Here is a 72,089-nt window from a genome sequence, read left to right as displayed (position 1 = left end):
TCTTTTTCAACTCAATGATAGATGAGAAATTAGACAGATCACAGGGAGGTCTCCAAGGAAGCGGGTCAAAGTTCCTCTGCACTCTTTGTCATGCGACAAGAGAGACGGCGCGTTCACATGTCGGCACATTTAAGATCACCCGCACCTTGGAAGAGAATGTAGACATTGCTAGCTATGTCCAAACAAATCCAGACGATTTGAGCCAAAGTGACTTGGCTAGTGTGGCAAAAGGAGTAAAGGACTACCCAATTCTCAAATCAGAACCTCATCACAAATTATTAGATGCCACTCATGCCGATATCAATATTGGATCTTTTTAAAAAAAATTGATCATTTGTGAAGTCGCACGTACGTACACATGGGAGATATCTCGTGATGTTAAGGCGATGTTTGAGGATGGGGAGAAACGGTTCAATGACCACATGAGAGCCACGCTTGGACTTGCACCCAACCTGATGATGCCAGGTAATTATGCTCGTCATCTTTTTGATCCTGATAACATGTCTTCAGTACTTAGCATCATCCCTGATGAAGAGAGAAGGAATCATCTTCGTGATGTAATGGTTCTTTTCACTAAGCTCCGTACAGTATACAGGGCCCATCATCCAAGGTCAGCTGATGTCGCAGAGTACAAAGCCAATGCCATCCAGATGGCAGATCTCCTGCAACGTAATTTCACATATATATGCATCCTGGCCCAATTACCTTCATACGGTTATTGAACATGTGCAGGAGGTATTGCAAGACCCTCTTGGCCCTGGGACAATTAGTGCTCTGAGTGGAGAAGGCAACGAGGCTGCAAATAAACTCTTCAGAGACTTGAGCCGGAACTTCTCTAGAAAGAGTAATACTCTTGCTTCTCTCAGAGATATTATTGGGGTTCACTGGCTTTACACAAGCCCAAAGCTCAAGCATTTGGTGAAGGTTTCTTCTAGATCGTACAAGTGCTCTAACTGCCATGGCTCTGGACATAATGTTCTTACATGTCCAACAAAGTAAAACTGCTGTCATAATCTAGTATCGAACAGGAATCAATTTTATAATAATAAAAAAGAAAGCCTACTGCAGGGCTAATAAATGAGAGGCTTCAAAACTCCATGTGCTGGGATGGGGTTCAAGTAGGAGAAGAGGATTTGAGCCATTACAGTAAATTCCAAGCCGTTTTACACCCAGAGTATGGATTGGTAATTTTATTGAGGTCGTAAGAGGCCACTCTAGAATTTATGCGGGTCCTCCCACTGACAAAAACATTAACCTGTATCTGAACCAAATCAGGTCACTACAGTGTGATAAGAAACATGGCTGCTTTTTATGCGTGAGAAATGCATGCAAAAAGTGCAGTGGAAGTACACAATCCGTATTACAGAATGAATGCTGCAAAATTTGTCCCGATAGCCATCAAACGATTGTGACCGTAACGATCTCGCCAAATGCTCACTTTGCACCTGCGCAGACTATAACATGGTATTCCTCACAAAGCAGTGTTTTCGATTGCATAGCGCGGCACAGTTCAAAGGTGAAACAGCTTGTAACACCAAAAACAAATGCCCAAAATGCGAGCATGTGTTCAACGTCGGTGTCCTTCCGGGATATAGGAAAGACCACGATTGTTCGCAAGTCTTTTGCACGATATGCAAGGAGTGTGTGAATGAGCCGACCCACGAGTGCTACATGAAGGTAACCAAAAAAGGCCTCACTACGTAACATTGGAAAAGGAAATACAAATGAATGCATTGTGCAAGAAAAAGAACAAATCCAAGAAAAATTTAGGTAACTAGAATTTTAATTTGTCACGAGGACGAATTAGGTGATCTGTCTCTGACTTTCATGGTCATGAATGTGATCACCATATTCATTCAGATCAATATGATCATCATGATGAAAACTGAACTCTTATTCTGAAAAGAATGTGTTGATAAATCTTGAAAAATGGGAAATGAGAATTAAAGTTGTGTGGAAAGAATATGAATAAAGGGATTTTAATTTCAGCATTCATTGAGGGTAAAAAAGACATGAAATCATGTCTAAAATTCATCCTCTTTCCGAATATGAAAGAAGTTGAGGGTCAAGGGACCCTTTGAGGAGCTACATGTATAATGAATATTGTATAGGCATGTTTTGTACATCTCGCTTTCTCCATAATTCTTGCAGAAGGCACACTGGCTAGGCGGCCAGGCTGCCGTTCACGTTGCTTTACCTCTACCCTTGGTAGAACATCGACCCGATCCTCTCATGACTTTCGACAGTTCAGTTCAGAGGTAAAAATCCAGAATAAGCTAGATTAGCAGTCGACACGGGGAGGCCAAACATGACGTTATTTTTTAGATCGCTCATAGCAGACCTGCCAACCTCTGGGAATGAAAAACTGTATTCTGTGATTTAAAAAAATGTATTTTTCCCCAAAAAAGTGTATTTCATAATAAAATGCTTGGCGCACTCGCTCATCGCGGCGCTCAAGCTGCATGCAAGCTAAAATGCGCACTGCTCTTGCAGATGAAAAAAAAAACAAGTTACCTGAAATTACATTGATCTAATGCACGTTTTATGAAATAGAGACATATAGAGATTATTATCATTTTTTTTTTTACAAAAAACGTATTTGTCGAAGAAAAAACGTACTGCCGTATTTTGGTTGCAAAAATGTACTAAATACGGCTAAAACGTACTGGTTGGCAGGTCTGTCATAGCCTGGTTCGTGATGACTGAGACATCGACTCTATTGGAATTTAAATCATTGTTGTGCTGTTGTTGTTTCATCGTTTGGTGTGAAAGTTGTGCTAAATTGTGGACATGGGTCGTAGCCAGAAACGTTGCTGGGATCTCTTCCGAACAAAGGAATCGACGCGAAACAGAGGCCTACAGAGGAGACGCACCTCCATCTAAAAAAAAATACAAAATGGCAGCCAGCTAAACAGTACACCCTTTTAAACCACTCCACGAGATATTCTGATAGCCTGGATCTTCTACTTCTGATCAACTTGACATATACATAATACTCCACTTCGTTACTGGTGAATAGTTTTGGTGCAACATGTCGCCCATAAGCAAAAGAAATCACCAAAAAAGGCAAAAAAGTTGTCTGTGAGGAGTGACATCCCCTCTACTGGTGCAACACCAGAGGATGAGCCTATTTTAGGAGTACATCAGGCCGGAGCTGCTGGCATAGCTGTCTCGGAGGATGAAGTGAAGGAATGGAAAGAAATAACAATAACATCATAACTTATTTTGTTTCCTATAGCTTGTATTTTTCTGTAAATTTTGGTTTAAAGCATTTGATAAAAAGAAAACTAGATAAACAGCAACCCCCAATAATCTGATAATGATACAAATAACAACGATTACAAAAAAATTATATCTAATTACCAATTTCCTCTGTTTTGTATCCAGAACGTGGTCAACGAGATGGATGCGGAATTGAACGGCGCAGCTTCTCTCTCTAAAACGGTAGAACCTGAACCTGCATCGCCAAAACACCCAAACTGATTATCGTGAGTGATGATGATGCGTCACCCCCACGAGCCATTGTGGTAGCTGGCCGCCACCGTCTTCAAAGACAACATGCTGTCATGGTCCATACTACGCCATGTGGGAGACCAGTGGTAGCTAAACTTGACGAAGTGCCAAGGATAGGCGCTGCATCGAGACAACCACCATCCCAAAAAATAGTTGTCATTTCGGATGGCAATAATGATGACATAGACAAATTCATCGAAGAACCTGAACCTGCATCGCCAAAACACCCAAACTGATTATCGTGAGGGATGATGATGCGTCACCCCCACGAGCCATTGTGGTAGCTGGCCGCCACCGTCTTCAAAGACAACATGCTGTCATGGTCCATACTACGCCGTGTGGGAGACCAGTGGTAGCTAAACTTGACGAAGAGCCAAGGATAGGCGCTGCATCGAGACAACCACCATCCCAAAAAATAGTTGTCATTTCGGATGGCAATAATGATGACATAGACAAATTCATCGAAGAACCTGAACCTGCATCACCAAAACACCCAAACTGATTATCGTGAGTGATGATGATGCGTCACCCCCACGAGCCATTGTGGTAGCTGGCCGCCACCGTCTTCAAAGACAACATGCTGTCATGGTCCATACTACGCCGTGTGGGAGACCAGTGGTAGCTAAACAACCACCATCCCAAAAAATAGTTGTCATTTCGGATGGCAATAACGATGACATAGACAAATTCATCGTAGAACCTGAACCTGCATCGCCAAAACACCCAAACTGATTATCGTGAGTGATGATGATGCGTCACCCCCACGAGCCATTGTGGTAGCTGACCGCCACCGTCTTCAAAGACAACATGCTGTCATGGTCCAAGCTTGATGAAGAGCCAAGGATAGGCGCTGCATCAAGACAACCACCATCCCAAAAAATTCATTGTAGAACCTGAACCTGCATCGCCAAAACACCCAAACTGATTATCGTGAGTGATGATGATGCGTCACCCCCACGAGCCATTGTGGTAGCTGGCCGCCACCGTCTTCAAAGACAACATGCTGTCATGGTCCATACTACGCCATGTGGGAGACCAGTGGTAGCTAAACTTGACGAAGAGCCAAGGATAGGCGCTGCATCGAGACAACCACCATCCCAAAAAATAGTTGTCATTTCGGATGGCAATAATGATGACATAGACAAATTCATCGAAGAACCTGAACCTGCATCGCCAAAACACCCAAACTGATTATCGTGAGTGATGATGATGCGTCACCCCCACGAGCCATTGTGGTAGCTGGCCGCCACCGTCTTCAAAGACAACATGCTGTCATGGTCCATACTACGCCATGTGGGAGACCAGTGGTAGCTAAACTTGACGAAGAGCCAAGGATAGGCGCTGCATCGAGACAACCACCATCCCAAAAAATAGTTGTCATTTCGGATGGCAATAATGATGACATAGACAAATTCATCGAAGAACCTGAACCTGCATCGCCAAAACACCCAAACTGATTATCGTGAGTGATGATGATGCGTCACCCCCACGAGCCATTGTGGTAGCTGGCCGCCACCGTCTTCAAAGACAACATGCTGTCATGGTCCATACTACGCCATGTGGGAGACCAGTGGTAGCTAAACTTGACGAAGAGCCAAGGATAGGCGCTGCATCGAGACAACCACCATCCCAAAAAATAGTTGTCATTTCGGATGGCAATAACGATGACATAGACAAATTCATCGAAAATCTTTCTCCTGCTCTAGCACCCCTTTGGTGTAATTCCTAATATTCTTTTTGATATACAGTGTTAATGTTAATTCAGTTGTAGCACCCCTTTGGTGTACTACATAATATTATTTTATATATTCAGTGTTAATGTTAAAATCACATACACTGGAGCTTCAGTGTATGTGTTAATAATCATAGGTAGACCCACTGATTGCACTTTTTTTTTTTTCATTAACCTGTCTGAGCTAGACACTGAATGTTCAGAGTTTCAAGTTGAATGGGCCTTTGTGCTCTAGACCCCCCAGACACCTTCTTTGTCCTTTTGTCTTTGTCATACTTTGCACACACCTCTATAGTAGACTGGACTAGTCTATTATTTGGATAGGTTAGTGTGCAATTAAAAAAAACTGTATTTTCATATTTTATACATGTTGATTTTTTATGTGATGTTTTATTTTAAGTATTATATTGTTTATTTGCATTTGTAAAGTATAGTAAAGATTTAACATCTTCCTGGTTACATTTACTTCTGCTCAGTATTCACAGTCCTTTTTATTTGTTAGGGTAAGATAATTGAATAGAATTCTGTTTATTATTTGTTTTCTATAATATTCATGGCACAAGAGAGTGACAATCTTCTTAGCTCGTCTTTTGAAGTGAAGGAAGATTCACCTCCTCCTGCCATGCCTACCACTGACACATTAAGTGCTTTCCTGAGTGAGTCTGGGTTAACTAGAGAACAGTTGGACCAGCTTATTCGAAGTCACTTGGTGCGAGTGGTTCTCTCAGTCTCGTCTGCCCCGACTTGGCCTGTTTTCTGGTAAAGCAGGGTGAAGTCGATTGGGAGACTTGTCCTGCCTGCCAAGGACTTTGCGAAGCAGGTTGCATCAACTGCCACCGCCTTTAATAGATTTGCTCTCTTTCTTGGATAGCATATATGGGAGGGTGCAGAATTACAACCTGTTGTTGCAAGAATTTATGGGCATGGTTCAGGACAAACAGGAGAAGCCCTAAGATTTCCTTAAACGCCTTCAACTCAATGCCAGTAGGCTGGTAGAAATCAGAGTTTTCTCATGAAACGGCAGCTCAAAAGCTGCTTGACATATTTAAGCAAGGCTGCCACGATGAATATATTATCACAGTTATAGGTTTTAACGTTTCCAGTAGGATTGAACATAGCAACAGGCCCAGTTATAATGGCAGTAAAAGCGTTAACGAATTAAGTCAATGAAGTTGTATATGAGAACTGCATAGGATGCATAAATGAATATGGTGGGCAGCGAGACCACCCCGAATGTCAATGGCTGACAAGGGATGAACAGATACATCAATTCTTCGAAGCCGCCCTAGCCAGATTAAATGTCAAAGATTTTTTTTGACCAATTGAATAAGGTGTATAACACCAAGTGTATGTTCGAAGAAGATCAGGACATGTGCATGGAAGGAGCGCCAAGCTTCTTCCATTTTGCCTAACAAAAAAGAGATGTAAAATCCCAAGTGAAGTCAAATTTGAAAGAAATGTAATAGCTCGGAATAATGGTCCAGAGAACTTGAATTTTGACTTGCCCAAAACAGATAGTGGACATGCAGGAACCAAAGGACTCGGACATGACCGATGTCACCGGGCATACCGATAGTAGGCCTATTCCAGTAAGATTGAACATAGCAACAGGCCTAGTTATAATGGCAGTAAAAGATGGAAGGCAACAGAGTTTAGAACATTCTTGTTCTATAAAGGTATGTTTGCCCTGAGAGGCACTTTGTCGGATGAGATTTATGGAAATTTCTCCCTCTTGCATGTCAGCCCGAGCAGTCCATCTTTGTCAATAAAATATGTGACATATGCGGAGGAATTGCTGATTGTGTTTTCAAGAAACTTTGGAGATATGTTTGGGAAGGAGATGCTAATTCATAATATCCATGCTGTCATACATTTAGCTGATGATGTGAAGCAATTTGGAACAGTTGACAATTTTCTGGCTTTCGCTTAGAGAACTATTTGCAAGTTCTGAAATGCATATTGCACAAACCAAATCAATTACCTGAACATTTGAACAGGTAATTATTTTCTGCAGTATTCAGTGAGCTCATTATTTCGCGAGATATTTGTGACATCTATTCTTTTTGCATGCAAAAATCCTGCGGTTTTTTTCATTTTGACTTGCCCACATAAGACACCCTATAACTGTAAAGTCCAAATTAGAAGAACAGTACTATGATTCAGAGAATAAAATGGCACAGAGGACTAAATCTAAATTACGGGAATGGAAAGGTATTTCGGACATTTACCTTTTCATTCTTCTACTTATGAAGATTGAAATATGGAACCTGAAGTCCCAGGCCCCCCCAAAAAAAACACACAGATAATTGATGAAAGTGGCTAAAAGGAGGAAAAGGAGATCAACCACCACCCCCTCTCGTTCAATGGCATCAACTCAACAGATGTAGGCCTTTAAAAAGACTGGTGGATCAGGGAACGGTTGGGAAACGGTTGGGACAAGGGGATGGAGTTGTGGGTGTTGTATTGATCTTGCAAAATAATTTCTTATTCATGTTGGGCAGTAAGTTGTCTATTGTGATTTTCTGACCAACTGAGCAGAGAAAGGTCACACCATCGCCTCCTCCGGGATTCCAAACATTGGTGGTAAGTGAAATTATTATTTGTTCTTGTTTTATTTAGTTTTAGTGTTTAAGATGCAAGAGAAAAATATTCAATATGTATGCCTAATAAATGTTTGTACGTTGTTGTCTTTTTATTATGCATTGGAAGATAGAAAAAGCGAATATTGGTTGACGGTGCGGTGCCATTTTAGTCAGAAATTAGATTCGTGCAAATTTGAGGAAGGCTCCAAACCATTCCACTTGGGGGTTAAACGTTTTGCGGTGGTCAAGAAATTTAGGGGTGTCCCCTACATCAATATTAGGGAGTACTACAAATTGAAAGGAACTAATATAATGCTTCCCGGACAGAAGGGGATCAATTTGACAGAAAATTAATGGCATTTGGTGCAGGCCAAACTTGACATAAGTAAATATGTCCGGGAATTAATCAATGTAAGAAATAAGTTTGCACTACAACAATAACATCATAACTTATTTTGGTTCCTATAGTTTGCATTTTTCTGTGAATTTTGTTAAAAGCATTTGATAAAAAAAACTAGATAAACAACCCCCCAAAAATGAAGTGTCCTAAAAATGATGATACAAATGATTACAAAAAAAATGTATTTCGAATAAAGAAAAATAAACTACCCATTTCCTCTTTTTCGTATCCAGAACGTGGTCAAGGAGATGGAGGAGCAGAACGTCGCAGCTTCTATCTCTCGAAAGGCAGAACCTGCTCCTGCATCGCCAAAACACCCGAACTGTTTATCATGAGTGACGATGATGCGTCACCCCCACAAGCCCCTGTGGTAGCTGGCTGCCACCGTCTTCAAAGACAACATGCTGTCATGGTCCATACTACGCCATGTGGGAGACCAGTAGTAGCTAAACTTGACGAAGAGCCAAGGATAGGCGCCACATCGAGACAACCACCACCAACCCAAAAAATATTTGCCATTTCGGATGACTATAATGATGACAGAGACAAATTCATCAAATATCTTTTTCCTGCAATACGCCGTCGCTTAGACTATGAAATGGAGGAGGAAGAAGAGGACATGGGTGAGGCGGAAAAGGGCAATAACGAAGTGGAGATGACCAATTCAATAATGTGTATAACACCAAGTGTATGTTCGAAGAAGATCAGGACATGTGCATGGAAGGAGCGTCGAGCTTCTTCCATTTTGACAAACAAAAAAGAGATGTAAAATCCCATGTGAAGTCAAAATGGAAAGAAATGTAATAGCTCGGAATAATGGTCCAGAGTACTCAGACATGACCGATATCACCGAGCATATCAATAGTAGGCCTATTCAGGTAAGATTGAACATAGCAACAGGCCCACTTATATTATCAGTAAAAGCGTTGTCGAATTAAGTCAATGAAGTTGTATATGAGAACTGCATAGGATGCATAAATGAATATGGTGGGCAGCGAGACCACCCCGAATGTCAATGGCTGACAAGGGATGAACAGATACATCAATTCTTCGAAGCCGCCCTAGCCAGATTAAATGTCAGAGATTTTTTTGACCAATTGAATAAGGTGTATAACACCAAGTGTATGTTCGAAGAAGATCAGGACATGTGCGTGGAAGGAGCGTCGAGCTTCTTCCATTTTGACAAACAAAAAAGAGATGTAAAATCCCATGTGATGTCAAAGTTGAAAGAAATGTAATAGCTCGGAAGAATGGTCCAGAGAACTTAAATTTTGACTTGCCCAAAACAGATAGTGGACATGCAGGATGTCACTGAGCATACCGATAGTAGGCCTATTCCGGTAAGATTGAACATAGCAACAGGCCCACTTATATTATCAGTAAAAGCGTTGTCGAATTAAGTCAATGAAGTTGTATATGAGAACTGCATAGGATGCATAAATGAATATGGTGGGCAGCGAGACCACCCCGAATGTCAATGGCTGACAAGGGATGAACAGATACATCAATTCTTCGAAGCCGCCCTAGCCAGATTAAATGTCAAAGATTTTTTTGACCAATTGAATAAGGTGTATAACACCAAGTGTATGTTCGAAGAAGATCAGGACATGTGCGTGGAAGGAGCGTCGAGCTTCTTCCATTTTGACAAACAAAAAAGAGATGTAAAATCCCATGTGAAGTCAAAATGGAAAGAAATGTAATAGCTCGGAAGAATGGTCCAGAGAACTCAGACATGACCGATATCACCGAGCATATCAATAGTAGGCCTATTCCGGTAAGATTGAACATAGCAACAGGCCCAGTTATAATGGCAGTAAAAGCGTTGTCGAATTAAGTCAATGAAGTTGTATATGAGAACTGCATAGGATGCATAAATGAATATGGTGGGCAGCGAGACCACACCGAATGTCAATGGCTGACAAGGGATGAACAGATAGATAAATTCTTCGAAGCCGCCCTAGCCAGATTAAATGTCAAAGATATTTTTGACCAATTGAATAAGGTGTATAACACCAAGTGTATGTTCGAAGAAGATCAGGACATGTGCGTGGAAGGAGCGTCGAGCTTCTTCCATTTTGACAAACAAAAAAGAGATGTAAAATCCCATGTGAAGTCAAAGTTGAAAGAAATGTAATAGCTCGGAAGAATGGTCCAGAGAACTTGAATTTTGACTTGCCCAAAACAGATAGTGGACATGCAGGATGTCACTGAGCATACCGATAGTAGGCCTATTCCGGTAAGATTGTACATAGCAACAGGCCCACTTATATTATCAGTAAAAGCGTTGTCGAATTAAGTCAATGAAGTTGTATATGAGAACTGCATAGGATGCATAAATGAATATGGTGGGCAGCGAGACCACCCTGAATGTCTATGGCTGCCAAGGGATGAACAGATAGATCAATTCTTCGAAGCCGCCCTAGCCAGATTAAATGTCAAAGATTTTTTTGACCAATTGAATAAGGTGTATAACACCAAGTGTATGTTCGAAGAAGATCTGGACATGCGCATGGAAGGAGCGTCGAGCTTCTTCCATTTTGACAAACAAAAAAGAGATGTGAAGGATATTTCCTCTGGTGTCATGTCACCATTTTGAAAACCGTTCCAAATATTGAGTTTCATGAAAATTTGCCAGAAGATTTTTACGAATATACTGACAATACAAAAAGCCCTGATACAAAACCTTTTTTTTCAGCATCGATGACCTGATGGACACTGCGGGTGATAATAAAAAAGTTGCGGCTCTGTTTACCAAGGGGTGTCATCACAGAAACGCCAGTACAATCTATATCAGTCAATATTTGTTTCATAGGGGAAAAGAGTGAAGGGTAATATCCCTCAACACTCAATATTACTGTTTATTTATAAAAATTGTAGAGATAAAATGCATATTACTTGTTTTGCTAATGTAACCACTAACCAGGACATGTAAGGTACTTTCGAGAGGCCTACACTTATGTCTCCAAAGACAAGTATCGTTACCTTTTTTATCAATTTAAAACCAGACACTCCCGATTCCTTTCGTCTGAAAACTGACATCTTTCCAGGAGAGACGCAGTACAGCGACCTTCAAATGAACACTTCACCTCGGAGCAATGTTATTCTTGAAAGTTGTCCTGCCGCATCAACACCCACGCATGTTCTTCTCAAGACCATGGCCCACTGTGCCAGCAGTCAGTGAAAGGCATTACTAAAAACAGCCGACAAGGAACTCGTAGATGCCATATGCAAATGCATCGTCAACGTCATCAACGGTTACATTAAACTTTCTCCCGATCACAAGCGTCCACTTGCAAAACACAAACACAAACTGAGAAAACTGTCATACAGGTACCATACATGTTTGAAGAAGACCAAGATATGTGCATGCAAGAATCCTAATTTTTTTTTTTTTCTTTCATTTTGACTTGCCTAAAACAGGCGACCTATAACAGCCTGTGCTTTCATAAAGTGTACCAAGGGTCACAGTGGCTATTATGGCTGTGATAAGTGTACCCTACCTAAGAGGGGTTGTATATCGAGCATCGTATGACATTCCCAGACAGTGGACACGAGAATCGATGATGGATTTCTTATCCAAGAAAACAAAGAACACCATCACGATACAAGTGTATTGACCCAACTGCATGTAGGAATGGTCAGTCAATTTCCAATAGATTATATGCATAATGTATGTTTAGGTATTGTCAGGAAAATGATTCTTGTCTGGATACGTGGACCTCTACAGACACAAATTGGACGGGAAATGTCAATGCTATTTCCAGAAGCTTGCTCAGTTTAAAGCTGTTATACCAAGTGAATTTTCAAGAAAAGAGAGATCTCTTGCTGAGATTGATAGATGGAAGGCAACAGAGTTTAGAACATTTTTGATCTATACAGGTATGGTTGCCCTGAAAGGCACTTTGTCAGATCAGATTTTTCGAAATTTCTCTCTCTTGCATGTCCGCATGACAATTCTGAGCAGTCCATCTTTGTCAATAAAATATGTGACGTATGCGGAGGAATTGCTGATTGTGTTTTCAAGAAACTTTGGAGATATGTTTGGAAAGTAGATGCTAATTTATAATATCCATGCTGTCATACATTTAGCTGATTATGTTAGGCAATTTGGACCAGTTGACAATTTTCTGGCTTTCCCGCAGACAACTATTTGCAAGTTCTGAAACGCATGTTGCGCGAACCAAATCAACCACCTGAACATTTCAACAGGTAATTATTCTCTGCAGTATTCAGTGAGCTCATTGTTTCGCGAGACATTTGTGACATCTATTCTTTATCTATCCTTTTTAAAATTGTAAAGTGTAAACATATTTTGTGGGATTTGTGCAGTATATCTGAGCGGTTGATCACTTTCTACTCTGGCAAACAAGTATTAAGGTAGGACACAATCTTTCCTATTTTCTTAACTATAGATATTAGGAGATCGGCTTTGCCAATTACCTAATCTGGTAAAAAAACAACTTATCTCTGCCACATCATCACTCTCCTCTCTGCCTTCGCTCTGGACACCTCAACTCATGTTAGACGGCTTGGCTACTTTGTGGATGGCAATAATGATGACATAGACAAATTCAAAAAACTACCCATTTCCTCTTTTTCGTATCCAGAACGTGGTCAAGGAGATGGAGGAGTAGAACGTCGCAGCTTCTATCTCTCGAACGGCAGAACCTGCTCCTGCATCGCCAAAACACCCAAACTGATTATCGTGAGTGATGATGATGCGTCACCCCCACAAGCCCCTGTGGTAGCTGGCTGCCACCGTCTTCAAAGACAACATGCTCCATACTACGCCATGTGGGAGACCAGTGGTAGCTAAACTTGACGAAGAGCCAAGGATAGGCGCCACATCGAGACAACCACCACCAACCCCACAAATAGTTGCCATTTCGGATGACGATAATGATGACGGAGACAAATTCATCAAATATCTTTTTCCTGCAATACGCCGTCGCTTAGACTATGAAATGGAGGAGGAAGAAGAGGACATGGGGGAGGCGGAAAAGGGCAATAACGAAGTGGAGATGACCAATTCAATAATATGTATAACACCAAGTGTATGTTCGAAGAAGATCAGGACATGTGCATGGAAGGAGCGTTGAGCTTCTTCCATTTTGACAAACAAAAAAGAGATGTAAAATCCCATGTGAAGTCAAAATGGAAAGAAATGTAATAGCTCGGAATGATGGTCCAGAGAACTCAGACATGACCGATATCACCGAGCATATCAATAGTAGGCCTATTCCGGTAAGATTGAACATAGCAACAGGCCCAGTTATAATGGCAGTAAAAGTGTTGTCGAATTAAGTCAATGAAGTTGTATATGAGAACTGCATAGGATGCATAAATGAATATGGTGGGCAGCGAGACCACCCCGAATGTCAATGGCTGACAAGGGATGAACAGATAGATAAATTCTTCGAAGCCGCCCTAGCCAGATTAAATGTCAAAGATTTTTTGGACCAATTGAATAAGGTGTATAACACCAAGTGTATGTTCGAAGAAGATCAGGACATGTGCGTCGAAGGAGCGTCGAGCTTCTTCCATTTTGACAAACAAAAAAGAGATGTAAAATCCCATGTGAAGTCAAAATGGAAAGAAATGTAATAGCTCGGAAGAATGGTCCAGAGAACTTAACTTTTGACTTGCCCAAAACAGATAGTGGACATGCAGGATGTCACTGAGCATACCGATAGTAGGCCTATTCCGGTAAGATTGAACATAGCAACAGGCCCACTTATGTTATCAGTAAAAGCGTTGTCGAATTAAGTCAATGAAGTTGCATATGAGAACTGCATAGGATGCATAAATGGATATGGTGGGCAGCGAGACCACCCCGAATGTCAATGGCTGACAAGGGATGAACTCATGAACAGATACATCAATTCTTCGAAGCCGCCCTAGCCAGATTAAATGTCAAAGATTTTTTGGACCAATTGAATAAGGTGTATAACACCAAGTGTATGTTCGAAGAAGATCAGGACATGTGCGTCGAAGGAGCGTTGAGCTTCTTCCATTTTGACAAACAAAAAAGAGATGTAAAATCCCATGTGAAGTCAAAATGGAAAGAAATGTAATAGCTCGGAATAATGGTCCAGAGAACTCAGACATGACCGATATCACCGAGCATATCAATAGTATGACTATTCCGGTAAGATTGAACATAGCAACAGGCCCAGTTATAATGGCAGTAAAAGCGTTGTCGAATTAAGTCAATGAAGTTGTATATGAGAACTGCATAGGATGCATAAATGAATATGGTGGGCAGCGAGACCACCCCGAATGTCAATGGCTGACAAGGGATGAACAGATAGATAAATTCTTCGAAGCCGCCCTAGCCAGATTAAATGTCAAAGATTTTTTTGACCAATTGAATAACGTGTATAACACCAAGTGTATGTGCGAAGAAGATCAGGACATGTGCGTGGAAGGAGCGTCGAGCTTCTTCCATTTTGACAAACAAAAAAGAGATGTAAAATCCCATGTGAAGTCAAAGTTGAAAGAAATGTTATCGCTCGGAAGAATGGTCCAGAGAACTTGAATTTTGACTTGCCCAAAACAGATAGTGGACATGCAGGATGTCACAGAGCATACCGATAGTAGGCCTATTCCGGTAAGATTGAACATAGCAACAGGCCCACTTATATTATCAGTAAAAGCGTTGTCGAATTAAGTCAATGAAGTTGTATATGAGAACTGCATAGGATGCATAAATGAATATGGTGGGCAGCGAAACCACCCCGAATGTCAATGGCTGACAAGGGATGAACAGATAGATAAATTCTTCGAAGCCGCCCTAGCCAGATTAAATGTCAAAGATTTTTTGGACCAATTGAATAAGGTGTATAACACCAAGTGTATGTTCGAAGAAGATCAGGACATGTGCGTCGAAGGAGCGTCGAGCTTCTTCCATTTTGACAAACAAAAAAGAGATGTAAAATCCCATGTGAAGTCAAAATGGAAAGAAATGTAATAGCTCGGAAGAATGGTCCAGAGAACTTAACTTTTGACTTGCCCAAAACAGATAGTGGACATGCAGGATGTCACTGAGCATACCGATAGTAGGCCTATTCCGGTAAGATTGAACATAGCAACAGGCCCACTTATGTTATCAGTAAAAGCGTTGTCGAATTAAGTCAATGAAGTTGCATATGAGAACTACATAGGATGCATAAATGAATATGGTGGGCAGCGAGACCACCCCGAATGTCAATGGCTGACAAGGGATGAACAGATACCTGTACATCAATTCTTCGAAGCCGCCCTAGCCAGATTAAATGTCAAAGATTTTTTGGACCAATTGAATAAGGTCTATAACACCAAGTGTATGTTCGAAGAAGATCAGGACTTGTGCGTCGAAGGAGCGTCGAGCTTCTTCCATTTTGACAAACAAAAAAGAGATGTAAAATTCCATGTGAAGTCAAAATGGAAAGAAATGTAATAGCTCGGAATAATGGTCCAGAGAACTCAGACATGACCGATATCACCGAGCATATCAATAGTATGACTATTCCGGTAAGATTGAACATAGCAACAGGCCCAGTTATAATGGCAGTAAAAGCGTTGTCGAATTAAGTCAATGAAGTTGTATATGAGAACTGCATAGGATGCATAAATGAATATGGTGGGCAGCGAGACCACCCCGAATGTCAATGGCTGACAAGGGATGAACAGATAGATAAATTCTTCGAAGCCGCCCTAGCCAGATTAAATGTCAAAGATTTTTTGGACCAATTGAATAAGGTGTATAACACCAAGTGTATGTTCGAAGAAGATCAGGACATGTGCGTGGAAGGAGCGTCGAGCTTCTTCCATTTTGACAAACAAAAAAGAGATGTAAAATCCCATGTGAAGTCAAAGTTGAAAGAAATGTTATCGCTCGGAAGAATGGTCCAGAGAACTTGAATTTTGACTTGCCCAAAACAGATAGTGGACATGCAGGATGTCACAGAGCATACCGATAGTAGGCCTATTCCGGTAAGATTGAACATAGCAACAGGCCCACTTATATTATCAGTAAAAGCGTTGTCGAATTAAGTCAATGAAGTTGTATATGAGAACTGCATAGGATGCATAAATGAATATGGTGGGCAGCGAAACCACCCCGAATGTCAATGGCTGACAAGGGATGAACAGATACATCAATTCTTCGAAGCCGCCCTAGCCAGATTAAATGTCAAAGATATTTTTGACCAATTGAATAAGGTGTATAACACCAAGTGTATGTTCGAAGAAGATCTGGACATGCGCATGGAAGGAGCGTCAAGCTTCTTCCATTTTGACAAACAAAAAAGAGATGTGAAGGATATTTCGTCTAGTGTCATGTCACCATTTTGAAAACCGTTCCAAATATTGAGTTTCATGAAAATTTGCCAGAAGATTTTTACGAATATACTGACAATACAAAAAGCCCTGATACAAAACCTTTTTTTTCAGCATCGATGACCTGATGGACACTGCGGGTGATAACAAAAAAGTTGCGGCTCTGTTTACCAAGGGGTGTCATCACAGAAACGCCAGTACAATCTATATCAGTCAATATTTGTTTCATAGGGGAAAAGAGTCAGCGGTAATATCCCTCAACACTCAATATTACTGTTTATTTATAAAAATTGTAGAGATAAAATGCATATTACTTGTTTTGCTAATGTAACCACTAACCAGGACATGTAAGGTACTTTCGAGAGGCCTACACTTATGCCTCCAAAGACAAGTATCGTTACCTTTTTTATCAATTTAAAACCAGACACTCCCGATTCCTTTCGTCTGAGAACTGACATCTTTCCAGGAGAGACGCAGTACAGCGACCTCCAAATGAAAACTTCATCTCGGAGTAACGTTATTCTTGAAAGTTGTCCGGCCGCATCAAAACCCACGCGGTTCTTCTCAAGACCCTGGTCCACTGTGCCAGCATCAGTGAAAGGCATTACTAAAAACAGCCGACAAGGAACTTGTAGATGCCATATGCAAATGCATCGTCAACGTCATCAACGGTTACATTAAACTTTCTCCCGATCACAAGCGTCCACTTGCAAAACACAAACACAAACTGAGAAAACTGTCATACAGGTACCATACATGTTTGAAGAAGACCAAGATATGTGCATGCAAGAATCCTAATTTTTTTTTTTTTCTTTCATTTTGACTTGCCTAAAACAGGCGACCTATAACAGCCTGTGCTTTCATAAAGTGTACCAAGAAGTGTACCAAGAACACCATCACGATACAAGTGTATTGACCCAACTGCATGTAGGAATGGTCAGTCAATTTCCAATAGATTATATGCATAATGTATGTTTAGGTATTGTCAGGAAAATGATTCTTGTCTGGATACGTGGACCTCTACAGACACGAATTGGACGGGAAATGTCAATGCTATTTCCAGAAGCTTGCTTCAGTTTAAAGCTGTTATACCAAGTGAATTTTCAAGAAAAGAGAGATCTCTTGCTGAGATTGATAGATGGAAGGCAACAGAGTTTAGAACATTTTTGATCTATACAGGTATGGTTGCCCTGAAAGGCACTTTGTCAGATCAGATTTTTGGAAATTTCTCTCTCTTGCATGTCCGCATGACAATTCTGAGCAGTCCATCTTTGTCAATAAAATATGTGACGTATGCGGAGGAATTGCTGATTGTGTTTTCAAGAAACTTTGGAGATATGTTTGTAAAGGAGATGCTAATTTATAATATCCATGCTGTCATACATTTAGCTGATGATGTTAGGCAATTTGGACCAGTTGACAATTTTCTGGCTTTCCCGCAGATAACTATTTGCAAGTTCTGAAACGCATGTTGCGCGAACCAAATCAACCACCTGAACATTTCAACAGGTAATTATTCTCTGCAGTATTCAGTGAGCTCATTATTTCGCGAGACATTTGTGACATCTATTCTTTATCTATCCTTTTTGAAGAGATCAACAGCGCTCATTGCTCTTCTTCCCAATCAAGAGATCAGACTTGGCCTTATTTGAATTTGACTTTTACATATTTAGGAACTGATGACAAAGGATTGCATTTGAGAGAAACTCTGTGAAGGATAAACTCCTAAATGGAAAGAACAAGTTTATTTTGGTTGATAGTGGTGCAACGAATGTCTCTGCTAGCGTCAAGTCATTGTCCTACATGTATCTTTCCAACCTCCCTCAGCAGAAAGTAAATCCTAATAGGTTTAAGATCAGGAATGGTCAATTCTTAAAAAGCATTTTCAGTAAGTAAGATGCAGGTGGTGATACAGACTTTTTCAAGATAATGTGAGCCATGTGATGGAGTTTGACAAGATATGATTAACAATATCTGATCACTATCTCATTTGGTGGCTGAAAAAAAGTTGATGAAAAAATCAGAGACAACATATAAAATATACTACATGGACAGGACCGATAGTGAAAGACATAAAAACATTGATAAGGAGATCCCGTACCACTCTTTGTAAAAACAAATTGTTACATAATATTTCATGATAATTCTTACCATGCTGGAATATGGCTCCAAAATAGCACAAAAGGTTGCATGTTTGTGCTATCGAATTGCAAATAAAAATGACATACTAAAACTTCATACTTTTTATTGACTTTTATAGATTCATAAGGCTTATTCGAGCCCTGAACACTATGAACACTGATCTTGACATTACCCATTATTTACTCCATTTCCTTTAAATATAAGCAATATACAAAATCATCTCTACATCCTACAATGATATGTTTGCTCCCAATCACAATAGGTGAGGAAAACACTTCACCTGGAAGCTCTGTTTCTGATAGTATCTTGCATGTCTGCACATCTAGCACGTAGATGTGACCTTCCGTTGATGCAACGGCCACCCTGCGACAACCACCCCGGTTGAATATGAAAGGCGTGGAGTAGATCGGGAAGGATGATACTGCTGAAGTCCACACATGCTGACCGGTCAAGGGGTCAAGACAGGTAACGGAGCCGCAGTGTGAGCCAAAAATGACCAGAAGACCAGATGGTTGGTTGCTATTGGAGTCCGACCGATAGGGCGGGTGGAGACTAGTTACGCAGGGCGATGAGAAAATGGGTCCATGAACTGTCCAAATCCAGAGCTGCAAAAGCAAGAATATTATTATCATTCATGCATCTGCTTCTTTGAAAGAATCCTTATCTCCTAATCATTGATCTCAGGATTTACTTTATAAATTCCAAGAGCAACAACCAATACAAAACATGGATCAGGTGGATGTTCCTTAGAGCTGTTTGTAAGTTAAGAATGACTTAAGGCACAACTGGTGACCCTTTCTTGTGCTTCCAGTCGTGCGTAACTTTACAAGAAAGTACGCAAAATTAAGATTTACTGTCACTTGATCGTGGATCTAAATCTGGTAGTTACACGAACTTAATTTTTGAGAAATCCTAAAAACTAAGCTAATAAAAACCAGACTGTAGATCGGTAACACAGATAAACACACCTGGGACAGTGTATCATTATTGCATGGAAAAAAGACACTTTGCTTGATTTCCAATGTTAGTTTGAAAATTTCTCAGTAATTACACAAATTATTCCAGAATCCTCGAGCACATATTCTCTATATATGCAAAACAGAAACTTGGGCGGTCATATTGATGAATTCTGTACAAACTTATTTTGAAATTGTTACAACAACTAGCATAGTATCTCTAAATTCTTTGTAAAACATCCCCCCCCCCCCGGTCTTTATCTGAGGCACCTACCTTTATACCAGCATGTGATAAGCAGTACATGACGCCATCTACACATCCAAACAAAACACCATCATCCATAGCAACGGGTGATGAAAAGACAGGTTTGGGGCAGGAGAAACACCACTTCTTCACTCCAGACTCCTGCAGTATTCAATGCAAACTGTCACATAAGTTCATCTTGGAACAAGAGGAGAGTGTTTCAGAAGTTTTTGTCTGACAAGTTGTCAATCTGACATTAAAACAATGAGATTTATATTACACCTAGATAGATCCTTGTCATTTGATTGGTTGTTCGATATTGATCATTCAGCCCATTTTACAATAACGTCATCAACCATGCAATTTTAGATCCATTCATCGTACAATTTGTATCCATACGATTCTGTCCATTGCACGCGCGCACCCAGACTGCAGGCACCCCTCGTGTTTGCAGCGCGCATGTTGTATGTACGCGATAATTAACAGACTGAGCTCCTCGCATTGCATGCGCATATATTGCATCGGAATTCACAAATCTCATATGAAAAAGAATCTATTTCTAGGTGTCATATAAACGTTGAGTGGATCATTTCATCTTTCTCCTCATGAAGTATTCTGTCCATTGCACTCATAAACATTCATTATTTGTATAGTATTATACAACGAACGTAGAGGGCAGCAACACTTTGCAGTATTGCTTTTAGGAAGGTCCACTTCGCTCAGATTTTGTGACCATTTTCTCCCAGAGCACTTTTTTGGAAGATTGTAGAGTTGATTTTTTTTCGTTTGTTCAATTTTACTATTTTTTATTGCTAATAAAACCTCCAAGAAAATTTGTTAAATAATATTATTTTAGAATATTTGTATTTTTAAAAAATTGTAAGACAAAATGTAATCATGATTCTTGTAGTTTACATAGCAATAAAAATACATAGACTGATGACATTTGTGTTACCGTTCTTCTGCTTAATTTCGCTGCCCCTACCAAATCTACACAAGCTAACGCCAGAGCCAAGACCATGATGTTCTGGTCTGGCCGCGCCGAAACTTCCCCGGTCACCTGTACCTCGGTGCGCGTACTGCGCTGCGTGAATGATAATGCTGACTGCACTGCACTGGCAGGATAATCTCGACGCGACTCGACTTAGCTAGATATGCACTTGAAAGATATAGACTTGGTCTGTCATTAATGTGGCACTATGGCGGATGAGCAACGATAAATATTCAAGGTTAGAATTTTAATTTTCACTTACAGTGTAGATTGTAGTCTGAAAATCTAAAATAATTATGCTATATCCACAAATCCAACCCACATTTTGCAATCCATCAGGCAGGATCGAATACGACCACTAAACAGCAAAGCCAAGTCCCAGTCTAACGTTAGACATAATATTAGACAGAAATTATCTGGTTCAGTATCGAGCTACGTATATTCCGACGGGTCTTGACTTGAGACGAACTATCAAGGGGCGAAGGTCTATGTCACATTTACTATTTTCATTCCATAATTTTACAAAAATTTGTGTTAGCATATGCAAGCAGCCCACCGTACCTTACCTAAGCACCGACCGGCCCGGGGCGCCGGCGTGGTCATGCCAGCCATGGCGCTTGTATACTCAAGAGGCGGTGCTGGATTGTGTAGGCACATTATGGTGTAGCGAAATTTAGATGAAGACGTATCAAACTCACGTATAATTGTTATCATATTGATATGCAAAGTCATAAAACTGTTGTCACCACCATGTAATATTTTATGAAAAATACAGGAACAAGTATTGCATATTTTTAAGCATGATATTTGATGTAAAAACATTTCAAGCAAAAATAATGATAAAGAGGAAATGAAAATAAATCAACTCTACAATCTACTAAAAAAGTGCTCTGAGAGGTTTTCGGTGGTCACAAAATGACTTGGCTAAATCCGGGTGAAATTAGCAGACTGGTTTATTATGACAGAATTTAATCCTGTTTTACTGAAGATGTACAAAAGAATTGTGACAATAATTGAGTGATATATTATTTTAAGAATGTGGTACATTATTATTCAATTTTATATATATTTTTTGTTTTCATTGTTTTAATCTACTATTGTCATAATCTATTAGTTTACCTCTATTTTGCTGTCACTCCGTGAGTGTATTGAATCGGATCATGGTTTCGTTGGCATGACTACCAAATTGCTCGCGCACTTCATTTGTATGCACGTATCGAGTGGACCTTCCTAATAGCAACACGCTTGTGTGTTGCTGCCCTCTACGTTCGTTGGTATTATATAACTCATCAGAAAGTCCATTTGATACATTTATATTTTAATTTCACCTATTGACTACTAGAATCTGTAATTCACATAAACTATGCACAGGGACCAGTAGGTAGTTTGTTAAGCGATGACATGGTCTTACCTTGTTAAAAGCTACTATATTTCCTCTCAGGGTGGCTGCTATCAGAGTTCCCGTCGTTCTGTGAAGACAAGGTGAGGCAAAGACAGAACCTCCTCCGCAATGTGAACGCCATTTTACCTCAAACGTTTCCTCCTAAAAATAGAGAGTTTTCATAATAGCTATGCAGACGCTATCTGAAACGTAGATAGTCTATTGTCTAATGCCCTTCATGACAATGGAGTCTTTGTCGAAGGTCGGTGAAGCGAAACAGCAGTTTCGTCTGTAACTCTGGACAACAGACATACTCATGATTTTTCGTCAGCTCTGAAATGGACGAAACTACCTTTCTGATTCACCGGCCCTTGACAAAGACTTCATTGCGATTTGACTTGCATTTTCAATGCATTTGCTGCGTTGTAGATTCATTCCGCGTCACCGAGCGAGAACTCAGTAATATGAGTAGAACGCAGGCAGAAAAAAACAGAGGCCAAGGGCAAATTGAACTTCAAGCTGGGGAAAGTCAAACTAACACTACAGATTCAGAAATAAATTACTGTAGAATTTGCCCAAATGCAGAAGCCCTAAGATATTACAATAGATCATGTAATAAAATGGTTGGAAAGGCACCAAACAGCGTTGGGAAGATATAAATTTGCATGTCTTGATCTAGGGTGGTGCAAAAAAACTTATGGGGGAAATGAGAGAGGGATGAGGGGGAAATTTTGACATTTAACTTTTTTCTCAAAATATACATAAATATATATAACATATCATCTCTACTTGGATAAAAAACATATGCTTCTGTCTTTATACCAAAAACTAATCCTTGTGGATTATAGCACAACAACGAGGTTAGAATTATCTTTCAATGAAATAGCCGATCTTTACTATAAAATGACATCAATTACCCAAATGTTGTTGAATTTCTACTAATGCTTTCTCTTAACATTATAAGAGTTTCCCAATACAAAAGTTGCCATTTCGTATTCTGCAACCCATATTATTTCTTTGAAAGTACCTTGACTCGCAAGGTCGTGATGTGTTGATCATGTGACCCGATGTAGACCAGTCCATTTGTGACATCGCAGACTGGTGAGCACTTGACAACATCGCCAGTTTCGTACTTCCAATAAATGTGTCCATTCAATGCCGACAGGCAGTACACAAAGTGATCATAACAACCTGGAAACAAAAATTAATATTGATTGAGGATTCTAAGCACAAGAAAAGGAGAGGGTATGTTGCCTCAATATTTCTTCCTCAACCGTACACCCATTTTCCTAAACTAATGGGGGGGAGGGGATGTTGTTCCCACCCGCCTGGCAACATGCAAGCACAATGGCTCGGTCAGAAGAGCGGGGGTTTCGGATTCCAGTAACTTGGTTCGATCCCCACTTGGTGCACTAGTGCCCTTTGGTAAGGCATTAATAATCCTCATTACCAGGTCCCTCGGAGAAGACCTTAAGTCGTCAGTCCTCTGGTTGTAGGCTTACAAGCATTCATGCTTTCTTAGCAATCAGGTAAAAAATCACAACCATTTTAATGATGGTCAAGCATGACTGCATAGTACATGTAGTCGGAATAAAGTCTGCCCCATGCTGTGCCATATCATATGCCACTCTATGTCACTTCTATAACATCTATAAAAGGTGTTCACAAATTTTGTGGAATAGTATGAGTCAATGATTTTGCAGGGTTTATTTTATTCTATGAGAGCAAAGTAAAGACAGATAGTACGATGCAACTTGGAATAACTTTAGATTCTATTCATTGATTTTATGTGCCAACAAATATCAAATGAATTCTAATCGACATCTTAACACTAAATATTCAAAACAATGTAATACTGTATAAATCAATTAGTTTTGAGTTTAACAAGGAAAAAGTACCTACCAACGATGACAAATCTTCCACACGCTGACAGACAGGCTGATGATTCTACTCGATCTCCCAATTCTGTCTTCCATAACACATTCCCGGTTTCCATGTTGATAGCAATAAAAAGGTGAGAATGCGAACCAATATAAACTGTTTGGCAGGAGCTACAGGATACAGTGAGGAGGAAAGAAAGGAAAATTAAGCAAATGTTTTTCAATAAGGAAAATGTAATTTTCATGTAAATATATAATCCTTTCACACTATAAATTGATTAACATTTACAGGACAGTGGTAAACCCTACATTGAAAAAATATAAAAGCTCCCAAATATTGGAATGCAGTCTTGTTGCATTGTGAAACTGTAATCTACACATTGTACATATATTTCAATGACAAGTGCCAGCACCATTCTTATACAGACTATGAAAGATTATACAAGAATTCATCTATCTGCTTGGGACACGAGAAAATATATTACAAAAATATATAGGGGGAAAATCCAATCTTTTTAATAAGGGCTTTTTACCATCCCCCTCCAAAATAATAAATAAACAAAGTGACTGAATGTATTAATTATCCAAATCAACAGAGATTTCCCTACCTAGTACAAACCACAAGAGGTGAAGCATCCACACATTTTCCAGTGTCCACTCTCCAATTTTCTTCAAATGTGAGCGTTCCTATCTTTCTACTACGTTCTGATGGCCCCATGGATGGATCCTCAAAAGGCCAATAGTCCCCCTCCATTGCCATTTTCTGAAAACTGCCATGATGAGAAATCTGGCAACCTCTTCTTACTGAAACGATGGAGTTTTTTTTGGTATCTGGTGGTGAAGTTAGTCTGTTTGAGCCTGACAGAGGTGCTATCTCTGGGCTCAATGGCTTCTTTGAAGAAGCATCATCCAAAGGATCTAGAGAATCCAGTTTTCTTTTTAGTCTTTGTCCGGTGAGGATACCATCGTCTGCTTCCACTCTGTTAGTTGAAGAGTCAACTTCTAAAAGACAATCACTTGGGTGCTGAGATAACGATGCATTTAAAAAATTATTTTCTGAAGTTGGTACATCATTAAGCTGATCAACGCTTAGGACAGTTTCATGACTGGTGCCTGTAACAACTGCATTTTCCAGAGTTTCATTCATAAACTGTTCCTTACTGTCTTTTAAATTATTTTGCTGATGATGAATATGAGTTTCTCGAAACTGGACAGAATCAATGACCTTTTGTTTGTAACTCTTTATGTCACGATTATTTTCTGAATCACGATTGATTCTCTTTTGACTATTGATCTCCATATCTTGATAGTTTTCAAGATGATGTTGGAAAGAAGTTTCTTGAAGACATTGTGCGATTGTTTCCAGAACTTCGAGGAATGTCTGATGCAGGAGAACATCCATGAGATCAGGAAGAGGAGTGCCAAGGGAAGCTTCCAGAGATTGGACCAAGCGAAGAGCTTGGAAAGAATCTCCACCGAGAGTCATAAAAGTGTTGTGGTCTCTGATTGCATCCGACTCGGCCAGGAAGAGAGAGCTCTGTTTTCAACAGGGGAAAAATGTTATAAAATTATGGAGACCTGATAACAAAGACAGCACAAGATAAAGCTAGATAAAACAAGATTTTGTTTTATATCAACATATATAGAGATCAGGAAGGCAACAAACATAAGTAGTGAAATATTTCCTGGAAAAGAAAAGGCAGGATTTTTTTTTTCACCTATTCCCAGCTCTGCCTTTCCTTAAAAAAAAAAATAATGCTGGTGAAAAAATTGCAGGGATCCTCATGACATGTTCTTGTACTTATCCTAACAACGGTAATTAATTTGACATTTTTTCTCATATAGTCTTAATTGTTATAACAAGGTAATATTGAAATCCCTGACTGTTATAGATCCGTCATCGATCATGAAGATCACATCCACCACCCGGATTCACTTCACAAAAGGTGAATTAAAATTGTCCAAGATTCTTCACTGACAGAGTCACAATATCTATGATTCCTGCCGGTATCAATTGTTTGTTCAGTTTCTTGGCATTCAAGAAGCTCTATTAGTATTACCCACCTTCCATTCTTGTATCACAATCTCTTTCCATCTTCCTGGTAAGGTTCGGCCCCAAGAGGGCTCCCTTTCTTTCCTCTCCTTCTCAGATGCTTCTAGGCGCCAATACAGTTCCTTGAGGGCACCGGTATCTACCTTGCCATGTCTTGTGATGGGGAGTGTCTGGAGGACCACAAACTTGTCAGGGATGGCATGGTTTGGAAGAGCACCCCGAAGATACTCTATTATATTCCTCGAAGGCTGTGCTAATTTTCCCAATGAGCTGTCCAAGTCTGATGAAACTGTTGCTCCAGAAGTTGAATGTACGCTATCATCATGTGGGTGGTCACCCACATCTATTTCAGATATACCAGAGGATGGTTTGTGATTGAAATGTAAACTTGATGGCTCTGCCAACTGCCTTGATGAAATATATTTTGATGTTGTTTTATCCTTTTGAGCCACTGAAGGAGTAGATTCACTCACTTGTGATAGCTCTTCTACTCCAGCTGATATTTCACAGGTTTCTTGGTCTAGTCTTTGCGTTGCTACCGATGATAATGATGGTGACGTTGATAGAGATGGCAGAGATGGCTCACCAGTTGTCCAAGGTAATAGGGAATTCTTGGTATTATCATTCTCTGGAACGGTTAGCTCCGGTGGAGGTGGCGTTGAGGTAGGGTTGTTAATGATTGAAGTGTAGAACGCAACGAGTCTGCCATCTGTATGAATAACATCACAGGATCCAATATCTGGACAAGCTTCAATGACCTTTTAGAGATCAGAATAAAGAGCAGGATGCTGTTTTATTCTTCTATGATTATCATTTAACAACAAAGACATCACAAAATCAGGGCCCCGTCTTACAAAGAGTTGCGATTGATCCAATCAACAATGGATAGCCAGCAAAGTCAACATATAAAATGCATGTTTATTTTTTTTTAATCTAGATATGAACGTATATCCATGAATTCATTGATTTCTTGACAATTTGGTGTGATCTCCTTTGTTTACAAAGGACATTTTGCAAATTTCCTGTAGAAAAAATTATGACACTGATGTATTTCTATAGAGTAACAATTGATGGATCAATCGTAACTCTTGTAAGACGGGCCCAAGGTCTAGTTAAAGGGGAAGTTCACCCTGACAAAAAGTTTATTGTAAAAATAGCAGAAAAAATAATAAAAAATATTGCCGAAGGTTTGAGAAAAATTCATCAAATAATTAAAAAGTTATTAGAATTTCAATTATTTGATTTGTGACGTCATGTGCGAGCAGCATTCCTACATAGCGAATGGTAAAAAATCAATGAAATGTCATTTTCTCAGAAAATTTAAAATGGTTTTCACTGTACCTTTTGTATATCAATAGACAAATCATTTCACACCCGATCATGAATAGAAAAAAAATTAAGTCATCAGGAACCATACAAAATTTGAAATTCATGCATTTTATATTACATAACACATGGGGCAGCTGCTCGTTTATGACGTCACAAATCCAAAACTTTGAACTCGAATAACTTTCTTACTCTTAAACGGATTTTCATCAAACCTTCACCAATATTTTTTACTATTTTTTCTGCTATTTTTACAACAAAGTTTTCTTCAGGGTGAACTTCCCCTTTAAGGATGTCCTACTTATGTAAATACAAATACCATGACATTATTCAACTGGAACATAACAAAGGTCATCCCTTGTAGAATAAATCACGACATACATTTGAGACATTAAAAAATTCTACCATAACTGAAAGTAATATTCACAAAATTACTGATTCCCTATGCCCCAATATGTAAATACACATACCATGACATTCTACAAATCTTGATTGAATAAAGTCTTCATAAAATTCCAGATTCCTTATGCCTAAATATATAAATACAAATACCATGAAAACACCATCACCATGGCAATTGAGTATTTTGTAATAGTCAAATTTTAAGTGTCAAACGTAGCAAATGTAACTCCAGCTTTGAATTAAATTCCACTTAAAATAAAATGAATCCTTAAAAGCAAAAACAAGAATTGCAGAATATGCCAAATGAGAGAAAAAATTCAGGTGCAGAATACTGATGCAGAGGCTCAAATTAGATGAAGGCTCAGGTTTTTTTTTTATTGCCAATGTTGAAGAATTATTCTTACATTTTTTTCTCAAGACTAAAAAGGGTCATCAAGTAAACTCCCCATACTTTTATGACGTCACAAATCCAAAACTTTGAACTCGAATAACTTTCTTACTCTTAAACGGATTTTCATCAAACCTTCACCAATATTTTTTACTATTTTTTCTGCTATTTTTACAACAAAGTTTTCTTCAGGGTGAACTTCCCATTTAAGGATGTCCTACTTATGTAAATACAAATACCATGACATTATTCAACTGGAACATAACAAAGGTCATCCCTTGTAGAATAAATCACGACATACATTTGAGACATTAAAAAATTCTACCATAACTGAAAGTAATATTCACAAAATTACTGATTCCCTATGCCCCAATATGTAAATACACATACCATGACATTCTACAAATCTTGATTGAATAAAGTCTTCATAAAATTCCAGATTCCTTATGCCTAAATATATAAATACAAATACCATGAAAACACCATCACCATGGCAATTGAGTATTTTGTAATAGTCAAATTTTAAGTGTCAAACGTAGCAAATGTAACTCCAGCTTTGAATTAAATTCCACTTAAAATAAAATGAATCCTTAAAAGCAAAAACAAGAATTGCAGAATATGCCAAATGAGAGAAAAAATTCAGGTGCAGAATACTGATGCAGAGGCTCAAATTAGATGAAGGCTCAGGTTTTTTTTTTATTGCCAATGTTGAAGAATTATTCTTACATTTTTTTCTCAAGACTAAAAAGGGTCATCAAGTAAACTCCCCATACTTTTATGACGTCACAAATCCAAAACTTTGAACTCGAATAACTTTCTTACTCTTAAACGGATTTTCATCAAACCTTCACCAATATTTTTTACTATTTTTTCTGCTATTTTTACAACAAAGTTTTCTTCAGGGTGAACTTCCCCTTTAAGGATGTCCTACTTATGTAAATACAAATACCATGACATTATTCAACTGGAACATAACAAAGGTCATCCCTTGTAGAATAAATCATGACATACATTTGAGACATTAAAAAATTCTACCATAACTGAAAGTAATATTCACAAAATTACTGATTCCCTATGCCCCAATATGTAAATACACATACCATGACATTCTACAAATCTTGATTGAATAAAGTCTTCATAAAATTCCAGATTCCTTATGCCTAAATATATAAATACAAATACCATGAAAACACCATCACCATGGCAATTGAGTATTTTGTAATAGTCAAATTTTAAGTGTCAAACGTAGCAAATGTAACTCCAGCTTTGAATTAAATTCCACTTAAAATAAAATGAATCCTTAAAAGCAAAAACAAGAATTGCAGAATATGCCAAATGAGAGAAAAAATTCAGGTGCAGAATACTGATGCAGAGGCTCAAATTAGATGAAGGCTCAGGTTTTTTTTTTATTGCCAATGTTGAAGAATTATTCTTACATTTTTTTCTCAAGACTAAAAAGGGTCATCAAGTAAACTCCCCATACTAAAGTATCATTGTCATAAATGTAGAGATGGCAAGCGGAACAAAATATCACCTGTTTAATACGAAAGAGACTTGTTCGTTTGCCGTGGCGCTTGATCTGATCATCCCCGCGACCGAGGAAGAAGCGCCCTCTCTTGGTGACCTCTACCATATCTCCGGTTGCTCTCATGATCAGCTGGTCTCTACCAACTTGAAGTTCTTCATTGCCAAGGAAACACACACGATGGTATCCTCCTGAGATGGAAGAAAATTTCCTGGTATAATAAAGCCTGATGGTGAGAATTATTCAAGGGAAGGCGAAATGGGTGATTTCAAGTTCAGTGTTGACCTTTTGGTGTTGGTGTTAGCTCAATTTTTACAAGATTATAACACCAAACATAAAATGAAGATGGTCCCGAAAAGTCATACACTAGTTGTTGATATGTCAATAATGTGATCTGGATCAGTTTTACAAACTCTGAATAAGTTTTGGAGATAGAGGAAGCAATCCAAATTTCAACACCAACACCAAGGCCAACACCGGACTTGAAATCACCCAATGTGTTCCTGTATACAACGATTTTTATTTTCAAGGATTTTGTGAGTCAATCATCACCCCAAATTTGAATTTGAACTGTGTCTCTATTTATGTAAAAATCACGGAAGAGCACCTACCAAACGTCCTGACCTTATACAAAATCACAGAATAACTGATTGTGAAATATTTGGTGTATCAGGCAAAAAAATAATTGGGGGGGGCTACTTATTGCAACCTACTGCCTAAATCTGTAACGTAGGATGGTGAAACGACATTTGCTCCTGCGACAATAACTCCGGGCTTAATTTCGTCTAAGATGTAGGGTTAGGGTTGCAATACGGTTTGATGTTACGTTTAGAGTAGGCTTTAGTGTTAAGCCCAGGGTTGAAATTGGTCATTCGAATAGTGTGTGGAATTTAGAGCGGAGCAATTGTCGCCGGAGCAAATGTCATGAAACACATAGGATAAGCCAAGACATTGCATTGAATGGGGAATTTCTCATACTTCAAGTCCCTGTGTAATTTTTCTTTTCCCAGTGGTGTATACAGTATTTTTATGAGTATAATTAAAGTGTTCTATTAAAGGTAAAGATAGTAGTTGCAGAAAACAATTATTTCATGAGAAAGTCATTAAAAATCAAGGTTAATTGCCACAATATTTATCATAGATCTGAAGCTGGTACATTGAAATAAACTTCTCAGTGAAATCGTGAAAGTTTAGCTGAAAACCTGATGATCACTGACACAAAAAGGTATATGTGGGACAGTGTATTAATATAATTAATATTAATTTACTTGGAAAAATACCTGACATTTTATGAATTCCATGCTTATTTTGCTAATTTCTCGGTAATAACACATCTTTTCAAAGAGTCATTTGGCACATACCGGTATATTTTATTTATACACGCATACAATTGGGTGACCATTTTATTGGATTCTGTTCGAATTCATTTTGAGATCGTTACCACAACTGGCATTTATCTTTAAGAGGAAAATATTATCCTGTTCTTCACACTGACATCAATGCAACAACAATAATAATCCGCTTTTATATAGCGCTTAATACACATCGGAACGACGTGTCTATTAAAAAAGCGCTTTACAGATATATTATTACCCCGGTCATCGGCTTCAATCAGTCATTCCCACACACAATGTGTGCACATCCTCCACTCCCTGGGGAGTATTCCAGTAAGTCGCTGGTGAGGCGCACACAGTACTGGACAAGCTACAATGACTTTCACATCCTACCGGGTACCCATTTAGCACCTTGGTCGATAGTGGCAAAGTGTGGATTAACGCCTTGCTAAAGGACACCAGACAGTGGTGGGATTCGAACACACGACCCTCTGTTTACAAGGCGAGAGCCAGAACCACTACACCACGGCTCCTCCATACAATACAAAAATCCCATGCATTATACATCACTTATCATGCATAAAAAAAGCATCGTTTTGTAACACTAACATTTTTAGACACCGCACCACAAAAAGAATTATTTTGTTTAATATGCACAAAACATGCACATACATGTACTTCCATTGTATTTCCAAGGAAATTTGCTTACTTCTTCTTAAAATTGAATCATCTTTGAAATAATTATTAAACTTTGTCATACATCATTAATTTAATCTCTCATGAATTATATCTTCAAGTGACAAAGCTGAAAATTCAACTTTCAAATCTATTTTCAAGTAACTTTCATTCAATATGATATAAATACATGCACTGCTGCCTAAACAGGCCTTATCAAGATTAAGTGGACATGTTACTTATATTTACCAATAAAAACCTCCCCTATGCCTGAATGAATCACTCGTCCTCTTTCATCTCTAACATGAAGTATGGTATCTTTTAATGCATCTCCCAATGGAATACTGAAAGAAAAAAAAATAATGTAAAACCTTTAATATAAAAAAGGCATTTAAACAAAGTTCATTGTTCGATGACATGAGATAATGCTTTACGGTAATTCCATCAAATGAGCACCCTTTTTGTACATCTGACCTCCATTTTTTCCATACTGGAAGTTACTGCACTTAATGAATTTCTTAAGCATTGATAACTTGCACTTTTTAAGAAATTAGACAGCCACGAAAACTTATCAGGGGTGTAGTCGAGGCCAGCTTCATCCCGCGTCATGTGTACAAAGTCTATGGGAGAAGATTTGGAAGGACAGGCCACTACTACAAATGTTATTTCATAAAGCTGTTCGTAAAGTTACGCACAACTTTACGAAAGACTGGAACATGTTCTTATACATAAGTCAGCTACACAGGGATATATCATATAGCACAAGAAAGGGTCATCAGTCGTGCATAAAGTCATTCGTAACTTACGAACAGCTTTATGAAACAGGCCCCTGAAGACCCCACACACAGGGAGCAGACATCATGCAGGTTATAGCATTGCCCTTTCTATCACAATCCGATTAAGTTTCCTGTTTTGGTATAAGCTTTTGCTTGCAATGCTCCAAGTCCTCTCCAGACTTTTGTAACGACAATGCCATCTACGACGAGGCCCGATGAAGTTAGCAGTATCGCTGGCAAAAGCTCACCAAAACATGAACATTTTCTTGGGTTGTGATTTAAAGCAGATAAGAACCGATAGCTCCATCTCGAGTCCTCAACTACTCATACCTGGACAGTTTCGTGACCCATAATGCAAGTGTAATCTAGTAATAAAGACCCACTTGAATGATAACATGCTAATTAACTACTCAATGCATTTATACTGCAATAATAATGTTACCAAGTAACATAACAATTACTTTTCCTCTCAAAACATTTGGTTTCTCTATACAAATAAAATGAGAGACCACACACAATTCACTCCCCCTTTAAGAATATATCTCAAGTGGACAATACTGCTTGGTACTCACTGCTGATCTAGTCTCTTCTCCAGCCACTCTTCTGGAATCTTGAAACAGGATGCCCAGCTGGATACTTCAGTGATGCCATAGAGATTGAAGAATTCCGTCTGGTTCCCAGGCCCCCTCCAAGAGGCGATGGTAGCTGGTGTGGGACAGGACTCGCCCCCAAATGCAAGGATTCGAAGGGTAGAGGAAGCACCAAGAAGGTCCTGTTGCAAGGTCAAGGTCGAGAAGCGGGATACAAGAGATGGTGTGGCCTGGTGAGACAAATGACAATGAAACGATTTCAGATGTGCTTTTTTTACAGCCTGTTCTTAAATATCTTAAGATCTCATGCCTCATTTACATTGTACGACAGACTAGTCTATGGAATTATTTGTTGCATGGTAGGTGTCTAAAAAAATAGAACCCAACTGAAATGTAGTAACCCAATTCATAAAAATAAAACACAATGAGAAAGAACTAGGATGAATATGGGTAGGCCAGGGTGATTGTGTAATAAAAGAATGTTCAACAAAAGAACCAGATATGAGGATGGAATGAATGAATACATCTGAATAGGAAAACAATGAAGATGACCAGAGAAGTAGGAAAGTGACTTATAATATTATGAAGAATAAAAGACAAATTTATCTGAAGCACATAGTATACATACCAAACTGATCTGAATTGAATACCTAACTGAACTGAATGGATGTCAAAAAAATGAAAACCCAAATGTATTTATTTATTTTTGCTTTTCCCTGTAGAAGTTAGCAATGCGTCTGCCCATAATATCCGACCAGAGGCAGCGAAAAGTAATTACCATTTATTAAAAAAGCATATTTCCTATTGTATCTGGCCAGTAGGTCTGTAGTTTGGAAGGAATCTTTAGTATACAATCTGCAAGACAAATCCAATAAGGAACATGTCTAACATGCTTTATCCTTGCAGCATCAAAATGGCTTTAAAGGAAATGTGTTGGATAGTTCCCATTTGTTACAAACTACTTGGTTGTATTGAGCATTATGCATCAGTAGGAATCAACTTGAATTTGGATGGCACAGCACAGTTAATATTGCTTGAAGCTAAAAATGCTATGATACCTTAATGCGATAAAACTTTTACTATAAAATTTACTAAATTCCCTGGAATTACTAGTCTGGAATCCCATTTACAAATATCATGTCACTTTTTTTTCCCCACTTTGTGCAGAGTGATACATACATTTGCATGCAATTCAATTGTACTTTAATCCATTCCATATAGAAGTAGTGCCACCAAGAGGTATAAATATGATAACCAAAATACAATATTGAAATAATATAGATAAAAAAAAGTAATACAAATGGACATTTGCTGGTGTACAAAACCCTCAAGGGTTTTTCTAGACAGCTACCATAACATTGAAATAAATTTGTTGTAAAAGACGAGTTAGGAATTAATTATACATTATAACAGTTGAATTGTATTAAAAAAATAAAAAACAGCAAAATAAACCAGACTATTTTCCTTTAAAAAACAAATGAAAGCCCAGATCTTTTTTTACCTGGAGCACCGTCACATGGTTCCTCCTAAGGACTCTGGCCAGAGAGCTGGGGGCCATCTTGAGCTCGGTAGGTACAATCAGAAGGGTCGCTCCCTTGCTCAACGTCATGAACATCTCAACTACACTCGGGTCAAAGGTCAAAGGTGAAGCCATGAACACCACATCATCTTCAGTAATTGTGAACGCCATCCTGTCAAATAATGGGATAGAGAAGAAAAATATTATCATGGATATGGATAACATTATGAATACCTTTCTTTGTGATATCTTGCATCTGTGTGAAACAAGGAATATTTGCCAAATATGAAATAAGACAATTAGGAGAAAAACAATTAAATAATGCTATATATTCCAACATACACATGAATATTGTGTAGTCATAAACTGGAAGCATAACTCTGTGTCCCCTCCACTAAACTTGGAAAATGAATGCACGCAAAAGGTTTATTATTAAATCATGTTGAACAATTACCTTTCCAAACTGTAGTTCTGGCCCAATTCATATCAAGTAGCAACTCTCCAATAAGTTGATATACATAGAGGCCGAGTTCTGTGTCACTCAAAGTACACATTAACATTCAGGCTTTACCCGAGAGCTAAGTGGGGTGCTTTCTGCTTGGCTGCCAAGTTGTGAAGTGGCTTACAAGTTCAGAGCAGATACATTCTTTCTACAGTCAATGGTATTCCATTCAGGTATCCACCTATTGTTCTACTGTCATTGGATGGCATGTACATGACAATGGTGTTCCACACAGTACATAAAATTCATTCTCCATCACTTCTTTGTTTGTGTAATACTGATTTTGGTTTACCACCACATAGTCTCTATACTCAAACTATGCACCTGAGCCAATGTGGGAGTGCATTGATGCTCAGACTTGGCCTTAAAAGGTGCCTTAATTAAGGCCTACCTTTTCAATCAATGCCTTGGCCTTGGACTTAAAAAGCTTTGGCCTTTAGATGGCCTTGGCCTCTGCCTTGAGGATTTGGGCCTTGACTACAACACTGGTCTGAGCATAAGGCTAAATTACAATTAGTCTAATAAAGTGAGTTTTAGATCAAATTAAGGATGGACGAACAGTAATTAGAACACATATCGATGGTAGGCCATGTGAATTTAGCTATGAAGGTGTCAGACAATCTGAGATTATTCCATCTCCTAGCAGACCAATAGGATACAAACCATTTGAGAATCTTAGAAAAAAAACGACTTGAATGTCAGGAAAGTCCCAATAATAGGGGGTAGTCTACAGGCACAGACCCTTGGTTTGCCTAATCCGCATACTAGTGCATAATACAGAGTCTGAATTAGTGAGACTATATTCACTATGTACTGTGGCTAGCTCTATATTTGACCAAACAGATTCTATGACTGGAGTTCCAACAGGCAACAAATTTATTCAAGCAGCTGTTCATTTCTAAAGAAACACAAAAGAAAGAAAGGCAATAAGGACCTTTTGATGTCCGACTTCGAAGCCGCCAGTTTCAGTGAAGAAATCCAAGGGGTGAAATTTTACGAATATCCATTGGTATCAATTTTCCATCTTTCATATTAATAAACAAACTGAAATTTGAATGCATGACAAAACATCAATAACCAAGCACTATTACGACAAGATATTTGCCCAGACTATATCAATTAACCTTTAATTGGTGAAAAAAGAAAGAATTTGACCTTTACTGAAACCAGATTTTAACACTTTTCCGATCGTTTGCGGCGAATAAAAATTTCAAATGTGTTCGGTGGAATATTGTTGTTCATTACTGTATATGCCAGATGAGTGCCCGCACATGCCCAGTCGAGCAAATTTGAGTCATATTTCAGGACATATTGCATAGTTTATTTTCGCATGCCTCCGAATTTTGTACTACACATATAACCAGACCAAGATCATGAAGATGCCGCGAAAATGTAATTATCATCATCATTATATCATCATATTTCCCTTTATGTATGACAGGGAAAAAAAAAAAAATTTCGGGGGCTCCATTTCTACCTTTCGGGGGCTACTTTTTGCATTTCGGGGGCTCTTTTTGAATGCTACTTTTTTTATTTTGAGGAATACCTGTTCACTTATTAATGAATTATTATTTTTTGTTTAATATTGTATGATTGTTTAAGTTATTTTTTTCATGCTTAGAATCTTGGGTGTGTGTGTGTGTGACTGTGAGTTGGACTTGGATATGAATGAATTCAATATCAAATTTCTACTCCGTCTATTCCAGTACAATACCCTGTACCCGGCCATGTACATGTAATAAAGGCCCACATACCCTAACTTTTCGTGAAGTTCTTTGAAAACGCAGATCTCCATGAAAATTGCACTTCTCTATGGGGGAGTCTAAATTTGGTGAGAATGTATTCATTAAGAACTTAAATATACATGACAATGAAGAAATCATCAAACTTTATTGGCAGTTTTGAATAATATACCTGAAATGTAAACTCTGTCTGAAACAGAAAATCACCATCATTGAGGCCTTTACTGAGCGAATTGTCCCCCAGAGCTCTGGCAGAGAGACAGAGCTCAGACTGGCTAGCTAATACAAGCGCCAATGCTAGGGACAGTGATTTTCCGCGATCGCGGAAAACGGACAGAATTCACGGAAAGGGCCTTTTGAAACGGAAAGTGGCATTTCAAACGGAAAATCACGGAAAACGTATTTTCCCTCAAAATACACAGAATAGCAACAGAAATTACTCCAAAATCACAACAAAATGAGAATATTAAATGGCCAAAAAACCCCAGAAAACACGATCTCACTTCGCTACTATCATGACAATTCACACATCGTGACTGCACTCGACATCAGCACACTCGATTGTACCCCGCACCGTACCCGTACCCGGCCGGCCGCGCCGGGTTGGGCTTCACATGCACACATATCGTTCAACTCCTTACACGGTCGTGTGTTGCTGCCCTCTACGTTTGAAGATGTAACAGCATGATATCGTGGTCTTAAAATCCAAGATGGCGGATTGGCAATAGCCGTTGACTGATGATAACGATGTCCAAAAACCCCAAAAATTATCGATGAAATATCATTTCACCGTGAAATAATGCTAATAATATGAAAGGTGAGGATGTATGCATGCAAAATGGGTGTGTAAAAATATTTTATGCACCCGCATAGATCCGATTAGAACGGATTTTATTGTGTTGTTGGTACAGTAGCAGATACAAATTTTGACCAGTGCGAGTGTGCGTGTTGTGATTTTGCTATTCAATGTGTAAACGGAATTGTCACTTTTCCGTGTGTAAAAGTCTATGGGGAAACGGAATTTCCGTTTTCTTACATGCTGAAACGGAATTTGAGATTTTCTGAAATGGAAAAAGCAATTTTTTGAAACGGAAAATCACTGTCCCTACAATGCGTGCGCCTGCCGCCGGCCTTGTAAAATAGATAACGCTTGGTTTGATGATTAATTGTCTGATATTTACCACATCCCCAAGAAAAATAAAACAAATGATTTTTATAATTAATAAATAATTAATAAATAAGGTAAGTTATTTTGGATGTTAATAGGCCGTTTTAATAATAATAATAATAATAATAACTAGCATTTAGTACGCTCTCCATAGTTAACTATATCACAGCGTTTACAAACGATTTAAAACAAAAGTACATAATAATTACAATACAAATACACGCAAAAGAAATTAATCGGAAAAGAGGTATGTTTTTAGAAGTTTCTTAAATTGATCTGAAGAGTTTGATGATTTAATGAAAGTGGGGGGGGGGGGGTTTTGAAAAGCAAAGCTGAATGACAACTCACCAATGATAGGTTACTAGACTCTGGGATTTATTTCCTGTGTAATTCGAATTATTTTATCACAGAATTGTGATATCTGTAAGGGAAACATGTGCATTAGAAATTGCACATGGTGGTAGTCATAATGGACCCCTATACATGCAACTGTTTACCGACCGTCGCGTTGATTTTTTTTTCCATACCTGGTACCATGTGTGTGGAAATACGTGGTACAGAAAAAAAGACGCAACTTCGGAATTTGAAACTGCGCTCCTCGCTATTTTCAAGGCTTATTCATGATTTTGGATGATTTTTAAATGGTAAGCGGAGCTCGAGCATATGGCGCTAGTGGGTCGTTGAGTTGTTATCACTCGGCAATAATTTCGGGGGCGACATTCAGATTTAATGTCGCCCCCGAAAGCATGATTTTGGGTGATTTCGAGGGCGACTTTAGGCATTTCCGGTGCGAATTCGCCCGCCGCCCCCATGTATTTTTTTCACTGATGTATGACCTATAGCTGCGAGTCATGCGGGAATCATTTGTCTACACAATTGCAAGAGATGTTGAGCAAAGTGCATGCCTGACATACTTTCTGCTGGCGGCTTTTAACCTTGTTCAAAGAGATTTTATATGCTGTTACTCCATTTCATTTGAAACCTCCTTGATTTCACACAGACAAAGAGGCTGTTTTCACTCAGTTCCTTAAACTAGTTTAGTGGAAACTAGTTTAACGCTAAGTGAGAACGGTCGAAGCGCTCTTGGAAGCGCTCTTCCAAACCAGTTTGGAAGACCACCTCGCGATGTAGTTTTCAAGATCGCTTCGCATCGGAAAAGTGGTTTTAGCGTAAGTGACGACACAACCGTTCTTCGGGAAGCGATCTTCGCACATTTTGAGCGCGCTACTCCACACGACAGGTGTAGAATGCCTATGCTGCGGTTTCGAATTTCGCGCGAAACGTGTCTCCCCACTGAGGGCGTTTCCATAGCAACAAGAGCGCTATACGTGAAGTGATTTTGAAAACCACTTTCGTGTGATCAAGTGAGAACGCTAGCAAAGCGATCTTCCAAACTGGCTTTCTGAACCGGTTCCCAGTAAACTAGTTTTAGGAACGTAGTGAGAACAGCCTCAAAGAGTTTGGCATCTAGTCTTCCCTCTAAGCATGGTAGAGTGTCAAATATGAGCCTGTGTTTGAAGAGTAGGGGGTTGGATGTAAATACTGATAAAATTACTCAAAATTCAAACCATAATGCGTAGATTTTTTTTTTTTTAATCAGAAGACTAATTTGTGACTTACGTCAGATCCAGGACATTTGGTACAATGCATGAGTGTGGTACCTGCACAATCTTCGGCCTGCCAGTTGTGCCTGAGGTGTGAAGGGCATATGCCAGAGGTGAAGAGCTGTCCTCGGTGTTGTACTTGGTGGAGACTAGTCGCACTAGAACTAGTCCACATGACGCCATCTCTTGGTCTACATTGTGGCAAATTTCCCAATCTAAGATCTTGCCGAGACTGTCTGTAAAGTGCTTTAGAAGTGAGGAGTGCAGAAAAATGAACAAAAGAAAATGTTAAAATTCAATCATGGTCTCTTCATGCAAGAAAGTGACTATATTTTTCTAAAAAACAATGTAATTTGTTTTTTAAAGATAGGCTATCTGAATATGTATGATTATAAAGCAAAGTTTATCTCAAATTTAGCCTAGTGAATAATTCAAACAAAAGCATTGTAGAATCCTCTCCTACCAACAAAGCTTTTTCCCAAGTACCATCTGCTTGTGGAATGTCCTGCCTACAATAGTGGTTTTGGCTCCTTCAACTGAGTCTTTCAGGAGCCACCTGGAACCACTCACCCTGCATTAGCTCTCCATCTTTTTACTTGCACTATAGTTTAGTATTGTTCAACTGCACCAAATGTCATGTGTTTTTGTGATTGTGGCCTCAGTCAAGTACGACTATACTGTATAAAGAGGATTGTACTCAACAGAAGAAGAAGAGGAATTAAAGCATCACTAGAGGAAAATAATAGGCCTCTAAATCACTTATCTGGATTATCATTCACATGCTATATAGAATGATAATCTATATCTTTTTTTCTAACAAAAGAATTATTTAAAGCAACTTTTTTTCAGAAAGAAGAGAACTCAGTTGAAAACCATGCAAGGAAGGAAACTGCAAACATAGCAATCATAATGAAACTTTCCATTCAATTTCTTTTAATATTGATGGTTATAATCAAATTGATCCAACATAGATATACAGATGTAAATTAATATCATGAAATAAATAGGGTTTTTGTTGCGGAAGATTTTGTGAGATTTTATAGCAAATAGTCGCCCCAAAGAATAAGTTTTGAGGATATCAGGGGCGAAATTGTTTAACATCCTGGGCTCTGTCCTAGCACTAATAACTGACATCATTTTGGTGGTGGATATTAGCTTGCCTTTATACTTACCTCAAATAGACTCCTTTCCACACAGATGATACGAATGCCAACCCCTCTGATGAAATACTCATTGATGGAGCTAGGAGCATGAGGATCAATTGGACCATAGGCAGCAGGCACTTGTAGAATACTGCAAATAAATAAATAAATGAATGAATAAATAAATAAATGTGATATGATCAAAAGAAAACAAGAATGAAACACCACAAAGTTGCAATTTAAATTCTGGCCCTCGAACAACTAAATATTAGAATGAATTATACATGGATACAACTCTAATAAAGTGCTGGACTCCTTCAAAACAAATATCACCCGAAAGTCTAGTAAGTAGTGACCTGCTTGCTCGGTGACGTTTTCCAAAATAGTTGGCGGAGTACAGCAAGCCTGCATATGCCGACTTAAGCCAAGACACGATACAGATACAGTGACTACAACAGGGCCCTGTCCACAAAGGATTATTCTATTGTTACTGGGGGTGCTGAGCATTGTCACAGCACCCACAGTATTAATAGATAATCCTCCATAGCCAGGTCCATGGACTACAAAATCAACATGAATATGTATATAACATGCAGACTAACTTGGAGGTCTCAAGGCTCTTTCTCATGAACCCCTTATATGGAAACACTGCTTTTGTAATCCCTCAGTTTATAATACCACACAATGTTTTCTATCAGCCTTATATTTATACAGGTAGCAGGCTTTCTTTGCTTTACTACTTTAAGTGACTGGAGTCTTTCACTCATTATACCCACATATTTTAAAAAAAGGAAGTATAAGGAATCAAAAGGGGAATTAGCTCAAGTTGAGATCACTGAGCACTTGGACTTGGGTGTCTTTTGTGTGGGTTTTTTTTGTTTGTTTTTTACTCCAAATCTTCCAGACCATACTTTGCATTGAATGTGAAATGGCATGAATAGATCACAACTGGGTTTCAAGGGCTCTTTGTACAGCCAGGAACAAAAGGCATTCACAGTCTACATCCCCATAGATAGTGGCTGCACAATCCAAGGTGTGCATTGTTTCATTGGAGTGGAGGCAACCAAATTGCCATCAAATAAATTAAAACACTGAGCTGCTGCAGCTACCATACCTTTAAATTTAATGAAATGAAATATCTAAAGACAATGCAAACAAGGCACATATTTTCATGAAAGGGTCTTTGCATTGACTGTCTTTCGCGTTGCCCATTTCTTATGATGCTCTCTATGAGGAGCATTTTGGAAATTTATCATAAACTATCAAAACCATGAAGCTCATTTTTAAGTTGATTTTAAGAATAAATTACATGAAAATATTAACATCATTTATAATCAACGGTTTTCGTTCACATTCTAAGTATGTATGACTCACATATGTGTGCTGCTAATTGATCAACAAGGCGTCTTATACAGCAAATCATAATAAATGGGCGACTTTCAAAGACCCTTTCGGGCCTTCGGTCCGTTTGACTTTAGGGCAAATCTGACTTGTGAGCTCACATTATCTGATCTGAAACGAAATGTTTCAACTTGTTTCATATGGGATTATTTGACCAATGATTCCTTTAGCTTACAGTATGCCTTTAACCCTGAGATGTATTGAGGACTGCCCCCCTTCTGATCTCAGCCGCCATTCGCGCGATCACGCCGAAATTTTGCACGCACAGTCTTTACCACATAAACTACAAGGCAGTAAAAAAAAAATTCTGAAAATTATTATTTTTTATGAATAAAATGTGCAAATTCATTCATGAAAAACATTATTTGCATATTTAACACCCAATTTCACTTCAAATTTTCTTCTTTTTTCCAGATGTCACCTTTTCAATCTAATTTAAAGGTTTCCACAAAGAAAATTGCAAAAGCCAAATTTTTCCTTGTGTGTGTATTTGTTTTTAGAATTTCTTATGTATTTCTTTTTTTTTTGTCTTTTGTTTTTCATTGTTTTTTTTTCAGTGGAAATTATTACAGACCATTTTACAACTAAATTAAACCCTAAATTAATTAAGCAGACCAATTCTCGCTACCCCAAATAGCGATTTCGCCGAGATCCGGGAAAATCCCTGTAACGCGCATTGCATTATGGGATAGCTTTTCGGTATTACAACTTCCTGTTCGGATGTCCAATGCACTGTTTTGCCATTCAGATCAACAGTGCCGTCATGCACAACAACACAACGTCGCTTTTGCTCGGAAAAATCGTGATCACAACCCTCTCTTTCACGATACAGTTTAACGGTCTTTTCTGCTAAAGTCACTAATTCTGCCCGACGCTTTCCATCGCACGGTATTCCTCTGTCAGTTAAGATTTTTTTTAGTTCCGAAACTGATTTTTTTATCCATTTTGTGGTCGACGAAAAATTGAACGGAGTGAATGCTGTATATATTTAGCGTCTAGTCTAGTCAGATCGTGATGTCAGGCCGGTCGCTAAATGCAAAATTTTAAGATATTCATTTTTTGTTTACTTTTTTTATAACCAAATAAAAACATGAATAAAAATTATTTTCACGTGAAATATATTTTTTATTTTTATTTATAATTCAAATGGAATCAAAACTGACCAAATTTAATAAAAAGTATTATAATCTGTACATATTACGCTGATTGGCATCGATTTCAGCGTGGTGGAAAACTCAGTATCGCGAACCTCGCGCGAGCATGACTCTGAACCGGAAGTGGTGATGACGACCCGACGGAGTGAAAATTATCTTGTCTCGCGCATTATGAGATTTTTGTTCCTATTTGGGGTAGCGAGAATTGAAATGAAAAATAATCACCCTTTTATGAATTTCATCTCCTATAGACTTTGTACACAAAGTATAAAAATGAGCCATTTGACATTGTCTCGTAAAAAGTTACATGGCGTCGCGATGCTATACCTGTATGTCGCGAATTTGGTCTCAAAGGTTGCGCGAGACTTTAAAGAAAAAAGTTATAACATTTTGTGGCACTATCTTTTTGTGTTTCGGAAATATCGCGCGAAGCGTCAAGGGGGGCCATCATGGCCCCCCAGTCCTTTTAGAGTTAAAAAAGTGGTGTAAAAAATAAGTTGATGTCCTTGGATTAATTTATGCCTGCAACAAAAGTTCAAAAGCTTTGCAAAGCTTGAAAGCTGATAAATAAAAGTATAGATAGTAATCACATGATTTAGAATTTGTATAATATCTGCAAACCAATACATAAACTTTTAAGACAGGGCCCAATTGAATACAGGTTACTCTGCCTAAGTCAAATCTCTTGGGAGTTTAGACCAAAGACATCTATTTTAAATTTGACTTAAGAAGTTAAATAACATGTCTTACATAGTCTAGTCTTAAAATTTCTTGGACTAGCGTGATTATTCCACTTAAATAGAAGGCTGACTTAGGCAGATTTGACTCCAGTTAAACTTACCCAAGAATAAAAGCAGGCAATGCAATGTTAGGCTCGGTATAGAGGCCAATAACCTCCCCACACTTGGAGTGGGCACTCAGAAAAGATGTCACTGTATTTGCAGTCTCCAGAACTTGTCCATATGTCAGCACCTCAGCACCATGGCGACTGTCATCAAACATGGCTGCCAAACGATGTGGAAACTTCAAGCAGGTGTGCATCAAGAGCTTGTGAAGACTCGGTTCGGTCATTTTGGTGATTTTTGGCTAATGATCATAACGGTCTATCAGTATACAGCTTTGCTTGTAGACCTAATACAAAATATTGAAACAAATGAAAATATATCACAATATACTATGAAATCACAATATACTATGAAATGTGTATCAAAAACCTACAATCTGGATTTCAGCAACATTTAATATTGGGAAAAATGGCTCTTTTTCAGTTCGAAAGTCTATAGTACACGGGTCGTGTGGTCCAGTGGTTAGAGCATTGGACTCATAATCGCAAGGTTGTGAGTTCGAATCCCAACTCTGCCATTGTCTCCACTTTGATAAAAAGGCCCAAGAGTGATATCTGTCGTCTATTACGTCAGCCACTATGACTGATTAACCTAGACGTAAAATGTTTCCAAGGTAATTGGTTATATACCAGCTTGGCGTTTACCAGCAAAAATGCTGTCCTGTCGAGTTCTTACGGGAGTTACCACAAACAGAAACAGAAACAAACAGAAACAAATGCATATTACATTATTATTAGGTGGTCTGTCTCTGACAGATTACCTCTTAATTTTGTCAGAATTTTCTTTATTATTTATTTTTCATCGTCTTTCGCTGTCGCCAAGCGAAAGACAATGAAATCAAGATGGTGACGTAAACACGGTGGCAAGTTCTTGTCCATCTTTTCATAACATTTTTCTCGTTTTTTGAATGAATTCTTGTTAAAAAATTAAATAAATATCGTAGAAATGTCGGAAATGAAGTTGTATCCCATGTACATGATTTATTAGGGCTAACGATAGATCTTTTAGAAGAAAAGTAGAAATCTCGAGGGCGAAAGTTTAAGGTTTTTCGGCGGTGTGTAGATGTATGGGAAGCAATTCCAGGCTCCATGGGGAGTAAGCCTACGTGTAGTAGACTGATTTTTTACTCTCCAGGCTAGCCTGGAGGGTAAAAGTCATCTACTAATATGTATACATTCCAGATCCAGAATACAAGTTACAACTAATCAGTAATCTCTTTCATTCATTTTTAAATTTCTCCATTCCTCTTTCCTTCATTCAACTCAAGTTACTGTATGGCAGTGAGTCCAAACTTCGCGCGTGTCCATACTTCGCGGACGGTCATTATCTCAAAAACTAGCCGATATCCTTAAAATCTGACATCATCAACGTGAAAAGCGACCTAAAATTACCCTTTGGTGTAAGTTTCTTTAGGATGAGTTCAGTAATCATGAAAATATTGACAAAAGATCGGCAAATTTGTCACCGTTGGCGCCCGTTTTGAAGAAATCTGATATTCTCAACAAGCATCACGATATCACCATTTTGCAAGCAGAAATCATCAAAAATGTGAGTTAAATGTGGTACTAACTGATTCTATAGCATTTTGCTGTCAATCTGGTATAAATATTTCACTTTTTGAGCTTGAGTTTTTGTTTAAATCTCCACAAAAACTTTGGTCCGCGAAGTTAGGTCACACTTTTCAGAACGGTTTTCCAGCACAGCGCGCATTCGCCGATCGGAATAGAATTTTGAGATAGCGATACCGGCGAAACCCCTTGACCTACTTTACATTTTCGTCCATGATTTTATAGTTTAGGATCTTGCCGTCAATGTGGTAAATATTTCTTGAATTGGTTTTGTATAAATTATGAATATTTTGTGAACAAATTTAAGCCTGATGAATATTTTTTAAAAGTCCGCGAAGTTTGGACACCCCATCATACCGGTACATCATTTCAAATTAGTTTCCTTTCATTTTACCCATGACAATTTGGAACTTATGCCAGCGCCAAGGCCAGGGATCCGTCAGCTCACCTTCTTCTTCTTTGTTGTTCTTCCCCCGGGCCCCGGTCACCATCACCGTCGGCCAGTGGGAGAGAAGAGCGGTATCAGTCGAACTTCCACCCCGTCCAGTCCCTGGCGGTCGGTAGACGTCATGGCAGTATCGTCGAGCGCAGACCTCGCACTAGCTGACTAGCTACCGTCTACATCGATTCACGTACACGTGAGAGCTCATCAGCTGAACTAGCTAGCTAGCTGCGCTGCATGCTGCTGCTGCGCTAGCCGAATAAACTCACGAAGGGCTTAAAATTTGGTTTAAAAAAATTATGTATTGATTCAATTACCCCTTAAGAATTTTAAAATATTAAAAGCAATGTAATTTTATTTTTTTAAACTTTACTGATTTGTTGCATCCAATTGTCGAACTCATCTATCACTCTAATTTTGTATTTAGCCAAACGAGGAGCAATTTATTCAAAATGTCTGCGCCCTACGGCTACGGGAAAGGCCCAGGACAGGGAATGGCACCGCCCCCGGGAATGGCAAATTGTCACGTCTGTGAGAAGTCGTTCAAAGTTCTAAAACGCTGCAAAAGTTGTAAATCGACATTTTATTGGTATGAGGAATAATGAGGATTGCGAATTTTGGCCCGAATTTTTAGCATTATGAGTTTAATTTAAAGCTCTCCGCGCCGCGCGCGCCCATGGGCTCTTCCTGTCCGGTGCGGCGCCTGAGCTCCGGCGTAGCTTATCGCGGCACGAGGCACAGGCTAGGGGCCGGGGCAGCAGGGTGAAATTCATACGGTTACGCCACGGGACGATCAACAAAGCACGGTGCACGAGCGGATTGACCAAGCCGGATATCGACCGAGGGGGGTATTCTGAAAAGTCTCGTAAGTTTCCACTTAAATTACCCATGTAATAGAGCGCTAATGAGTAATGTACCTCCAAATTCGCTCAATTAACTCCCTTTGCTAAGCCTTAAGTTTAGGCCACTCCCCTACTGAGCCGATCGAATTAACCAATCAAATGCGCTCTTATTACGTAAAATTTTCTGCTAGCGCGCAGTGTTTCTTCACTTTGCTGGCTGCAGCACAGCGCCCAGCTGCTGTAAGTGCCACGATCTTACCCAGGACCAAAATCCAGTTAAAACCAATTAGGGCAAAACCAATTGAAACCAGTTGGCCAACTGGTTTCAATAGGGAAATTGGAACAACTGGTTCCAATTGAAAACCAGTTGCCAATTGGTTCCAGTTAAAAACCAATTGAAAACCAGTTGCCAATTGGTTCCAGTTAAAACCAATTGGGCAACTGGAACCAGTTGGCAATTGTTGTCAATTGGTTCCAGTTGTTCCAATTTCCCTATTAAAACCAATTGAATCCAATTGGAGGCAACTGGTTTCAATTGGTTCCAGTTGAAACCAATTGGAGGCAACTGGTTTCAACTGGAACCAGTTGAAACCAATTGGTTTCCAACTGGATCCAATTGGAACTTCCAGTTGGAACGAACTTAATTAGTTACAAATTAATTAGCATTTGCAGTAACTATTTCTCATGCCAACACAGAAGCAGTGTTATATGTCTATTAATACCAATGTAAAGGGCATTGATAAAATACAGACTTTCATGTATATATATTTATATGGAAGATCTTCAAATATATGTACTTTTATTTGATGTAATTTGGTAACAGTTAGTGGTGTACTAATTATCCTTTAATCTGTTTTAATTATAATCTATAACATTCATGAACATGGTTTTCACTGCTAAGTATTCTAAATACTAATCTTTAAAAAGTGTGGTACTTGAAATTGTAAAGAATTAAATAGATACATTGTTAATGATGATTAATCTCATAAAACATTAATCTGTGCACACTGGCAAATAATATGCAAATTAACTGGTTTCAATTGGATCCAGTTGGGTAACTGGAAAATTTCCAATTGGAAACCAATTGGAAATAATTTCCAGTTACCCAACTGGTTCCAATTAGAATTCATTTCCAGTTACCCATCTTTCCAGTTAGAAGTCATCTCAGTTACCCAATTGGTACCAGTTAGGATTTCCAGTTACACAACTGAATGGTTCAAGTTAGGATTTCCAGTTACCCAACTGGTTCCAGTTAGAAATCATTTCCAGTTGGAAGTCATTTCCAGTTACCCAACTGGTTCCAGTTAGGATTTCCAGTTGCCCAACTGGTTCCAGTTGGGATTTCCAGTTACTCAACTGGTTCCAGTAAGAAATCATTTCCAATTGGAAGTCATTTCCAGTTACCCAACTGGTTCCAGTTAGGATTTCCAGTTGCCCAACTGGTTCCAGTTGGGATTTCCAGTTACTCAACTGGTTCCAGTTAGAAATCATTTCCAGTTGGAAGTCATTTCCAGTTACCCAACTGGTTCCAGTTAGGATTTCCAGTTGCCCAACTGGTTCCAGTTAGAAATCATTTCCAATTGGAAGTCATTTCCAGTTACCCAACTGGTTCCAGTTAGGATTTCCAGTTGCCCAACTGGTTCCAGTTGGGATTTCCAGTTACTCAACTGGTTCCAGTAAGAAATCATTTCCAATTGGAAGTCATTTCCAGTTACCCAACTGGTTCCAGTTAGGATTTCCAGTTGCCCAACTGGTTCCAGTTGGGATTTCCAGTTACTCAATTAACTGGTTCCAGTTAGAAATCATTCCCAATTGGAAGTCATTTCCAGTTACCCAACTGGTTCCAGTTAGGATTTCCAGTTGCCCAACTGGTTTCAATTGGTTTCAACTGGAAATTGTTAAATTCCAGTTAAAACCAATTGAAACCAGTTGAAACCAATTGAAACCAATTGAAACCAGTTGGAAATCCAACTGGTTTCAATTGGATTTTGGTCCTGGGTAATTACAAATAATTTTTGCTGAAAAATAATGCTAATAAAAGTATTTGCATCAGATTCAGAGATTTAGAGGTTCGTTATGTTGTTGAAGTTAACTGTTGTCTTGTCCCTTGCTCTCTCATTTATTGTACCTTTGTGCCTTTCTCTTTTTTTCGAAAGCGTTCGGATTTTCACATCCACCTATTTGAATCCATTTGTAATTTTCTTTTTTCTTTTTTACAATATTTTATTTGCCTCTGTCTTGGGGGGGGGTTCTTCTTTAACTTAAACCCTACTTATTTTAAAATAACGTACTTTTCATTTATATAAGAAATCTTCTCCAACAAAATGCTGATTTGAATAGAAAGATTTTAAAAATCAAACAAGCATAATTATAAAAAAAGCCAAAATGTTATTAAAATTTGATGTACAAATATTACATTTAAGATTTTATAGGTGGGGAAAACGACGGCATTACTCACTATTTTTTTTTCTTTTGTATTTTATTCTATGAGAGAATATTCATTTAAATACTAAAGGGGTCTATGCTTATTTTTTTTATTGTCGGAAACAAGGTTTGATTCACCCCTGAAAACTGCTGCACCTACCGTGATTTGGCAATCTCATTATTTTCAAAATAATGTGCAAAACAAAATACTTTATTTATGATCCTAATAATAAAAGAAAATATAGAAAATTAATAATCATATTTCCCCTAAAAGTACACAATTTCTGTTTCCATTTTCCCTCTTTTCTAATCTCTTTATTACCAAATATACTCCCTATTCCTTATTTACTTGTTTCTATACCACCTTTTCCTTTGCTCTATTCACTTTTTATACCTTTCTCCTTTATTCTCTTCCTTCCTCCTAATTTTGGTCGCAGTATTAAACCGATTTGATATTTATACGAAATAAAAGCCACATTTAGCAAGAGATGATGAGACTGAGACTTAATGGACCTCTTATCTTTCCCCACTGGAAAGTCCGCTAATTGAGCGCTATGAGACTTCAGAATACCAAAAGTCTCTTAACTACTCAATTAAGTCTTCGCGCGGTCATAACGCGTACTATCGCAAGTGCGCGCAACGCAACCCTGCCAAATAAGGAAAGGGGCACTTAAGTGACTTTTCAGAATACCAAAATGCTAATTGAGCGCTAATTGAGCTTTCAGAATACCGCCCCGAGTCTTAATTAAAAAAAATCAAAAAAGGCTGTACACAATGTTAGACTTGTAAACAAAGAATATATAAAGAAAATGAAGGGAGCTGAAGGGTGAACAAAAGAATAAAGGAGAGAGAGAAAAAAAGGAAAGAAAAAGAAAAGAGATGAATTGAGAGGAAAGAAAGTAAAAAAAAATAAGGGGGAAGTATGGTTAATTGCTAATAATAATATGAGGGGGGAAAATAAAACTTAAAAGAAAGTTATATAAAAGAGAAAGAATAAAAAAAAGAAAAAGAAAGTTTGTGTCATTCTTTGAAATGAACAAAGAAAGGAAGGGGAGATGAATGAATGAAGGAAAGAAAAATGTTTCCTTCATTCTTTGAAAGAAAGAAGAAAAGCAGGAAGGAAGGGAATGAATTAGGTCTGGTTGAAAAGTATTAAAGAGAGGGAAGAAAAAATGAAAAAAGAGAGAAAATATAAATGGAAGCAAAAAAAAATGAAAAGAAGGGAGAAGGAAGGAACAAAATAATTTTAAGGAAATGATGAAAGAAAAAAAAACAAAGTAAGAGAAAGAAGGAAAGAAAGATGAATGAATGAACAGTGGGAGAGAAAGGATCAGGAAAGAAAGCAAGGAAAGATTGGAAATAAAGATAGATGGAACAAAAAAAGGCAAACAGGAAGGATAGAAGGATGAAGAAAGAAAGATAGAAAAGAGAGAAAGAGGAAAACCTTCAAGCAACCCAGAAAAATCTAATAATAAAAAATAATCTTAATAATATTTTGGGTTTTTAAGATATATTTCAAAAATTGTTTGGAAACTGTTTTAGAAATGAATAAAATTTCAAAGTGAAACATTGTCAAACTTAAAAATTAGATGAAACTTTGCGGCATCACACACAGCTAGGCATCTCCCATCCCATTACAAGATCACAACAAGACACAAAACGAAGTCTGAAACAACTAGATCTAGTTATGAAAACTCACTTGCTCGTTTTTTTTTATTTCTCCTCGTACACAGACGGCTCGCAATCGTGCAGCCGCCATTAGGGGGTTAAAAATACAAAAATCCCCTTCGACGAGGCTCATCAATTTTTGTCTTTATTTCATTAAAATATATATAAAAAGAACTGGACCAAAATAAAGATGATTCTGTTTTGCCTTATTTTGGCCTGAAATGCACCAAAACGGGAAAAAATAAACTTAAAAGGAAAAAAAACAGTGACTTAGGCTGTCGCGCGACTCCCACTTCCGTGGTTTATTCGAACTTAATACATAAACATATGGCCATTGAGTCCCTGTACAGATCGAGTAAGAACTTCGGTCTCTGTTATTGGTGAGTGGAGTGAACAGAGTTCAGCCAAACAACCATATAACAGAGATCGAAGCTTTTGGCTAGGCCAAGCCAAGGCTACTTCGGGCTGTCAGACCCGGAGGCTGGACTATTTTTGTATGTGTGTGTCGCACTCTGCATGCTCTGTCTCTGTTCCATTGTGTATCAAATCTAGTCCAATGATACATGCGTGACTAAAAACACCAACAGAGGTCCACAGAAAATCGCGGTCTACTTATACTAGATCTACTTCATCTTGACCTGACCAAACTTGCCAAATTCTCTTTTAATTACAGGCACTGATCTCCAGAGTTGGATTTAAGCAGGGTGCGAATTGAGGAGCAAAAAAAAAAGTAAGGTCATCAGTGCAAAATGAAAAAGCATTTTGTCTCCTGACAAACACAAAAAAGTCATCACTCCCAAATGAAGGCATTTTACTTGGTGGTCATTCTCATTTTTTCAAAGATTCCTGGGAAGCACCTGCACCTTCCGTTACAGGCTGAGTCCCATTTTCTTGAATATGACCTTCTTCACTTAAAGAAGGAATATAAGTATGAATTTAGAAACAGAAAACAATTTTGCTTGCTAATGTGTACAAACAAAACAGTAAGAGCAGAGTTTTATCCCTTGGTGTCTGTACAACCTTCAATAGCAAGAGTACAGTTCTGTATTCTATTGGGTTAAGAGTAGTTTATTGGACCGATCAACCAGTCTCTTTTTCCTCTTTTACACACTCTTCTTCACATTCTTCTTTTTTTTCTTCTTTTTTTTTGTTGGTTAAATCTCGTATCTCCTCATTCCTATCATGTCTGTCTATCCACTATGATCTCTTCAGAACAATCTGGTTTCTTTCCTAAATGATCATCCCGACCATTTGAACTATTGGTATACGTCTACTTTTGAAAAAATATGTTTTTCTACCTCCCTGTTTCATTTGAATATTCTGTCAACTTTGAATACATGTTGGTAATTGTCATCCAACTTTTTAGATATTCCATTTACACCTGTTTTGTATATTTCTCATGTTCCCTCTATTTTTCTGTTATATTTCTTCTTTACATATCTTCATTGATCTTTCTTTACTTATGCTCATTTCCCTTTTTGGTGCTGATATTAATGTACAGTGTATATTGTTCTGGATTTCCCACTTTAATTTATTTGTATATATGATTATGAATTCAATTGTGCCATTTTCACTTTCATACTGTCAATCCAATTCTAATGGTTGCAATGAATTAATAAATAAGATCCTGAAACATCTACGTTATTAATTTGTTGTATTCACTTATAATTGCAGTTCTAGAGAATGTCAGATTCGTGACTGGCCCACTCATAAACTCCATTGCTTGCCAAAAGACAGGAGCACCAAGAGAGCAGTTGATCTCCACTCAAAAGCTGACGGGGACAGTATTAAAATTGAAACGGTGAATTTCCAGACCCTGACACTCAATGGGGAAACAACACCAAGCTCAAGGAAGGTGGATGACAGTAGACTGTCCTCTAAAATGGCTTATGACTTGCCTGTGAAAGAACAGGAGATTCAAGGAAGTGTTCTACAACCTGGGGAGCAGAGAGCATCGGCATGTTCAACAAGTACAGCAGGTGACATCGGGGATCTGGTGACAGTCACAGTAAAAACAAGCAAACAGAAGCACCATGTGACTCTTGATAGAAGCTCTACGGGGACAGACTTGTTGGCGGACATTTCAAGAACCGTGTGTATTCCAGTCCAGCAGATGAAGTTGATCCACAGGGGGAAAATTATGAATCCAGAAAACATACGAGATACCCTCAAGGAAAAAGCCGTCTTTCAAGCCATTGGAGAAGTTGCAGAAAATGAGGAAGGGCTGAGCGGCAAGGACATCACCTGTGTGATGAGCCAGATTAAAGTGGACCGCAACACGGCCATCAAAGCTTTGAGACAAAAGGGAAATGCCATTGATGCTATTTTGTACCTTGGTAACAAATAAGCCAGAAGAGATTTTATGATAAACTTAGTTTGCAATAAGGGGTCCATTTCATGTAGAGTTACTGCTATGTTCACTTTGCCATAATGGCAACTCCCATGACAACAGGGCTCAACAGCCATTCACAATCAACGTTTCCATGGTAGAATGTAATGGAAAAGTTAATATACATGATGTAGTGGGAACTTTTGTATGAAAGGGACCTGTGATGTAAGAGATTATTGCCTTAATTGCCTTGAGAGAAAACGCCTTGATATGTTGTATAATGATTTTCAGTGACAGTGCTGTGATTTTATTTTTAATCGTTATCAGTAGTTAGTTATCGGTCTGCTGTAACATTTTTCTGGGACATATTCTGATGAAATTCAAACCATGTATGGAATGCCTACACCAGGGCTTGACGTTAGCAGTGGCCCGGGACAACAAAAAAATGAGAGCCGGGCCACCAAAATTTTTCGAAAGCCCACACTTGGTTGCCCAGTTTGGCTACTAAAGTTTTGATAAATTGTTATGTTTTCTGGCCATCAACTTTGCTATGTGGGCCACTAAAAATATGAAATTGATGATTTTGGTGGACTGATCGAGCCACCAAGAAAAAAAGTTAGTGTGGAGTCTTACCTACATTAAAAATTGTTGAATGTAAAAGATGTCAGTGCATCAAATAATTTGGTGCTGTGTTCGTATATTGATTGACTTGTAATTTGTAAATGTCTCTACTGACATGGACTGTGTATTCAGTTTACCCAGTTACAAATGAATTTTACATACTTCAAGGAAGAGGTTTTCAGAGTTTTAGAGTCGATGTGCCACTCATATTGAATGGTGACTTGTTGTTCAGGGATTTTTTCCTTTCATCATTAAGGGATAATGTATTTTACCATCCTCATCTTTTTTCATGTGTTTCCAAGTCTACAACTTGTTGGCGTGATTTAGCTTTCTACGTTCCAAATGTTGACCACCTTGTTTACTGGTACCCTTTCTATCGGTTCCGTAAAATTTGCAATGTGACCAATATGAGAAATCACTAAAAACGGCTGACTTTCACAAAAATAACAGTGACCTTGCGTAAAATATGAGATCTTGACCATTCAGCAGCTACAGTACACCCCTAATTATCAATCTCATTTGAACTGTTCTCCCTCCAGAAAGTGTTATGTTCTGGCAATTTCAAAATAATGACTGTAAACAGCATTCCATACTACTTAGTAAAAAACAAAATATTATCACCCTTTGTTTAGAAAAGAAAACGGGGAGTAACTTTGTCCCACCAGCCATAAATAAAGAATATTGTCTACGTTCTGTTTTTGTATTGAAAATTAAAAGCATAGCTTATTAGAGTTATAGAATTTAATTTATTTATTTACTAGTATTCACTTTCACTTTTTTCAATAAAATTTATTTCCACTTAAAACAGCAATGTTTCCAAATCAATACAATATTGATAAATACAGATACTATATATGTTCATTTTTATAGCGCTTGAATATTTATGATGTTTGTGTGTCATGTATATTTTGTTACGTGCTCTAATATTTTATTTAATAGGTATATGCAAGAGAAATACTGTCAAATGATTGTATTGGTATGAAAATAAACATTTATTCTATATTGATTTTGAAAGTTTAAACTATGCATTTTCTAGTACATATATATTTAATTTATGATTTGATTTGATATCCCTACAGCCCACACCCATTTTCAAACTCATGCATATTTTACTAAAGGGACGAGTGTGGCTCTCATTATTATTCATCTAAAAATGTGAAATTGGAATTCAGGGAAGTATTTTGTTACAAAAAGCTAATTTACACAATTTGTAGACATTTTTTCAAAGAAAATGGGAGGGGTGTAGGCATTTCAAGCTTAGTGCAAAAAATAAAAATTCTGGAGGACAAAAAAATCTTGTTTCATTGGAGCTTACAAATATGTAATGGTATATTTTATCTGAAATTCCATATCAGCCCTCATACTTGCCTGAACTCAAGCAAGGGAAATATCAATCCTCTAAACATATTTACATGGTTCTCATTAAAATTTATATCATGATTTTATAATACATGAATAGTTGTGATACTTGAATGAGAAGATGGAATAAGCAGTTAAGAAAGAATGAGAATGAAGGCTGGGGGATTTACCTCTCTCAGACTTCATTACTTTCAAACAAGTGAAAAGGAGATGATCAGGAAGAGAAAAGAAAATGGACAAACGGAATAATAAGTAATAAAAGAAGAAAGAGGAAAGGGAGATTAATGTATGAAAGAATGAAGGTGAAAGAATGGTGAGCATGTAAAATCAATTTTTTTTTTTAATGATGCGGGGGGGGGGTATGTACTGCTGATTTGAGAGTTACTGAAACCAGTTTTATGTGTTGTGGCTGAATGATCTAAGGCATCTGGCTATTTTGTTACAAGGGAGACGTGTCATAAACACATGAAAATAGGAAATAATTATATCTTGCAAAAACAATGAGAAGGAGAGTGGGGTTCTGTTATCACCCCACTTATTGCATATTTGTGATGGAGTGCATTTATGAAATTTAATGGCTTTGATATTTGCTATCAGATTTTGATGAAATTGTTTTGCTTACTAAGTGAAGTTTAATTTATTTATTTAGATATTATTTTCAGCCTGGAACCCTTTAAGTATTTCAATCAAAAACATTTTTTGTATGTAAATATATATAATGTAGTATGTTTTATTTAACAAATCAGCGGAATCGTATAGATCTACAGTAACAGTATTTACACAGTCAATTCTTATAAAAAAATGCACAAAATAATTATAAGGAACCAAAATAAAAAGTAAAGGAAGAGTTGAAAAAAAGGATATATTAAAAAAAAACATTCTTTAAAAAATCTGGAAACAATATGATTGTAGAGTGGATATACCAGAAAGGCAAGACTGCAAGCTGATCTGGCGCCTGGAGTCCCATCCATCAACCAGAAAGACAAAAAAAAATGAGGCAGACCACAAAAATCTAAACATCCTACACAAGTCTTAACCTTACAAGAATGGCATGTAATAAATAAATATTACAAACAAATTTTTAACCATGAAGGTTCATAATATGATGATTGGTACTGGCATACAGATGGGGGATTAGGGGCCTTTATTGCTTTATTGACCCAAACTTCACAGAAAGGGGGAGAGTATGACATAATTTTCTGAATATTGTGTCAAAATCAAAACACCTAGTAACACCTTTGAGATAATTATGAAATGAATAACTACTATAAGGCATGAAACATCAGACCAACTCAAACGATACAGTGGTGCAATGAGCAAAAAAAATTAAGTCGGCTGACATGGCGTATATGGTATAATTTTTTTCTTCTAAAAGCAGCGAATGAGCGAAGCAATCGAGCCAGCAAAAATTCGACCTTTTTCAATATTCAACAAAATTATGATTTTGTGATAGATTGTTGCATAATGTTCAGAAAATGATATAATATATCACCCTTTTCCCAGATTATTTTCTTCATTTTCTCTTTTATTCCTGTAAAAGCTAAAAGTCTGGGTCAATGACCCTTCAGAAGCTTACGTGTACGTAAGATCGTATCTCTGTGTGCCGGTAATACAATACCCCCCTCTTAAGGTGAATGATACAGACAGAAAGTAGGGCATGTTAGATTAACTTACAATGAAATTGAAAAAAAAATATTTTGTTGCTGGAAAATGGTTCAAGTGCCACAGTGGTTTACTGATAGGGGGAGGCTTATTGCCGCCTTGGGGAACATGCCCCCCCCCCCCAAAAAAAAAAAAAAAAAAAAAAAAAAATTACGACCAAGAAAAAAAAGGACAAATTAGAGAAAGGTGAAATAATTATGATACTATTTTCTGAATATTATGTCAAATCTATCATTAAAAATTATTTTTGAAATAAAAATGTTGAAATATAATTTTTATAATTTTTGCCCGATACTCTATATCTCGTTCCCTCAAAATCTCATTGCGCTCAAGATCTTTTCCCGGCTCTTTCCCCTAACATAGAGATCAGTCAACCGGTCACACGCACTGAACTAGAAATACGTATTTCTAGTTCAGTGGTCACACGGTACGGGACAAGCGGTGAAATCGCGCCCTCACTCCTACTTTTCATGCCAATCTTCCCAGCCCGAATCAATCGCAGCAAAAAATTGAAGTGATAAAAACGGGGCGCGACCCCCACGCACTTGGTTGCAGGGAGGCACTGGCGTACAGATGGAGGGGGGATATTGCCCTCCACCAATTTTTCACGACCAAAACAATAAAAGGGAAAAGGAAAGAAGGGGAAAGGGATAAGGGTGAAATATATCATTTTCTGAATATGTCAAAATCTATCACAAACTTGGAATTTTTGTAATAAAAATGTAAAGTTTTGCTCGCTCGTTCCCAACTTTCTATTAATTTAAAGTAATACAAAATATAGATCCCCCTCGAATTTTTTGGCTTATTACGCCACCACAGGGAGGGGTAATTGTAAAATGTGTCACTATATTTAGTCATGCATTTCTTTTAAATTTATACCATCCTTCTGTTTCTATCTATATCTATCTATCTACATATCTATCTATCTATCTATCTATCTATCTGTCTTCTGCCTCTCTTTCTTTTCCTTTTTAGGGGGCAGTGCCCCAGCCCCCCCCCCCTCCCCCACTTCCACCGCCTATTATTCCAAGAACATTTTGTAGGCCTAATCATGAACAGGAAGTGTATAAATGAATAAAATAAATAAATAATCTGTAAAAAGGTCGCTAAAAATACTTGACAAAAATATACTAGGCCTATTCTGGCCTGAACTTGACGGATTGTTTGTGGGAATTCATGAAAAGTAGACCCTATACTCTCTCGCTGATGAAAATGATGCAAACGCGTAGCGCAAGCTGGAATTCTTTTGATATCAGCATATTTTTTGTAATCATGAACAAGATACGTTTGTATAGCTGAAAAAATAATGAATCGCGAGCAGAATTTGTGCGAATTTACTTGAAAACGAGATTTAGGGATAGGGTTGCAACTTGCAGTACGCCTATCATTATGCTAGGTTTAGGGTATAGTGTTGAATTCCAGGGGGGGGGGGGGCAGTCAAATATATTGCTGTACACAATGCGTGACCAAAAAAAATGCGTTTAGGGGTGTTTTTCAGTTTTGGACGCGGGCCGCGCATAAACACCGATTTAAAAAAAAAGGTGATATTGAAAGACTGGTCAATCGCGAGGTCAAACGTATTTATAGGATAAGATTTTTTTTCTTTTATTTTTAGGGTTTTTCCCCCAAGCTTTTTCCCCGGGGTCATATTCTGGCGACAACTTGTTTAGGGGCCGAAATGTGTAACTAAAGCCCGTTAAAAACTTGTTTATTGGGGGTTATTTTGCACACAGAAAAAAAAACTCGTTTAGGGGCTGTTTGGAAATAATTTGGTCACGCATGTGTATAGCAATACATTTGACTGCCCCCGAATCCAGGTTTGAAGTTGGTAATCCATAAGTGTATGGAATATAACAGGATTAACAGCGGAGCATTAATGGTCGCCGGAGCAAATATTGGCCGACCAATAAAATTGTTAAGATCCCCGTTAAGATCAATAATGGTTCTAACGAAAGTTCGTTGATTATTTGTGTCGATTGGGCGCATATTCATCATCATCATAATTGTTTATTTTGACTTATTCTTTTTTAGAAGAGTTTGATAATCGTTTAATTAGCATATAATAGAACATTTTTTTTGCCTTTTGTTGATAGACCATTATAGTTGTACGTACCCGGCTGATTCTATCATTTCTTCGACTGAAGGCCTACATAGTTTGATTAACAGTGTATCACATTATACATTTAAACTTCAAGTCCACCCCTGAAAAATGTTGAATTTAATAAATATAGAAAAATCAAACAAGCATAACACTGAAAATTTTAAAGTTTTGCTTATTTTTCACAAAACAGTTCATGCACAAAGGCTCGGTGACATGCATATGAGGATTCGATGATGTCCATCACTCACCATTTCTTTTGTTTTTTATTGTTTGAATTATACAATATTTCCATTTTTACAGATTTGACAATAATGACCGACTTGACTGAACCATCAAATGTTAAAAAAAATGGAAATACGACATGTTTGTTTCATAAAACAATGACGGGAAAATTATATTTAATAAAATAAAATACAAAAGAAATACTAGTAGTGAGTGGATGTCGTCATGCAGTCCCCTCACTTGCATACCGGCCAGGCTGTGTATATATAACTGTTTTGTGAAAGTAAGCGAAACTTTAAACTGCTATAGTTACATCCGATTGTGATGAAATTTTCAGTTATATGCTTTTTGGATTTTTCTCACTTTTTCAACTCAATTTTTATCATGGGTCGGCCTGTCCTTTAAAATAAACGTGCTATGGATTCTATCATATAAGACCTGACTCATTATATTTCCCAAACTTGTGTATTTTCCAGATAATGAGCTGACGCAATCAAACTTTTTTTTCGTTCCTAGCTCCCGTTGCTTGCGCATATACCCCGGGCGCATATAGCGGGGTAAAGATCATATACTAGTATAATTCGCCCACGCACGTTATTACTCATGTAAATTCAGCAAGCTCGTTCTTGCTTGATCGCTGGTAGTTTCATTTCACATTGGGTGTCGGGTCCAACTCAACTGTGAAATGGCGTCCATGGAGTCCTCATAAGTCTACATTAAATGACGAAATAAAATATATTCTTTCTTGCTCCTCTCCAGAACACAAAAAAGAGGAGTAAATCTTTGACCAAGTCCCAGGTACTTTCATCACCCCTGCGACTGCTATTTCTTAAAAGGCGTCCCGACTTCCAAAAACTAGCTGTGTATATAGGGAATCTACCTCAAATCTACCAATCAATGTGATGTGTATATTTCTTTTGATCATCGCGGAGGCGGAGCATGAATATTCATTGCAATTAGCACGTCATCCAGATGCCAAAGGTAGTGGTGCCAATTTGATGAAGAACAAATGAGTAACGATTCAAACATACAACGCAAAAGTGTATTACAGGTGAGGGGCTGTGTTACTCGGCGGGGCAAAACATGCAGGAGAGACCCGGGAGAGAGTGGGCCCGAGAGTGGGGAAAAAAGAAAATTGAAAGAGGGGGGGGGGGGGTGATAACCATGAGTGCATGGGGAAAAAAATATATAAAAAGTCTCAGTACAGGGTCACTAAAAATTTGGCTCGCCCGCTTCGCGGTTGCATTGCATTAATTAAGGCCTACTTGTTCAAGAGGATTGAATGGCGCTTGAATACCGATAAAGTGCCCCCACCCCTTCCTTCCCCTGCATGATCACCCCCCCCCCTATCCCCCAACCACTGGATCCATCCCTGATCCACCACAGATCTCTTTATGCAATTAGGAATACAATTTTGGTTCTAATCAGTCACACCATATTTTTTTCATCAGGCCTACATATTTTTTTTGTTAGTCGGTAGGCCCCAATCCAATACCTCCCCAACGACGAAATATCGCAAAATTTACAACAATTGTTTAGGTCGAAGGCGTTCAAAAACTTTAAAGAATAAATCCTTTCGGTTTGCAAAGTTACAATCAAATCGGCAACGGTGTCGCCTCTGCTGCTGCTACGCTCTTCGGCCAATGTATGTAGCGGTGCGATAGGGCCGTATACCGTATGTAGGTACGGTACGCTAGTGTGTGGATATGGCATGTGATGCGAAAATAGTGCGTGTAAATCCCATGTAGAGCTATTTGTATGTGCGATGCGAGGACCGTACCGGACCGGGACGTCGAGACCGCTGGCCCGCTGCTTGTTGCAATAACGCGACTCCTATCGGCAAGTGCTAATTCGTGTAAAGGGACAAGAGATTCCCCGATATTTTGGGGCAGATATTAGGGCTTATTCGCCACCATAGTGGTTCTACGGGATACTATGGGGGATTACCTGTCCCCCACCAGAAAACAACAGGTAGTCGTGCGATTGAAAGAGCGTCTTGAAAAAGTTCGAAAAGGACATGTGCAATCTCTTCGAATTTATGAAGCTTCCAATCCTCTGAGGAGAGAACAAGAAAGACAAGATACCGAAGAGTTCCATCGAAGAATTACTGAAAACAGAAACAAGAGAGCCCCGAGGAATGTGAAAGCTCAAGAAAGTGGACAGTCTAAAGTCAAATCTGAAACAAACGGGAATTGTTCTAACAGCGAAATGGGGCGAAATCAACCCCAAGTTGTGGTGAGTATTTTCATTTGGTTTTTCTCTGTGTGTTATTGTGCACGTAGCCATAGCCCGGTCGTCGCCGTCTGCCCCGTTGGGTAACAACACAACTCAACTTGCGCTGCACGATCACAGTGCAGTGGCCGTGGATGTTGTTTTGGACCATTTTCGTTCGGCGTCCTTTAAATTCTGAAAGCAAAATATGACTTCGGATCTTTTTAAATGATGAAAAATGGGGTTGATGTCCTGATACTTATGCATAACAATTTTTATTCTCTTTCATGATTTTAGCTTAGTTTGCAAAGTTAACTGATACTTTTTGTCTGCAATACTGACTTTAGCTTTGATTGAAATTGATTTACCACTGACTACCAGTGCAACCCGCGATCTTGTTGACTTTGTTTGTATCGCCTGTGTCCTACATGTGTGTATCCATTGTATTGTGCTTCGTTTGAAGGATGGGGGAACGGGTGCCGGGTGGGGGTTGGTCAACTCAAACTCACAGCTGATTGATCAATACACAATTGAATGATTTTTAAATGTGCCTACACTGGCATGACTGACATTGAGGTGGAAGCTAAAATTTAAGTTTCCACACTCTTACATTGAAATTAATGTCACTGCTGTCCAAATTAATCTAGTTGACAACTGTTTTGTGTGTGAAAATGAAACTGCATACATGTAGTAGCACTTGTGCAGGAAATTAAACAATTGAATGAATTGATTTCTTCACCTAAAAGGCAACACACCAATATTTATGACTGAAGTAGATCGCATATGACATTTATGTCTAATAATCCTTGAATTCACCTGATTTTGATTGTTCATTACTTTGTTAACAAACTGTATGCTGTGATATTTATTGGGATGCTAGACCTGTTTTTGATGTTTATTTGTCAGTTCTAACATGTAAGACCTCCTTCTTGGATTAAAACCTAGCCTGGAGGGAATTCAATCTTGTTAAATTATATTTTGTTTATTCTCAATCTGGAACCATGAAATGTCAGCAGAAAGTCTTTTTGAGGGCACACTAGTTGTATATTAAGGTTTAGGACTGATATTATTACCCTGACTTTAGCCTGGTGGCCTTACAGCAGACAAGTATTTCAAGGAATTTATTTCTACCAGGTACCTATTTTATTTACCTCACCTGGGTTGAGTGCAGCACACTGGAATGTGGATCAAAACCAAGGAATGTGGATAAAAAAGACAAAGAAATACATGCTTCTAGTATATGAAAGGAAACACTGACCCTTATTTAAAAGTAATTTGACAACACAAAAAAGCCAGCTTTATGATATTCTTTATCATTATTACCCCCATTTCAATTTTCTGTTTTTCCAGATTATGATTGTCAGTTGGCACTGATGAATTGTTTTATTAATGTAAAGTGTTTATAGGAGATAAAAGGATAATTTGGTTTGAAATTGAATCGAGGCTTCGTGTAGGATGTTGGGGACTATAAATGAGCTACATGTAGAGTAGAGAGTTTGAAGAAGAAAACAGTTCTTCTATCTGTTTCTGGGGAATAAGAAAAAAGAGAAGGTAGAATACCAAGAAAGAGAGAATACCTCAAGGTTATCAAATCGACTGATCTATGTGTAATTATGCACAGATCATACTGTACATACCGTACACTGTATACATGTACATGTAGTATTAGTACAGGTTATCTTTGTAGCTATGGGAGAAAAAAAAAGTGTTGGCATAACTCCAAGTGTTTAACATTGAAATAGTAAAGCTCTCAGTTCAGTAAGAGAAAGGGCTCCCTCTTTTGTTCAATAAGAGATAGATTGAGTGTGCACACTGTTGATTGTAGTCCGTTCACTTCTCTGAAGTTCTCCTCATACCAATTGATCAGCACAGGCCGTTTACGAGAAGTGAGTCAGTGCATTGGTTCTCGTGTGTGACTAACAGAGCACAGCATTGGCTTACAAATCTCTTTGACTGGTCTAGGACTGGTTCATTGTGTGACTCCATGCTGTTCCCGTTCAGGGCTGTGTTGAGTCCTGGCTTGGAGTTGTTTAGGGTATGAGTAATCCTCCTAAACAAGAACTCTTCAAGAACTTGCAGGGCTGATTGTGTGTTGTGACACAATAACTCCAATACAATGATCTATTTTTGATAAACAGAAAGCAGCATACATGTACATGTATGTAACTGTCCTTGCACTGCAGGACATTACACATACCTGTACATAAATTGTCAATCCTAAATGATGAAAAATACCTAATTGTATTTTTCAAACCATTCCTCTGGATCACAGCCTCATTTACATGCTTACACATAATTTTGGATTTAAATTTTTTAAGAAGTTTTTGAAGTCGCTTTTTTTAAGTCTTAGACTGAGACTCTGAGTAACATTTGCCTTTTATTTTAGAATGAAGAAATACACTGAAACACCACTCAACAATTTGTACATGTATCTAGTCATGTCCTGTGCTATGTATAATGCATACTAGTTTATGAGTTTCAACAATCTTTAATCAACAAATTCAATCAGTCATAAAACATACTTTCAAAAAGATTACACTTTCAAGTTTCAAAAGCCCAAATGGTAGAAATATATGGATTATAAAATTCATGCCCTTTTTCATGGAACTCTTCTGTTGAATCTGTTGGCTTGTGATATAGTACTGTACATGTACAATATGCACATTTTCGTACGATAAGTTTTGATAAACATAAAAATACAATGTTTTAATCTCTAACAGTTCACAGTCCATCCCTAGATTAAAATCATAATGCAATAGAGTTCTGTGACAAGACCTCTCAGTTTTAATGCTCTCTTCGTTTCTATTTTTTTTTTCAATTTCTCTCTTTTTTTCTCCTCTTCCCCTTTATAATTACTTAAAAAACCTGCGGAGGGGTGTCCCATTGCTCCCCTCCTCTGTGACCCGCCTACTTTATACACTTATGCTTTTTAAAGGTCAAGTCCACCCCATAAAAATTTTGATATTAATCAATAGAGAAAAATCGAACTAGCATAGTGCTGAAAATTTTCATCAAAATCAGAAGAAAAAAAAAGAAAGTTATGACGTTTTAAAGTTTTTTTTAACAAAATAGTTTAAGGGTGTGTTTATGCTAGTGCTGTAGCCGAACTGCCGAACCGAACGGAAGTTCGCCGAACTTGGCACTTCCGAACCGGACCGAACCGAACCGAACACAAAGGCCTGGTTCGGTGGTTCGGTAAAAAAAAAAAATTCGGCACATTTATTTACTACATAATATGAATAAAAGCGGGGACTTCATATATCTAAATATAAAATGAAAAAAAAATATTGGTTAGTGATTGTGCACAATAAGAATTCCACACAAAATATTTTTTAAATCCACCATTTAAGCTCACATCTTGTCTTTGATTGAATTGTTATCAGCTTAAGAATATTTTATTAACATGAATATATTTTTTCTTCATTAAATGAGGAGACATTTGAAGCTAAACTCGGTATAAAAGTGTGGTAGAATTACGTATTGCCGTAATCGATCGTGATTGTAATCGGACCTAATTGTTTTCTATTTAATTAAGAAAAAGGACAAGACATAAATTCATTCCTCGTAAATGACAAAGTATGACAGCTTCGGTCTCGTCTTTGATTGAATTTTTATCAGTCTCAATTTTTTTATTACCATGAATTTATTTTTTTTTCTCATAAAATGTGGGGACATTTTAAGCTAAACTCGGTTAAAAAGTGTAGTTGAATTACGTATAAGTGTAATCGATCATGATTGTGATCGGGCGTCCATGTAATTGTTTTGTATTTAATAATAGAAAAAAAATGACATAAATTCATTCCTTGTGACTGACAAAGTAATGGTAAAGTATGTATATTTCGCCTTCTGAAATATACATATCAATATCAAAGATAAATAAATAAGAGATGAAGTAATGAGGTTAGAAAAAACAGAGAAGATAAAAATTCAAAGCAAGTCAACGCATGTTCCCTGATCGTGTACCGGAAATGGTTGATAAGGAAAGTTGAAACAGGACGTCCAAACAACCTGCTCTCAGTTGCTATTACGCTGGTAAAATTCATATTCCGAATTTGAAATGTTTTTCCATTGTCAATATTTTCTAAAAAGTGGTTTAATCTGGTCATTTACTGAAAATGAAATGATAAATTTTCAGTTCCTTCTTGGTTCTGACGATCAACGCCGAGTGATTTCATAACACTAAAATACACAGTACAGTCCCATGTACTCATTTTCGTGTTGGAAATATGTTTGAAGTCACTCGAGTGTCGATCTTTCGGGACCAAGAATGGACTGATATTTTATCTTTTTAAAGTAATTGATTGACCAGATTTAACCACTTTTCAGAAAATAGGGACTCTCTAAAAGATTTCATATTCTTTGGAATGTGAATTTTACCAGTATAATAACAGTTGAGTGGAGGTTGTTTGTCTACTGTTCCGACATTCCCGATCAACACATTCCAATCGGAGAAGCTGCGTTTGCAATGGCATTGTAATCGATCATGATCATATCTACATGGAATAATCAATGAACAAAAAATATTCTGTTCTTTGTAATTCTGTTTCTGTCCTCATTCTCTCGTTATCAATATTATTTTCTTTGTTTTTTATTCAATTTAGAAATGAAAGTAGAAACGACTCTTATTTTTGGTTTCAAGATTGAAATAAATAAAAGAAAGTTATGCAGCAATTTTTATAACCATTCTTTTTAAAAACAAAATTTATTATAAATATACGACAGATATTGCATATGTTAATTTATTCGAGGGTTGGTAATCTTTAGTTTCATGTGTTGATAATTTAATTGCGCATTTATTGCCGAACCCCGAACTGAATCAAAGTTCGGAAAAAATTTGCCGACCCTGCCGAACCGAACAGAACCCGAACATGCCACCTGACTTGCAGCACTAGTTTATGCTTCCATTGCGAGGACAGAATCAGCTTTTTCAAGCGTCGATTCGAAACGCCGATCGTAAACGTGGTTCTGGGAGTGCTGTTTATGCTTCACTTTTCAGAGGCGAAATCACGAACTCCAGCTGGCTTTGCATCGTAATTTTCATTGAGCAGGAAAGCGAGGTCAAATTGGGCGCGCCCTTTTTCGAAAGTTTTTTTTTCCGAGAGTTGTTATAGGGAAGGTACGTTGACTGTTATTTAAACATCGAACAATTTCCGATATTTAGTCATTGCATGGAGCTACTTGACATAGCCATATATTTTCCACCATGGTGAAGATAATAGTGAGAAAAAATAAAGAATATTAAAGTATACATAATAAAATAATAAAACATCTATTTGTTTATAGGCATCGGACGATGTCTCCTCATTATAACTCATGTTTCAGGTTTTTTTTTGTTGTAAATCCCTCAGCAAATCCCTCAGCATTCATCGTGATGACAAATTGGAAGAGTAATACTAGTGATAGTACTTAAATCAATTATCACACATGCAAATGTAACAAGGGAGATGAGAGGTAATGAGAGGTAACATGCGACCATGGAGCAATGCGACTGTATTTGCCCGCGGATTTTCATCTCACCGGAAGCATGCACCAAATGACGTCATTTAAACACGTTAACGATCGTGGTTCTGTTTATACTTCCCCAGAAAGCCTAATTCTGGTCAAACGACGTTTACAAACGCACCTTTTGTGAGTTTACGATCGGCGTTTTGAAACAGCGTTTAAATGAAAGTAAGCATGGACGCAACCGTGTTTTGGACTAATCACGTTTGGAAACGCTGATTCTGGCCTGAAATGTGGAAGCATAAACACGGCCTAATACAACTCAGTGACATGCAAAGGAGAGAGTTGATGATGTCCATCACTCACGCTCACTATTTCTTTTGTTTTTTTATTGTTTGAATTATACAATATATAAATTTTTACAAATTTGACGATAAGGACCAACTTGACTGAACCATAAAATTTTACACTATGGTAATTCCACATGTTCAGGGAAAAATAAAACTTTGTTTAACAGGACAATGAGGAGAAAATTATGATATTTTATATTTCATGTAATGAAATACAAAAGAAATAGTGAGTGAGTGATGTCATCATTGCCCTCATTTGCATACCGACCAGGATGTGCATATTATATATCACTATTTTGTGAAATTAAGCGAAACTTAAGTTAAAAGTGTCATAACTTTCTTATTTTACATCCGATTTTGCTGAAATTTTAAGTGTTGTGCTTGTTGGATTTTTCTCTTTTTATCCAAATCAATTTTTTGTTGGGGTTGACTTGTCCTTTAAGTAGTTAACAAATCTTGAGAGGGGGTGCCCCTTGCTCCCCTCCTCTGTGGCACTGCCACCCCCTACAAATACACTTACATGTATGTTTTTTAAAGGTCAAGTCCACCCCATAAACATGTGGATATTAAGCAATAGAGAAAAATGAAACCAGCATAATGTTGAGAATTTCATCAAAATTAGAAAAAATAAAAAAATAAAAAAACAAGAAAGTTATGACGTTTTAAAGTTTTGTTTATTTTTCACAAAACAGTTATATGCACAACTCAGTGACATGCAAAGGAGAAAGTTCATGTTGTCCATCACTCACACTCACTATTTTTTTTTTTTTTTTTTAATTGTTTGAATTATACAATATTTCAATTTTTACAAATTTGACATTAAGGACCAACTTAAACTGAACCATAAAATGTTATAACAATGGTAACACCACATGTTCAGGGAGGAATAAAACTTTGTTTCCATCGACAATAATGGAAATTTTTGTCTGATACATGTACATGCATGGTTTTAGAGCATTCATCATTTGCCATTTTTTCCTTCAATAACAAAATGTACTGACTGACCAGTACTTGTCTGCTAAAATGACATTACTTGGAGACCCCAGTTTTCTTCTTAAAAAAAAAGAAGCTAATTCTGTGTTCTTTTGTGACATATACACTGTACAAAACACATGGTATGACAAAGTAATTGTTAATCATGAAAATTTGAATTTTCATGTGTAATGAAATAAACTAATTATCATTTTCTTATTGTCTTTTTCATAAAACCGCTCCTCAAATAAGGCCATGTTTATGCTTCCACTTTTCAGGCCAGAATCAGCGTTTCCATACGTGATAAGTCCAAAACACGGTTGTGTCCCTGCTTACTTTCATTTGAACGACGTTTCAAGACGCCAATCAAAAACTCACAAAAAGGTGCGTTTGTAAACGTCGTTTGACCAGAATCAGGCTTTCCGGGGAAGTATAAACAGATCTACGATCGTAAACGTGTTTAAATGACGTCATTTGGTACATGCTTCCAGTGAGATGAAAATCCGCGGGAAAATACAGTCCCACTGCTCCATATGGTCGCATGTTACCTCCACGGAATTACCTCTCATCTCCCTTGTTACATTTGCATGTGTGATAATTGATTTAAGTACTATCACTAGTAATACTCTTCCAATTTGTCATCACGATGAATTTTGAGGGATTAAAAAAAAAAACCTGGAACATGAGTTATAATGAGGAGACATCGCCAGATGCCCCAGTAGCATTTTTTAAACAAATATATGTTTCATTATTTTATTATGTATACTTTAATATTCTTTTTTTTTTCTCACTATTATCCTCACCATGGTGGAAATTATATGTCAAGTAGCTCCATGCAATGACAAAAATATCGGAAATTGTTCGATGTTTAAATAACAGTCGACTTAAACAGTCTACGAACCTTCCCCTTAACAAAAAATCAATAAAAGGCGTGCCCAATTTGACCTCGCTTTCCTGCTCAACGAAAATTACGATGCGAAGCCAGCTGGAGATCGTGATTTTGCCTCTGAAAAGTTAAGCATAAACACCACTCCCAGAACCACTTTTACGATCGGCGTTTTGAAACAACGTTTGAAAACGCTGATTCTGTCCTCGCAATGGAAGCATAAACACACCCTAAGACACTTTCCAGGATATACAGTATGCATACTGGTATCCTTTTCCCGTGGTGACATAAAAATTTAATGTAAATAGGTTTATAAATAAGCTTTTGAAGTACATGATAAGTCATAAGACTGAAAGTAAAAGGTCCTGTAGACATGTATGTTTTTTTCATGAAACTTTGATTATTTGGAGTCTTGGACTGAGTTTCAGGCCTCATACAAATACATCTACAATTGAAATCAAGCTAACAGCCATACCAGGTCATTTGAGGTCAATGAACAGTGACCATGTTGTGCTATCAATTTTTGCTCCTCCGGCCCGAAGGGCCAGATGAGCTTATGCCGTGGCGTCTGTTGTCTGTCGTCCGTCCACAATTTCAAAATGCTTCTTCTTCGCCATTTCAAGTCCGATTTCAATTCTGTTTGCTTTATATATATGATAGCACTAGGTGGGGGATTCAAAACTTCTACACAGAATTTTGAAACTCATTAAATATGCTAATTTATGCGCATTTTTCAAAAAAAAAAAAAAAAGCTAGAACTTCTTCTTTATTTCGCTGATGTGGTTTACGGTACACCATGTGAAGTGTTATAGAAACGGTGGATAGAAGAAGAGAAGAAATGGATAGGTGAGAAAGTGGAGATTTGAGAGTAGAGTATTCCTTCTTGAAAGTAGTCCTGAAAAGGACTGTAAACCAGAAAAGATTGATGAGTTGAGAACAGCTTGAGTAGTAGAGCTAGTGAGGAGATGCTGGCTTGAGTCGGCGAGTAGAGATGATGAGTAGTAGAGAGACTCGACGTTTCGGGCAGGTTGACTGTCCGTCTTCAGGAGTGAGTGTTCGCTTGGCGTGCGGCGGTACTTATGGCGTTCATCCGGACGTGGGGGAAAGCGTTGGGCCGGCGGGCTGACGTCGTGGGTGGCGCTCTGTGCGTGGGTCGTCGGTTTGGCGGGAAACGAGTTGGCGTGGTATGCGGACGCGGTGTGTAGACGGCGGGGTGAGTTACGGCGGCGTGTGTGTGTGTCGGCGGCGTGGTAGGTACATCAGTGGTGGCGTTCTGTGCGTGTTGGTCGGCGGACTTGTCGGGTAGGCTTCGGCGGGATTGAGTGGGTGGCCTGGTGTACGGATGAGGTGTTGGGTCGTTGGCGGAGGTTGTAGCGAGGTGTCGGTGGCGTGTGCGTCGGCGAAGTTGCTGGTTGAGTTGGTGATTCGATCAGACTGCTGTGTTGGGTAGGAGGGCTTGGTGGGGTGACGGTGGACGGCGGGTTGCTTGTGGAGTTGGTTGTGGATTGGTTGGAAGTTGGGTGGTGACGTAGGATTGGGTGCCAGATGGTGTTGATGTGGAGGCCAGGGTCTTGAGGCACGGTGTTGTGTTGATGTATCTCAATGGCTTCCCTGACCCTTCTGGTATTCCAGTGCCGGATGTTGGTGATTAGGTGGCTCTTGTCCCAGTCTATGCTGTGATTTTCCTGTTGTGCGTGTTTGACGATGGCAGATCGGTCCCAGTCGCTGCGTCGGTGGTGGGTCTTGTGTTCCTTGAGTCTGGTGTCGAAGTCTCGGCCGGTTTCTCCAATGTAGACTTTGCCACAGTCGCAGGGGATCTTGTAGACGCCTGGTTGCTTGTTGGATGGGTGCTTGTCCTTGTGAGAGTGCAGGATGGAGTGTAGCTTGCGAGAGGATTGGTGTCTGACGAGGATGTTGGCAGAGTGAAGGATGCGTTGTAGTCGAAACCAAGCCTATCGCCACCATAGCACTTCCCTACATCGGCAAGACTTCACACCGACGTCGAGTCTCTCTACTACTCATCATCTCTACTCGCCGACTCAAGCCAGCATCTCCTCACTAGCTCTACTACTCAAGCTGTTCTCAACTCATCAATCTTTCCTGGTTTACAGTCCTTTTCAGGACTACTTTCAAGAAAGAATACTCTACTCTCAAATCTCCACTTTCTCGCCTATCCATTTCTTCTCTTCTTCTATCCACCGTTTCTATAACACTTCACATGGTGTACCGTAAACCACATCAGCGATTGTACATACCCCCATGCAAACCTTCAAACAACATCTTCTTCTTTATTTGTTGACCGATTTTGAATTTTTTGCTTCCATCTGGTAGAGCTTCATGAGGTTCACCAAACTTCCACACAGAATTTTGAAATTTTGGCTAGAACAATTTTTATGCTAATTTATGCGAAATTAATTTATGCATATTTTTAAAAATTCACATAAAATGCCTCTTCTTCTTTAGGTTCACCAAACTTCTTCACATAATTTTTAAATTTGGAGTAGAAAATTATTTATGCTAATTTATGCGAAGTTCATAAATCACAGAAAATGCCTCCTCTTTATTTGTTGACTGAATTTCAAAATGCTTCTTCTTCATCATTTCATGTCTGATTTAAATTCTGTTTGCTTTATATGATAGCATTAGGTGGGGGATTCAAAACTTCTACACAGAATTTTGAAACTCATTAAATATGCTAATTTAT

General features: G+C 38.2%; 2 protein-coding genes across 11 annotated transcripts; one reads left to right on the top strand and one right to left on the bottom strand.

Moving 5' to 3' along the window:
- Window positions 1-18,257: 18,257 nt before the first annotated feature.
- Window positions 18,258-46,624, bottom strand: LOC129261987 (beta-alanine-activating enzyme-like). 7 transcript variants are annotated; one of them, XM_064100401.1, is made up of 15 exons: window positions 46,303-46,624; window positions 44,283-44,572; window positions 40,917-41,037; window positions 39,761-39,990; window positions 34,711-34,900; window positions 33,192-33,439; window positions 32,093-32,187; window positions 29,844-30,025; window positions 26,205-26,951; window positions 24,749-25,677; window positions 24,163-24,311; window positions 23,288-23,451; window positions 22,291-22,422; window positions 19,919-20,050; window positions 18,258-19,293 (listed from the first exon to the last, which is right to left on the bottom strand). In XM_064100401.1, the coding sequence occupies exons 2-15, from the start codon at window positions 44,510-44,512 to the stop codon at window positions 18,868-18,870; spliced, it is 3,975 nt and encodes a 1,324-aa protein (XP_063956471.1). In that variant the 5' UTR covers window positions 44,513-44,572; window positions 46,303-46,624; the 3' UTR covers window positions 18,258-18,867. The 7 variants fall into 7 exon arrangements, with proteins under 7 accessions (XP_063956471.1, XP_063956472.1, XP_063956476.1 ...); XM_064100402.1 differs by having other exon boundaries at window positions 46,249-46,502; XM_064100406.1 differs by having other exon boundaries at window positions 39,802-39,990; window positions 46,249-46,502.
- Window positions 46,491-55,628, top strand: LOC135154306 (SET domain-containing protein 14-like). Of its 4 annotated transcripts, none has more exons than XR_010293768.1 (3): window positions 46,491-47,161; window positions 51,904-51,960; window positions 52,905-55,628. XR_010293768.1 is itself a non-coding variant. In XM_064100407.1 (2 exons), the coding sequence occupies exons 1-2, from the start codon at window positions 46,749-46,751 to the stop codon at window positions 53,575-53,577; spliced, it is 810 nt and encodes a 269-aa protein (XP_063956477.1). In that variant the 5' UTR covers window positions 46,665-46,748; the 3' UTR covers window positions 53,578-55,628. The 4 variants fall into 4 exon arrangements, 1 of the variants encoding a protein (XP_063956477.1); XR_010293766.1 differs by having other exon boundaries at window positions 46,742-46,885; XM_064100407.1 differs by lacking the exon at window positions 51,904-51,960 and having other exon boundaries at window positions 46,665-46,885.
- Window positions 55,629-72,089: the final 16,461 nt, after the last annotated feature.

The sequence above is a fragment of the Lytechinus pictus genome, chromosome 5 (assembly GCF_037042905.1).
Source record: "Lytechinus pictus isolate F3 Inbred chromosome 5, Lp3.0, whole genome shotgun sequence".
In the NCBI taxonomy this organism is placed as follows: domain Eukaryota; kingdom Metazoa; phylum Echinodermata; class Echinoidea; order Temnopleuroida; family Toxopneustidae; genus Lytechinus; species Lytechinus pictus.
The sequence above is the reverse complement of the archived record's forward strand: the minus strand, read 5'-3'. Positions and strand labels throughout refer to the sequence as shown.

Coding starts and splice junctions, on each gene's coding strand:
- LOC129261987 (XM_064100401.1), bottom strand. CDS start 44,512: ATGACCGAACCGAGTCTTCACAAGCTCTTGATGCACACCTGCTTGAAG. Junction 33,440..34,710: donor ACCATGTGACGGTGCTCCAG/GTAAAAAAAGAT, acceptor TTGTCTCACCAG/GCCACACCATCTCTTGTATC. Junction 30,026..32,092: donor CATAGGGGAGGTTTTTATTG/GTAAATATAAGT, acceptor CTTCCATCTCAG/GAGGATACCATCGTGTGTGT.
- LOC135154306 (XM_064100407.1), top strand. CDS start 46,749: ATGTCTGCGCCCTACGGCTACGGGAAAGGCCCAGGACAGGGAATGGCA. Junction 46,886..52,904: donor TGTAAATCGACATTTTATTG/GTATGAGGAATA, acceptor TTATAATTGCAG/TTCTAGAGAATGTCAGATTC.